The sequence below is a fragment of the Sabethes cyaneus genome, chromosome 3 (assembly GCF_943734655.1).
Source record: "Sabethes cyaneus chromosome 3, idSabCyanKW18_F2, whole genome shotgun sequence".
Taxonomy (NCBI): Eukaryota; Metazoa; Arthropoda; class Insecta; order Diptera; family Culicidae; genus Sabethes; species Sabethes cyaneus.
In genome coordinates, this window is record NC_071355.1 from 168284959 (window position 1) to 168357047 (window position 72089).

At 40.7% G+C, this 72089-nt stretch overlaps 4 protein-coding genes across 5 annotated transcripts; 1 reads left to right on the top strand and 3 right to left on the bottom strand.

The window, feature by feature from the left end:
- Positions 1-9473: 9473 nt before the first annotated feature.
- LOC128742647 (actin-like protein 6A) lies at positions 9474-11259 on the bottom strand. Its single transcript, XM_053839072.1, has 4 exons — positions 10971-11259; positions 10762-10895; positions 10484-10705; positions 9474-10426 (listed from the first exon to the last, which is right to left on the bottom strand). The coding sequence occupies exons 1-4, from the start codon at positions 11167-11169 to the stop codon at positions 9713-9715; spliced, it is 1269 nt and encodes a 422-aa protein (XP_053695047.1). The 5' UTR covers positions 11170-11259; the 3' UTR covers positions 9474-9712.
- A 5284-nt stretch (positions 11260-16543) lies between these two features.
- On the top strand, positions 16544-58154 carry LOC128740398 (adenylate cyclase type 10-like). The gene is made up of 22 exons (XM_053835938.1): positions 16544-16556; positions 16625-16719; positions 16780-17023; positions 33230-33655; positions 33717-33923; positions 33988-34207; positions 34259-34690; positions 34743-35028; positions 35241-35483; positions 35561-35829; positions 41997-42472; positions 42539-42679; positions 42770-42923; positions 43016-43151; positions 43213-43237; positions 43308-43582; positions 43643-43803; positions 44042-44319; positions 44379-44517; positions 44571-45185; positions 57752-57890; positions 57948-58154. The coding sequence occupies exons 1-22, from the start codon at positions 16544-16546 to the stop codon at positions 58152-58154; spliced, it is 5181 nt and encodes a 1726-aa protein (XP_053691913.1).
- LOC128743993 (juvenile hormone epoxide hydrolase 1-like) lies at positions 17060-18570 on the bottom strand. Its single transcript, XM_053840716.1, has 2 exons — positions 17817-18570; positions 17060-17755 (listed from the first exon to the last, which is right to left on the bottom strand). Exons 1-2 carry the CDS (start codon positions 18568-18570, stop codon positions 17115-17117), a joined length of 1395 nt encoding a protein of 464 aa, XP_053696691.1. The 3' UTR covers positions 17060-17114.
- Positions 22178-24451, bottom strand: LOC128743994 (juvenile hormone epoxide hydrolase 1-like). 2 transcript variants are annotated; one of them, XM_053840718.1, is made up of 3 exons: positions 24362-24451; positions 22991-23736; positions 22178-22931 (listed from the first exon to the last, which is right to left on the bottom strand). In XM_053840718.1, exons 2-3 carry the CDS (start codon positions 23727-23729, stop codon positions 22297-22299), a joined length of 1374 nt encoding a protein of 457 aa, XP_053696693.1. In that variant the 5' UTR covers positions 23730-23736; positions 24362-24451; the 3' UTR covers positions 22178-22296. The 2 variants fall into 2 exon arrangements, with proteins under 2 accessions (XP_053696693.1, XP_053696692.1); XM_053840717.1 differs by having other exon boundaries at positions 24235-24421.
- Positions 58155-72089: the final 13935 nt, after the last annotated feature.

Here is a 72089-nt window from a genome sequence, read left to right on the forward strand (position 1 = left end):
GAAATTGGTATTTCATTTGTACAGGAGCCCCCCCTCTTAAAGTGAGGAGGGGTCCTAATTCAACATAGAAAATTTTCTTGCCCTCGAAAACTTTCACATGCCAAATTTGGTTCCATTTGCTTGATTAGTTCTCGAGTTATGAGGAAATTTGTATGGAAACCCCCCCTCTTAAAGGGTAGAGGAGTTATAATTCCCCTTATAAAGAGGGGAGGGGTCTCAAATTACCCTAGAATAAATTCTTGTCACCGAAAACACCCACATGCCAAATTTGGTTCTATTTGCTTGATTAGTTCTCGAGTTATGCAGAAATTTGTGTTTCATTTGTATGGGAGCCCCCCCCCCCTCTTAGTGGGGGTAGGGGTCTCTAACCATCACTAAAACCTTTCCTGGCCCCAAAAACCTCTACATGCAAATTTTCACGCCGATTGGTTTAGTAGTTTTTGATTCTGTAAGGAACACAGGACAGACAGACAGAAATCCTTCTTTATAGGTATAGATATCTCATAACAAATTCGGATTCGTAAATAAAGCCTAATTAAAACCCATTATCTTTTGAAATAACGTAAGTAACATTGGTACACAAACTTAATCAAACATAGAGACATAAAATTCACATCAAGTCACACTATTTCTTATCCTATTCTTAAAAGTATTCGTCGATATTGTAAAGTTAAAATGTTCATACACCTCATTGAATAAACAACACATCGCGTGAATTGGTTCATGTAGTCCGTAACTTGTACGGTGAAGAGCAGGCCGTAGAAATCCTCGGGATCTAAGCGGTCGAGGCATAACATTTACATCAATTATACGTAGAAGTTCTGGAGCGTCGACCTCCCATTTCAAAAGTTGGGCAACGAAGACGGCTCTGGATACGTTTCTCCTTTTACATAGGGTTTCCACATTCAGCAGTTTACAACAGTCCTCATGGGGTGGGAGATTTTGATGATCCGACCACAGGAGATGTCTTAATGTGTGCCTAATAAATCTACGTTACACTGCTTCGATTCTTGTTGACCAAATGTCCGTGAACGGACTCCATACCACAGAAGCAGTCTCAAGAATGGAGCGTACTAGGGAAAAGAGCTCGCAAACAATATGGGTCGCGGAAATCTTTAGCCACGCGCATGATAAAACCCAGATTACGATTCGCCTTTGAAATAATGTATGAGTAATGGTTGTTGAAGGTCATTCTAGTATCCAGTTCCACTGGATACGTTTCTCCTTTTACATAGGGTTTCCACATTCAGCAGTTTACAACAGTCCTCATGGGGTGGGAGATTTTGATGATCCGACCACGGGAGATGTCTTAATGTGTGCCTAATAAATCTACGTTACACTGCTTCGATTCTTGTTGACCAAATGTCCGTGAACGGACTCCATACCACAGAAGCAGTCTCAAGAATGGAGCGTACTAGGGAAAAGAGCTCGCAAACAATATGGGTCGCGGAAATCTTTAGCCACGCGCATGATAAAACCCAGATTACGATTCGCCTTTGAAATAATGTATGAGTAATGGTTGTTGAAGGTCATTCTAGTATCCAGTTCCACTCCTAGGTCCCTAACAACTTTGACCCGCTCAAGACAAGAGTTGTCGATTGTATAATTGTACGCAATTGGTGTTTTGATTCGTGTGAAGGTGATGACTGACCATTTGGAAGTACTGATGGTCAGGTTGTTTAAACGACACCATTTTGTAAACTGGTTTATAAAGCCTTGTAATAGTTTGCAGTTCCCTACAAATCGTACAGAGAGAAACATCTTTAGATCATCAGCGTATAGGAGCTTGCAGCCCGATGGGATCTCCAAGCAGACGTCATTAAAATATATTATGAACAGTAATGGGCCCAGATTGCTTCCTTGCGAGACTCCAGATGGACTGCAAAAGCAGAACGACTCAGTAGAGCCCAATTTAACTGAAAGTTGTCGATTTGTTAGATAAGTCTGAAGCCAGTAGCCGAAGCCATCAGAAGCTCCTAAGCGGTATAGTTTCAGAAGCAAAATATGGTGGTCAATGCGGTCAAAAGCAGCTTTGAGATCTGTGTATATTGTGTCGACTTGGGCTGCGTCTTCTATCTGGCGAAGACAGAATGAACAGAACTGCAGTAGGTTGGTATTAATTGAGCGTTTGGGAACAAATCCATGTTGCTCTATCGAAATATATGATTTCACTTTACTAAACAGTAGCTCATTCACGAGGATCTCAAGTAACTTTGAACCAGCACATAAAGAGGTTATTCCACGGTAGTTCGCGATGTTGCATTTATCTCCTTTTTTAAATATTGGAAAAATATAAGATCTTTTCCAGGACCCCGGGAACTTACTTTGTCGAAGAAACAAATTGCAAATTTTCAGCAGCGGTTTATATAACGCGTCAGCGCATTTTTTCAAAATTACAGACGGTGTCCCATCAGAGCCTACACTTCACGATGATTTTAGTTTCGAAAAGCCGGCTTTAACGTCAGCTTCGCAGAATTGTATAGAACCCATACTGAAGAGGTTTTCGGGAACATTGCGCATCGTTTCGTCAATTTGGGAAGATAGAGCTGTAACTGGATTATATACACTTGAAAAATGCTTCGCAAATAAATCACAGGTTTCCTGTTGGCTGTCAGATTCGGAATTTCCCAGGAACATTTTAGATGGTAGCCCAATATTAATACGTTTTTCGTTGACGAAAGACCAGAAGCGCTTCGGGTTCTGTTTCAGATCACTTTGCATACGTCTAGCGTAGCACGAATAAAATTGTCGGTTGTAGATTCGATATTCATTGCTAATTTGGCAAAAAGCAAGTTTAGTTGTGGGATAACGCCTATTCGTACGCCTCCTTAAAGCAGCAGATCGTTTACGCTTCAGATGCCGAAGTCTGGATGTAGACCAAGGTAGCTTCATGCGCGGTGGTTATATAAGTGTATCACTCAAAATTATTCCTCAGTGCGTATATCGCCTCCAAAATGGTACGGATAAGCGGCTCTTGCGAGAATACGAATTTTAGGTTTGATTTGATACAAACATCATTTTTAGATGTAATTCTTTTTAATTTGCATTTACGAGGCATGGAAATTCCCTAGTTGCACTTTCAGATGTTTGCAATTTCAGCGATAGTTGGACAGCTAGATTATGAGGTGAGTTGAGTTTAGCAGCCGAGAGTCGGGGTGGCTCTTGCCGTATCAAGAATTCCTGTCCATTGTACTCGGTCCTGGGCTACTCGTCGCCAATTTGTTGCGCGTTTCGGCACACGCAAGTCGGCTTCAACCTGGTCGAGCCATCTAGCACGTTGCGCCCCTCTATTCCTGGTGCCGGTGGGGTTCTTGAAGAGAACGGATTTCACTGCACAGTCGTCCGACATCCTTGCGACGTGGCCGGCCCACCGTAGTCTCCCAACTTTCGTCAGGTGTACGATGGAAATCTCTTCAAGCAGTGCCTGTAGCTCGTGATTCATACACCTCCTCCACTCTCCGCTTTCCATTTATACTCCGCCAAAAATAATCCCCAACACCTTTCGTTCAAATACGGCTAGTGCACGCATGTCTTCCGTAAGCAAAGCAAAGTATTGTTTTAAGTCCGTAGAGGACTACCAGTCTGATTAGCGTTTTGTACATCGTCAGCTTTGTGCGGCGGCGTATGCTTCTAGATCGCAGCGTCTTGCGGGGGAAAAGTAGGCTCGATCTTGAATGCGACGTTGGATCTCCTTACTCGTATTATTGTTGGAGGTGATCAGAGATCCCAAATATACGAACTCATTAACCACTTCCAGCTCATCGCCGTCAATAGTCCCTATCCGTGGCAGGCAAACGTCGCTTTCGCTGGAGTCTCTTCCTACCATATATTTGGTTTTCGGCGCATTAATTTGTAACCCTATCCTCCTAACCTCCGTTTTTAGTTTGGCTTATATTGCCTCCGCCGTCCCAAGGTTTCTAGTAATGATGTCGAGGTCATCTGCGAAGGCTAGGAGTTGACTACTCTAGCTGAAGATCGTTCCCCTCGTTTTGCTGCCGGCTCGCCGGATCATACCTTCAATAGCGATATTGAATATCAAACAGGACAGTCTATCCCCTTGCCGCAACCCTCTGCGCGATTCGAAAGCATACGAGAGTGTCCCCGAAACGCGCACGTAATACATCACTCGCTCCAGAGTAGCTTAGATTAGCCGCGTCAGTTTGTCCGGAAAACCGTACTCGTGCATTATCTGCTATAGCTGTTCTCGTTCAACTGTATCGTATGCTGCCCCGAAATCCACGAAAATATGATACTTGGGTACGTTGTACTCTCGACATTTCTGGAGGATTTATTGCGCCCGCCTGATACTGCCCTACGAATTATCTTGCTATTGGTGATAGACGACGCAACAAAATCTGGGAGAGCACCTTGTAGGCGGTATTGACCAACGTTATGTCGTGGTAATTACAGACACCTAGCCGGTCGTCCTTTTCGTAGATGGAACAGACTACACCTTCCATCCACTGCTCCGGTAGTTTCTTCTCCTCCCAAATCCTAGAAATTATCCAATGAAGCACCGTTGTTAGCGATTCTTGTCCATTTTTGTAGAGTTCTGCCAGGAGTTGGTCCTTTCCGGCGGTTCCATTATTTTTCATCTGACGAATTTCTCGCCGTATTTCTTCGAGATCGGAAACCGGCACGCTATTGTAGTTTTTAGGTACTCCGAGGTTAACTTCCATTGCGTCTCTTGCTGCTATATCACCGTGGAGGTGCTCATGGAAATACTGCTTTCACCTGTCGACCACCTCGCGCTCGTTTGTGATTAGATCCCCTCGTCCCTACACATGTCAGGTTTAGGTGTGTAGCCCTTACGAGTTTGGATCACTTTCTCGTAAAACGGCCGAGCATATCATACGCCATCCATTTTCGAGGGTCGAATCTCCATCTAGCTCCACAAAGGAAGGCAGAGCTTCATCCAGTACGCGCATAGTTTTCGGCAAGTGGCGGGTTGTTTAGCTGCCGAATGTATAACCGAGGAGGGCAACTTTGTCGAGAGGTATAAACCGTCGATAATTTTGAGCGCACGTGTACTGCCACTAGGTAATGGTCCGAGTCGGTATCCGCACCCCGTAGGGAGCGTACGGTGGTGATGTTCGAGAAAAACCGGCCTTCGCTGAGAATATGGTCGATTTGGTTCGAAGTTCGTTGGTCAGATGTTCTTCAAGGGGCATGTATGGGGTTAGCCACCCACCATCAAGTGTTTCCCATCGTATGCAAGTAGAATTCCTGCAGAATCGATTTTATCTACCCAGCAACTTTCAGTTCAATGCTGTTCGTGAAGGAGCAAAAGGAATTGGGTGGATCTATAAGCAATGTCGCTTACATGATTCCACAGGAATATAAGGCACTCCTTCCAGCATAGATCTCTTGATAGATCTTCGGTTTCTAGATACATAACTTTGCCGTGAAAACTTTATCTTGCGTGATGATTTGTTTGCTAGAAAGGTGCGTCAAAATCCACTCCGACCTTATAGGGCTTGGGCTGATTACCACATCCCTCATCCAGTCTTCGATTCATTCGATACCCTGAGGCTCCCTCCCCTTTACTATAATGATGGTATAAGGCAATGTAATAAAATATGTGTTATATGAATATACAATATATGTAGATTACTAAATATATCAACAATGATTTTATCATTACTTCAGTATCCTTATATAAGCAAAAAACAATTCCACCAGCAGTCCTTTGAATGGAATAGAGTTGCATTTGAGTTTCCATAAGTGCTTCCACTAATATTTTTTATAGGTGGTATCCATGAGCATTATTTAAACTTTTTTTGGCTAAAGATTTCACTGTACAGTAGCAGGTGCTTCATGAGCTAAAACGAAACAAATAATTAAAATAACTTATACAGCCTGAATTCGTTAATTGGGCCACGACTGCACTCCCGCTGATTCGCTAATTGGGCCGACTGACAGTTGTTAGAAATTTCTAAACTCGAAAATTCCATACAATTTTGACATTCAAGTTGTCACACAGCCCAATTAGCGAACACCCAATTAACGAACCGCCCAATTAACGAACCACCAATTAACGAAACTTTGCTGTATTAAGCTTGCCTACTAGTAAGGTCGTATGGAACCAGCCTGCAACGCACCACCTAGCTTGGCTATTCAATAGAGCAACACCGGGTAATGCCACATGGAGGCGCTAGATAGGGGCTTGGGATGGCTGGAGCTATGTCAGACGCTTCCTCATTGGCGTTCCCCATTGCATATCCGAGAGTGTTATGTCTGTCTGTTTGTCTGTCTGAGCTACAACTGTAACTAAGATATATTTTTAGTAATATGCACATGAGTCCAGTCACTTTTTCCAGTCGTTTCGAATCGAAGTGACGTGATGAACAACTTTTTTGAACCACAATTGAGTGCCATTAATGTGGAGTAGCTGTGATTTCAACAAGACGGCCTAGCATGCCATATGATACATGTAATAACTAATTTATTGAAACGAACGGCGAACGAAACATTTGACATTATGGACCCGAAAGTTGGCCTCCAAGATCATGCGACCTAACGCCGTTAAACTATTTTTGTGTTGTGGGACCATGTGAAGTTTCTGGTTCACGTCGCTAAGCTGCATACGATTGACGCCTTGGAAGCCAACATTCGTCATTTTATCATACTACACGATCTGGCAGTCGTGATAGCCACCGATGTCGTCATTAGCAGCCTAGAGTCAAGGTTGCCCGTACTGTTTTAAACAATCGTCTACATTCAATTCGATCTTGGGCCACTCGTCGAACTTGCAAATCACTTTCGACACAGTCGAGCCATCTTGCAGGTAGAGCCACCCTATTCTTGATAACGGTGCGGTTGTTAAAAAGAACTATGTTTTCGTCGCACTATCGTCCGGCATCCTTAGGGCGTGTCCGGCCTACCGTAGCCGAACGATTTTCGCCTGATGTACGATGGGAATCTCTCCAAGCAGTGTCTATACCTCGTGATTTATATGCCTCCCTTACTCTCTCCTTTCAGTTCGTACTCCGCCAAATATCGTCCGCAGTACCTTCCGCTCGAACACGGAAAGAGACGTTTGTTCTTCGTGAGCAGCGTCACGGCTTGAAGTCTTGAAGCCGTGATAGCCATCTACCGGAAATCGTATTGAGATAAAAATGGGAACGGATTATTTTTTGATGTGTTCAATATTTCTTAGAAAACGCCCATAAAAGTAATAAAAGAAAAAAAACTAATAAAAGGAAAGGAAAGGAAAATTCTACATTTGTATAAATTCTTTAAAAAAAGACCCAAGTTCTATATTTCTATAAAAAACGCACTTAATCTTAGCTTGGACATTATTCGCATTGATGAAGAAATTTTAAGCCTACAAGTTACATCTTGAGGAATTATTTTGTTATAAGTACATTATTTTTTTAGAGTAAGTGGCACACGAGCCCCAGCCTGGGCACGCTAGTGGCAGTTTTATATTATAAAAGGGCATCTAGATTGGCAACATCTGGCAAGCAAAAAAAAAGCAAACCTGTGGTCTTAAACGTTTTCCTAAGACTTGACTCCTCTTTATCGACAGACTTCGCGGCGGGCTACTAGAGTACAGGACAGTTACGGGGTTAGTGCAACGATCCTACTGACTCTATCTAGCAGCACCGCCTAGCCATGATTCGAACATACGACGACTGGCTTGTCAGACCAGCATCGTACCTTCAAGCTAACCGGGTGGCATGCAACTTGTTTCAAATTGTTGCCCGATGTTTTCATCCAGTATCTCAAATCTCGATTAACTATTGAAAGGGCCAATCAACCAAACGTAAACAAACCGAGTGAGAGTTATTTTTCCTGGAGAAGGATAGGAAAACGAACCCTCACACACTTTTGTTTACATTTGTTCTTCTTCTTCTTCTTACTTCTGGTGTGTGACAGCCCTTTGGCCATTCACATATGACGTATGGTACGTCAAAAAATGGCACAGCATGAACTCGCTATATCGCCAACTATTAATCTTTAAACTCTCTTGGATCTTTACATTTGTTTGATTGTGTCTTTCAATTGTTTATCGAAAAATATTCAGGTGGCGACAAAAGCAACGTTGAGCAACAAGTCAAATGCCACATGTTGCATTCCACGTGTTGCCATGAAATTACCCAGTCTAAACGCACCTTAACAAAGGTGTACGTAATAATAGTCCAAAATATATTAAAACTATTCTAATTTCAATACATCAGAAACAAAAATCTTCCGACTCTTTCGAATTTCAAATTCTAAAAGCAAAATAATGACAGGAAAGCGTGTTTCCGAGATAGCGCCAATGCAAGGGGAACTGGTTTAAACTGCGCCAAGAATAACTACAAACTTTTGCATATCCATCCCACTAGTTTTATGCCTTGAACGATAAACGGCAGAAGCTAAATAGAAAACTAACAAAAATAACTGACTATTTTAAGTATGTAATACATAGCGTGTAAAAATATTGCAGTAATTTTCCACGACATTAGCGCATACGAAACTATTTCAAACCGCATGATACAGCTTATTTTACTACCTATCAACGCATCTTACACCCACTCACCCTGTATGAAAGTAAGTTACTGCGTAGAATCAATCAGCATCAGCAATCACCACAAAAAAGGTAGTGAGACACACCAATACAATCTCTTATGTGATCCAGCAGATTCTTAGGACTAAAAATATTAAGCATTCGCTTACGACATTAATAAATATTACAAGGCGAGAGTTTAAGAACAATAGAAAAAAATTGAAAGATGTTTCCCTTATTATGCATCTCTTAGATAACTTTTAATATGTATTACATTTTCTAATGAACACCAATCCGAATTAAAAAAAAAATATGCCAGCAAATGTTTAATTAATTAAAAGTTACAAAATAACTAAAGGACATTTCCTGAATTATCGTACAGGCCGAAGGGTACCATAATTTCATTCAATTTTGTATACGAACATAGCCACAGGACTTATGAGCAAAAACGGTAAAACTCTCCAACTTTCCGAGAAACTTTCATTGTCAATCCTCCAAGTCATAAATTTAAAAATGCGTAGCTCTTTAACCAGGCAATGCAGAATAAATATTTTAACTTGGAAATATAAATAAATCTTTAGGTAATCCACAAACAAGATTTTCTACCAAAATTTTCCACTGTAGTAGAAAACTATGTTATGCTTAATGGAACCATTTAAAAGCAATAAAAACAGCTAAAACTATTAGCTAATGATTTAAAAATGTGCAGGATTTTATAGGTTTGCATTGCTATAAGCAAAATCAAGGCAAGGACAGCCTTTCACTTCTGTTTATTGGGTGAAATATTAATCGATGAAATGTGTAACGAATAGTTCAATTATGTAAACATTACACTAAGCACGAAGTCCATCAGAAGCCGGTACAATCTGGTTTTCCCGTAGCTTCCCCGTTCAGGACGGAGATATGACAGGCGATGAAGTTTAGATTAATTAAACAAGAATCACTTGATAAGAGTATGGCCAATTTACTATAATGCCCAATGCTGATAAGCCGTATCAGGCAGACACATTTTTTTCTCTAAACTATATAAATAGTTTTCAATTTAAAACAATCTTTGATGAGACGAATGATTGCAGTACTACAATTAGCTCTTATTTATTTCTCCGGAAACAAGACATCGAATACCGTAAAGTCAAGGTTGAAATTTTACACACTACATTCTCAAATTATTCATCAATTTTATCAAAAATGTATAACTACCACTGTTCGTTTTAGAATTTAGGGACATTTCCTCTCCACCTGGCTTTTGCCGGATTCTTCGTATTCTTGGGATGAAATCCACATTTGCTGGAACGTGCCAATGCTGGCTAGAATTGAACCACCGATCCAAGCTCCAAACCGCCGTTCTACAGAGCCGTTAGCGGAAATCATCTTCAGCCGAGTGTTCGACGGTGCACGATGCTGTAAATCTCGGTTCAGGCGTTCCGGAAAGCCTGGCAGCAGTGTATTTCCACCGGTAACCACCACCGAACCGTAAAGGGACAAACGAACATCAGCGTCACACATGCCCACGCTGGTTGAAGCCAACTGACCAGCTCCCAGCATGGTGTGATCAAACAGACTTTCGGCTAACTTGAAGCGTTCTGGACCAAAATCTTGATGATACCCATTCGGGAACTCGTAATGTACCGCAGGGATCTGCGCTGCAGTTCGTTCGTCGTAAGGAGTTTCCAACACTTGCACCACTGACATCTGGAAATCCTGCAGCAAACCTTTCAACATATACTGCTGCCATGACGTAGTTAATTTATCAGGCAACTGGCGCGGAGTGAAACGAGCATTATCGCGTTCCTTTATGACATCCTTGGCAGCGATACCGTAAACCGGTGTCAAATCAATATTTTGAGTTTCCAGATACTGACGGCATTGCAGTGATAGATAATCGCCACCCAAAGGAGACTTAACCACCGCCTGACTTAATACATAGCCCTCCTAAAAACATTAGATATTATATTAGAACACATCCCCACTAACCGCAGGTGTACTTACATGAACTGGAACCGCAGAGGTATGAGTCGCGCCACTATCTACAACTAAAGCCGTTGCCCTGCCATTCGCAAAAGCGGCGAGGACAGCATTTTTAACTAAGAAGAATGCAGGAACACTATATTTTTCAAACATAAGCTCCGTCAAACGTTCTCTGTTGTTGCGCACATTCCAAGCCGCTTCCGAGAAAAGAACCGGATGATACATTGACTCCGATTGGATAACCTTAAAGAACATTATGTAAAACCTTTTCATTTTCGATGTTTATAAGTAATACTTACCTTAGCGTAGACATAATCTAACACCTTCTCAAATAGGTCCCAATTGTCTACCATACCATCCTTCATGTAAGTTTGGATTTCCATGTTCGATCGCGGAACACTGACGAATGTGGTGTCGACATAGTACTTATTTGCTGCAAAACAACCATCGCAGATAAACATACATATGTATTGCTATTCTTCGACAAACTACAAAATGGAATACTTACTGCTACCCACATTATTGTCCGCTTTCGTTTCCAAATCACTGTTTAGAGGAGCATCACCCGGTCCAACGCCGACAACAGAAGGGATCTCCGCTTTCGGAGTGTCTTCTTGTGCGTAACCAACGCGCAAAGAATGGTGACCAGGATCAAACACGAGAGCACCGATTTCATCACCACCGTACAGCATTCCACCAGCACTCATTGTAATTGTTAATGGTTACTGTTTCAGCACTTGTACTCGCTAAAAGATTATTTAAATAAAACAAATCACTTCACTAAAATCGTTTCACCTAACCGGCGTCTCTTCACTTTTTATCCTTTTTATAGTTTACGTTTTGTAAATGAAAATGACAGAGCCAAAGAGCTAAAGCTGAGAGCAACAAAATGTCACCCAGAGCAGGGTTGTACAAAACAAGTTGAAAAGCGTTGAATAAAAATGACGTTCTACACTCTTAAATGTGTTCACCCGTAATTTGGTTGGATTTACCTACAACTTCGTTAAAACTACTCAAAATGCCCTTAAACTCAGATCTTGAGTAGTTTTTCAACCTAGAGTGACTATATACAGTGTGGCGACAATGTCAAAATTGGAATGATAATTATCTGTCAGTGTCATTCCAATCGAGCAGACGACCTATCCAACGCGTATGCAGGAAAGAGAAAAAAAAACCTTGGAAAAACCGAACTGCATACATTTGGGATGACATGTCGCCACTCTGTATATAGTCACTTTATTTCAACCAAAAAATTAGTAGTACAGGAACGAGGGGCAAGAGACTGTTGAAAATATATTACTTTTCCCTATGGAAATATTTTTTCAACGGTAATAAATTTACCGTTCCCACCAATAATATAATCTAAAGCCCTTTAAAGTTATATACGTTTATATGGCTTTAATAGGGTCTAATATATTAATATATGATAATATTATGAAGTGTCTTGCACCTCGTACAGGATCTTAAAAGTGCGTTATTTGTCACAGTTATCGATAGCTAATAGCCAAAATTGGTTGAATTTTTTACCCAAAAGTTGAGTTTGTACACTTTAAGGACATTTTGAGTAGTTTCAACCAACTTTAAACTAAATCCGGCCTATTTACATGTAGAATCATTTAAGAGTGTAAAATACAATGAAAAAAACACATACTTGCTCGTTTTTCATTAAGATCGACGAATTTGTTTCATTTCGAATTTAATTTTTCATTTCGGCAGCCGTCCACATTATATCACGAACATCATTCTCATACATTCTTCTCTACGTCGCGTGTCCTGGGTCCCATACAAACTTTGTTTCAAAATTTGTCATCAACCGAGGGGCAAGATACTGTTGACAATACAGCAAAGTTTCGTTAATTGGTGGTTCGTTAATTGGGCGGTTCGTTAATTGGGTGTTCGCTAATTGGGCTATGTGACAACTTGAATATCAAAATTGTATGGAGTTTTCGAGTTTAGAAATTTCTAACAACTGTCAGTCGGCCCAATTAACGAATTCAGGCTGTATATTACTTTTCCCTATGGAAATATTTTTTCAAGCAACCTTTCCCACCCATAATATAACCTAGAGCCCTATAAAGTTATACATTTATAAGGCGTTAAAAGGGCTAATATATTAACTTGATATTAATATATGATAATATTATGAAGTGTCTTGCCCCTCATCTTCAACCTCTACTACCACCGCTATGGGAGGCGGCTTCAGCTGACATCATTCATGACAGCCCCATAAAAAATGCCTCCTAATTTTCCCTCTATTTAGTTGGTTCGCGTAGGGTGAATCGCCCTATTTTGCTTCCTACGAATCGGCCGATTCTTGCAACATTTACCAGCCTACCCTTATCAATGTGATATATACAGGTGTGGCAATGTTGGTTAAGTGGTGTTAGTGCAATGAAGAAATTTCATCACGGTGTGGGTGGAATCGTAAATCGACCAATCACGATGAAGCGTGACGTCAAACTCCAAAAACAAACCCCATTGTCCGACGCGGTTTCTTTTTGTAGTTTGACGTTGTTTTCTGATTTTTCGCTACTAATACCATCAAATGTCTTCATCTGCCACACCTTTTTAAACCTCATTGATGGGAGTTTTACAGGGGGAAATACCGATTCGCATGTACACGCAGAAAAATGGTGATAGTTTGAAACAACAATCCCCTGTTGTTGAGTTCAACTTGTATCATATTTTTGAATCAAAAAAATATTGTTTAAACTGAATTCGTACTTCTTTTACTTCTACTAGATCGTTTATAAACCCAAAAGTACTTATTCTTGATTGTATAATTTTTTCTTCGATAGAAACTAGCAATAATTATTTGAAATAACAAACCTTATGAAGTAATTTGCGGTTTCGTCACCAACGAGAATGACATTTGCTGAGGATCGCTTATGTATGAGTGAGAGGGGAGCAAAGAGTGGAGGAGAGGATCCGGGAGTTTGGAATTTGATGTTGCTGATATTACTCCTACTGCAAACAGCCTCAGCGAGGGCCTCAGCTAATGTCAAAAAATCTTTATATGTGTGCGTGGTGGAATACTTCATTGTTGAACTAAAAAGTCAAACAGTTAGAATCAAAAAAATATCTGGATTAGCCTTCAGTCAACAATAATTTTTGTTGAATTTATACAGAATTTTTTTGCATTTACAATTTTTTTTTCTGCGTGTATACAGAATCGACCGACTAACCGACTACGTTGGCTGTTTAGTAGGGTGACCATTTAGAGCCGACCTTCGAAACCAAACGAAATAGGCTGATTATTCGGGAGATAAAATTTATCGATACAGACGAAATTCGCTATGTGCGCGAAACGGTGCTGCCACCTTCCCAAGTTTGTTCTATTTGTGAAGTCTGTGCACAGGTTTGTTAAAGAGTGAAAAGGATAGATAAAACTTTGCACCAAATCTTCACAAACTTTTCATATGGCAGTTCCATGAGAGTACAAGAGATCGATTTGTACTTACATAGCGAATAGGTGGATTGATTGGTGCATGCAATTGGGCTCCCTACTAAAATCGATCAAATCGGAGGAGGAATCGGATGACGAAATTAGTAAATCAAACTAAATAGGCGAATGAATCAAGGTAGAAAGTTATGCAACCTACGGAACCAGACGAAATAGGTTGATTAATCGAAATTTAAAATTGATCGAAAGAGACGAAATAGGTGGATTAATAGGTGTATGATATTAAACACCACAATCGATCGGAAATCACACTCTCCTTGTTCTTTTGTCTTTTATTCAAAAAATTATTGCACAATAAAAATATCTAAATTGTCTAAATATATACAAGATTTGCACAAAAAATACTTATAATTAATAAAGCCCTTATTTACTTAGCAGGCACTCCTGCGGGTCACCAAGTCTGAAACTTACAAAAACCGGCCGGTCGGTCCAGCCTTCAAAAAATGGCGGGGGGAGGGTGTTGGCAGGTCGTTTTGGCATTTTGATATTTCTAGATAGAATTAACAAAAGGGCGAATGTCGCAAATGTAAACAAAACGGGTGAGAGTTATTTTTTGCTGGGCCAGCATAGGAAAATCAACCCTCACTCGGTTTGTTTACGCTTGCGACATTCGCCCTTTTGTTAATTCTATCTTCATTTATAGCATATTCGAAGTTTTCTGGAATGTCAAATATGCCATTAACCTATTATTTGGGCAGTCACCGGTAGCATGTAACCGGCACAGAAAGAAAGTGGGAGTCGGTTAACCGTTTTTCGTGTAAATGAGATGATGAGCAATCAGTTGTAGGGATAGCGAATGGCAGGAAAATTTACAAATCAGGCAAAAAATACAAATCCGGATTTATATGTTGGAAAACCGGCCTTTTTGCCGGATTGACCGGAGACCGGCTTTGCAAGTGAAAAACCCACCTCCACGACATCGCTATCTTGGTCTACAGAGTTTGACAGTACCCCCATTAAGTTGGACCCCTCAGTATTGTACCCCAAACAACAATGGCGTCGCATTGATTTTCTATGGAGTGATTTCCCGCTCAGTATTTTTGACGTTTTAGATTCAGTCACAGAAAAATGGCGACGTGCCGGGGGGTCGGAAAAACCGGTCGGGCCGGCCAAAAACCGGCCACTTGGCAACCCTACTTGTAGCAGATGCTGGGGGCTATAGCCTCCTCTAGAAATGGGCGCTAGTTCCGCCAATGAATGTAACATAATTTCCTGTGTTTCATCCTTAAAAACTATTTCGATTAAAAAATTAATCAATGCGGGACACCTTCCGGGACGCTTTGTAAAGCGGGACAACCCATCCAAATCCGGGACTGTCCCGCATAATCCGGGATGTCTGGTCAGCCTATCCAAACAGCAGCAAATTTGAGATTTTTACTTTCTGGCCTAAACTGTATAATCTGACAAAATTGGGTCAAATCCGTTACGGTCGATAACACGGGTATCAGACACTCCGTGTGGAATGAACTTAACCATAATTCCCATAAACCCGCAAAATTATTCTAGAAATTGCAAACATGCGTTGTATAGCGAAATTATGCGAAAAAAGACAAAAAAATTATGCTTATCAAAATTTTTGATATTTAAAAAAAATTTCAGCTTTTCAGACTTCTCCTTTACTTTTCTCCATCATAAAGGTGGTCAACTTCGACTTAAAATACCCGTATGTAATTAATCAGAATGAATTACTTGCATGGGTCCAAATAAAAAAATCTGCTGAAAATCAAATTCACAATTTAAAAAATTATCGACCGGCCATCTTGCCGGATTCACTGGCCGCCAGTCTAGTGAACGAAAAACAGACCACTTTGCCAAGTGTTTTCACTCAAGATTTTCAACTACTATGAGTCAGGTCCGTTTGTTCGTTGAGGCACCCTGAATGCCAAATCGAAATTTAAAAATGTTCAAAAAGAAATAGAGGCATAAGTTATAGACAACATTGAAGCACATTTAAATTCGATTCTTATTGTTTAAATTATACATTTAAATTCGATTATTATTATTTTAATGAAATTGATGTTATTAAGCGACATAAGACAGTTTTTTTATAATTGTTGCATGGGTACGTTGTCATTCGGCTATATCATCTAAATATTCATTTCTATAGTTATTGAGAACTTTTATTTTCTGAATATGAGGTAGTTTTCTACGTTGCACATATGCACGTATAATAGAGTTTGATATTTTTCTTTCTTTTCGAAACTAGGAACACAGATACATTGAATTCAGTTTGAATTGGTCAATGTTTTGATTGCAGCTGTTTCGAATATTTTAATGTATTTTGTCACCTTTAAATTTCAGTTTTACGCTAGGAAGGTTTCCCCTCAAAAAAGATAAATTCGAATTTTTGGATGTAAGCAGGTTGAACAGCTTAGAATATGTATTATACTTTTAAAACATTAATAATTTTGAATTGATCGAAAAATTGAATATTTACCTTCTCAAATAGATAGGTAAGAAAGTATTCCAATCTAAGCTTCTTATTTTGTAATTGAAATTTTGCGCCTGAAAATAGCAATCCACGATTTTTTACTGACTAAAAATTGAAATACCTAATACGTTTATTCCAAACTTCAACCACCGTTCTTAACGTTCATAGTTTTTTTACGTTTTTAAAGATGATGGAAATTCGTAAGTTCCTATATACATAGATTTTAATTAACTTCGAAGTATACCTAAAACCTAAGTTTTCTTCGTAGTACCCATATCAGCAGCAGATAAAGGATCTGCAAGACTTCGTCAAGCTCTGAATAAGGAAATGTTCATATCACGCTGCAAAAACCGTTTAAAAGGAGTAAATGTTCTTTAGAATAACATTAAACAATATTCGATAAATAATACAAATGTATTTCAGAAAAAGAAATTACAAAAATACCTTCCCGAGCGATCCAGTTTTCTGTATGAATATTTGGGCTCCAACGGAGGAAGCTTGAACCTCAAAACTAGCATATATAAAGATTTCCTAGGAGAAACGGCTCGCAGGGATGATATCAAAAATAAAACCATAAGTTCCATGATACCGGATGAGGTGTTATGTAGTGCTGAAGATTACCTACCCCGACAATTTATGACAGCGATGATGTTTGCAGATGTTTCCGGTAAGTAATGATTACAAAGATGGATCCAACCGATTAATTTCTGACGCTTTAAAATTCATTCGCGTTTACTCTCGTCACTGAAGTAGTAAGCTTAGTACTGATCCTCTCGGCGATACAGTCGATTGACGAACTGCACAATATCCGTGTACAGAATGTCTGGAAACTGTATCGCTACAAAATGCCCACCATTGTCATAATGATTGCTTTGTATTATGTTTCTAAAATGGTCTTGTAATGCCCAATCGGTTTGTTGGAACAGTTCGTAGCGGAATTTAGCGCATGCAGTTGGAATATGCGCCGGAATTCGATCGTAATCTTTGGTCAGCTCTCTAACGTTGAATGCTTCCGAATACAATCGTTGGGAAGTAGTGATTGAGTCTGTCAAGTAATAAATCATTATGTTATCTAGCAGCGTGTCGAGAGTGAAATATTTTTCTAGGCCTCCATCGGGAAGGTCTCGAAATGCTGGGTTCGTCCATGTAGAAAACTTTTCCAAAATGTAAGCAGCTAAGCCGATAGGATTGCCAGTCAAAGCGGTTCCTATTGTGTCCGGTTTGGTTGCCTGGATGTGCATATAACCAGTCTCTGTTAACATTAACTTAAATTTCTCCGTGAGTGGATAGTAGTGGCTAACATATTCTTCGCCCACTATAAACTTCGGAGCAACACTTCCAATTATGGTTTTTACTGTGGCCATTGGGGCAGAGTTCGTGCACATCGTAGAATGAAAGCCTGCATAGAAAAGACCAAAATAAATGATAAGTTATCATGCAGCGATAACGAACAGATTTACCTAACACCTCGCTTTGGAAGAAAGTCGCTATTAGATTTCCCACTATCGCACCCCAATCTCCTCCATGCACGTAATATTTTTTGAAACCGAGTCGTGCCATTAGGTTTCTCATGATGACGGCTATTTTAGCAGGGCTTAAGCCTTGTTTTACGGTACCCTCACTGAATCCATATCCAGGCAAACTTGGTACTATAACTTCAAATACGTATTCTTTTTCATCACTGCGAGTTGTCAATTTAGGAACAATCTCGTAGAACTCGCGCACAGAACCAGGCCAGCCATGTAACATCAGCAATGGAAGAATTCGTTTAGGATTTCTCACATTCTTTGGCTTCACATGGAGGAAATGAATCTCCAAACCCTGGATCTGAGTTTTGAACTGCGGGTACTGATTCAGATAACTTTGCCGTTCGGTCCAGCGTTTAAGGTAATCCGATGTCCAGTAATCAACAATTTCACGAAGGCGATGTGCATTAAAGCCATATTGAAAGGCTGCCCCCTCAAGAGGCTGTGGTAAATTTGGAAAGTTTGCAAGTTTTTCTTTCAAGGTATCGATTACTTTTTCTTCATAGTTTAATTCAAAGGGTACAACGTCCCTTAGTTCTGTATACTTCTCAGCATCGCCGGCACCCCAGTACTCTTGCAGTTCGATTGTCGGAACTGAACCCGGTGTCGTTAAGTGCCGGTACTTCTGGTAGAGCACAGCAATAAGCAATGTCGATATTACCAATATACTTCTTGCTAAGAAACCCATCCTGATGTTTAAATCGCACCGAATGTAAATCCTAACTGACGAGCAAACGAAACTTGGCTTGATCTAATCTGAAAGAGAACGTATGGTGGTCGGTAAATGATAAGCTAAAATAAGCGAGCCGAAGCCATGTTCATTTTTTATTGACCAGTGGTGCTGTGATGCAACAATTTTTTTAAATACAGCAGTCCCCCAAATAAGGCGGTGGGTGGTGTCATATGCGCTTGACAGTTTTTATGCTCTAACCGATTTAGCTGATTTTTGGTGTGTGATAAACTCATGATTGGCCCTAATGATATACGAAAGAGTTTTATAGACTAGTTAAGAAATTACGGTGGGCGCACAGTACCACTTAGCAACCTTTGTTCGGTGGATTACTGTAGATGATTTGGAATCCAGCGTTTGCTAAATAATTAACTAAATATGCTTGATCATATCGTTAGGTTTATACGTAAGCATATGGTTGTTGGTTTCTAATACACTTCATTTATTAGATTTGATCTGACCATATGGGTTAAAATGAAATAGACCATCGATGCACAGAAGTCCTGAATTATTAGTTTTAGAAAATAGTATTTCGACTAACGTTGGTTGTAATATTCAAGAATATTTTTTCTCTGGAGTAATGTAAGGATTTTACCATTTCCTTATTTTCCTGTCGAAATTCAAAACCATTCCGTTTAAAGCGCCTAAAGGCGTCTTCCACTGCTTTACGTTTGATTCCAATGATATCGACGTCATCCGCAAAACCAAAAAGCGCGTGAGATTTCGTTATGATAGTCCCGTTTCTTTTGACATTAGCTCTTCGTATTGCACCTTCCAAGGCAATGTTGAATGGCAGGTTAAAGAGTGCATCCTCTTCCTTCGGTCCATCCAACGTCACGAAAGCGGCTGAAATCTCACCGGCTATGATTTGATATGACGCATGTTTTTGCCTCATCCAACGTCGCAGGAATCAGCTTAATTAGATTCGTCTATGTTCTAGCATTAACTGCCACAGCTCATTTCGTTTGATCGAATCGTACGCCGCTCTTAAGTCCTTAAGACAGACAGATGATGAGACGGCAAGTAGTGCTTCCGTCATTGATCGACCCCAACGAAAACCAGCTTAGTACTCGCCGATGAAGGACTCCGCAAATGGTCTCAGTCTACAGAACAGGATACGAAAAGTACCTTATAAGCAGAATTGGGTAATGTAAAGCCCCGATAGCTTTTACACTCGAGTCAATGTCGTTTTTTGAAAATAGGGCAAATTAGGCCATCCAACCACTCCGGCATTTTTCTTCCTCCCAGATTCTAACAACGATCCGGTGAAGTGCTTCGTATATCCGCTCGCTCCCCACTTTTAGAAGTTCAGCCGGGATACCGTCCTTCCCAACAGTCTTATAGTTCTTTAGGTCACAAATCGCCTCTTATTATGTTGGTTTCTCCACAGCTTGACCATCGCTCACAATTTTTATACTGTTCCTGCTGATCTCCGTGTTTTCTTCTCTTTTCAATAACATCTAGATGTGTTCCTTCCACCTGACTGCTATCACAGTTTTTTCAGTAAGCAGGTATGGCACAATTCCTGCCCCTCACCGTTTTGTAGAAACTCCGTGTATCGTTGCTAGCGAATCTCTCCGATGCGCCGGTGGTTTTTTCCCGCGGCTCTAGTCTCTCTATACCTTTCTCTGTTCGAAAGTGTAGCCGCGGCAAGCGTGTGACTCCTGGCCTGGTTCTTCTTATCTATCACTCTCTGTCATTCGACATCAAACACGCTGTTACGCTGTCTTCCACACGTCGTGCCTACCAGCTCTCTTGCAGTTGTTTCAATGACACCATTGAGGTTCCTCCACAGCCCATTTCTATCTTCCCTTTCTTCCTACTGTTCTGCCATTCGTTGATCAAGCTTTCTAACATTTTCCGCTTCCACGCCATCTGCCGTCAACCACCGGATGTTCAAACATAGCGTACTCTCAATGCTAGCAATCGCCGTGTTCGACAACCTTACACGACAATCTTACACACGACGAGATAGTAAAAAATGACGAGATAGTGGTCGGAGTCGATATTTGGTCCCTGAAAAGACCGTATATCGATAACAACCGAAAAGTGTCGATCGTCAATCAAGACACGGTCGATCTGAGCACTAGAGTCTCCATTTAGATGCCTCTAGGTGTGTTTCCGAATATTCAGGCTTGGAAAGTAGGTGGCACAGATGGCCATTCCTTTGGCCGCGGCGAAATTTATGAGCGCCAGACCGTCATCGTCAGTCGACAGATGAAGGCTATGTCTTCCAATGACAGGGCGGAATAATTCCTCCCTTCCGATAGGCGCATTTGCATCTTCGATTTTTACGTCATTTTTTGGGCACTCTCCATAGGTGCTCTATCGGAGGACCATAGGAGTCTATAGGAGTCTATCGCCGTATCGGATTTAACATTTGTCGGTGCGTATACGTTGATTAGGCTGTAGTTGAAGAGTTTGGCTTTAATTATGGTCATCTGCGGGCATCCACCGGATAACTCGTTGCATTTGTTTTTCCAACATTACGAAACCGATTCCATATTCTGCCTTTCTACTGCGCGCCTCTGTAGCAGGCTTCATTCTAGGTTTTTTGCTCAGCAGATGCTCAATTAACTACAGCGCCTCAACTAAACAGAATTCGGAAAAATAGTGTAAAGGGCGATTGTAGAGCTTATTATTATCTACACTATTGTTGAAGAAAGTATAGTTCTATCTTTTGTATTTACGGCGCTATGCGATTGCTACCCCGTTGGTAGCCAAATGAGCGCTCTTTTTGCTACCAACGGGCTAGCAGCCCCATAGCACTGTAAATACAAAAGATAGAACTATACTTTCTTCAACAATAATGTAGATAATAATTAGCTCTACAATAGCCCTTTACACTGCTTTTTCGAATTCTATTTAGTTGAGGCGCTGTAGTCAATTGAGCATCTACTGAGCAAAAAAAAAACGAGAATAAAGCCTGCTCTGTAGTATATGTGGTGCTTGAAAGCAGTGCTTCCAATAGGGTCTTATGCGCGGAACTCCCTTGCTCCGAAATTTGGCCATCGAACCTCCTGAATAGCAGCGATCTCCACTCCGAGTCGGTGTAGCTCTTGAGCAAGCAAGCCAGTTGGTGCCGGTTCATGAAGAGTTTTGACTATGCCGATTGATTCGCTCCGTATTCCCATTTTCGTGGCAAACGAGAGTTTCGGTATACTACATTTCTTTCATTTACCTTTTTGTTGTCTTCGGTAGTGTCGACTATGTGAAGGACTTTCCCCAGACTATATGAAGGACTGGATCGTTCCCCATCCAACTGAGAGTAAATTACTTGTGTGTGTCTCGATTTTTCTGACTTAGTATATTGCTGCCTTAACGTGAACTTTGTTTATGAACTACACACAATATTAGTCCCGTGACAAAAAGGTATCCCACTATCTTGCACTTGAGAAGCGCAAGAATACGGGTCGCTTGTTCCCGCGAGCTTCGAGGCCAATCTCCCGGTAAGCTCTCCACAAAGAGAGAAGCTTGACATTTTCTTTGTAGTTTGGCGTTCTGTAGAGATTACATTACGGACCTAGTCATCGTGTGAATGAAAACTGCTCTTCGTTTATAAAAGTATGGCGGTAACTTTTATTTACAACTTTCCAACATAAACAGCAAAATCGATACACAGTATCCGCAATTGTTAAAACTCGAATTGGTCTGTGCTACTTTGCAGACCTGTTGATTTCTGAATCACTTAGTCTTTTTCTCAACCTTGTTAACAAACTGTACCAAATCTTTGTAAAGCACAGCAGGTAGCTGCATAGCCGCAAAATGACCGCCGTCCTGGAAATGATTACTCTGCACCAGGTTGATGAAATGATCTCGCAATGCCCAGTCAATAGTTTGAGCGAGTTCGTACTTGAATTTAGCGCATGCGGCCGGCACTTGCGTTTGTGTATTATCAAACTTCAGAGCCATCTCGTGATTACTGAAAGTTTCATAATAGATGCGCTGTGAAGTGGTGATTGTATCGGTTAGATAGTAGATCATGATATTATCTAGAAGACTATCCAGTGTATAATACTTTTCGAGACCACCGTCCGCCAATTCCCGGTAGGCCGGGTTAGTCCAGGTGGAAAACTTTTCCAATATGTAGGCGGCCAGACCTATCGGATTGCCAACCAGAGCTGCTCCGATTGTATCTGGTTTGGTGGCTTGCAAATGTAAATAACCAGATTCAATCACGATCTCCTTAAGCTTTGGTATAGCCGGAAAGTAGAAATCGACATATTGGTTCTCGATGAAAAGTGATGGCATAAAGCTGGCGACGAAAGTTTTCATGATGGCACTGGTACTTTGTAGACCACACATATTGAGATGAACACCTGGTGGAAAAGAGCTATGTAAATAACTTGAATTAAATATTCGATGGAATTCGGCCTACCCAGTACGTTATCCTGAAAGAAGGTTGCAATTTGATTTCCAATTAGTGAACCCCAATCTCCACCTTGTACATAGAAATGCTTATGTCCTATGCGAGTCATTAGTTTCTTCATGATAACCGCAATTTTAGACGTGCTTAAACCTTGCTTGGATGCTGCTTGGGACCATCCGTAACCAGGTAAGCTGGGAACAATCACTTCAAACACATAGTTTTTGTCCTCCGTTTTACTAGTTAACATTGGAATTATGTCGTAAAACTCGCGCACTGATCCTGGCCATCCATGGAGCAACAACAGGGGCAGGACTTTGACCCCGGATGGTACTTTTGGTTTCACGTGAATGAAATGAATATCGAGACCCTGGATTTGGGTTTTAAACTGTGGAAATTGGTTCAAAAATTTCTCTCGTTCGTTCCATTTTGCCAAATAGTTGGTTTTCCAATAGGTTATAATCTCCAAGAGACGGTTGCTGTTGAATCCGTATTGAAATGCAGTTCCTTCCAGTGGTTTTGAAAACTTTGGCACATCATTTAATTTTGCGCGCAATTTGTCAATCACCTCGTTTGAATAGTTGATTTTGAAAGGTTTAATTGTTGTATCCTCCTTGTAGTTTTTACCGTCTCCAGGACCCCAATACTGTTCAAGCTGATCCAGTGAGACAACGTGCGGTGCGGTCCCATTTAGGTAGTACATAACCGCTGCTCCCACTACAGCTACCATTATTATCAGTTTCAAGCCCATCGTATTCCTGTTGCGTAATAGAAAATACAGCAATAAGAATTTATCGTCACACACACAACTACACATATTCTTTCAATCACGGTGTCATGAAAATTCAAGGAGCGAAAGCTAGTCTGTCGTACTACCTACGGCCTTAAGTGACTATCCTTATCTCATCTTTGAATAATAATCACGCAGAATCACTTCTGCTTATTTTAGACACCCATTCAAGAAACTAGCAAAATTGCAATACGTGGAGAATAAACTGGTAAAAATGATCATTTTAATAATATGAATTCATGATCGATCTACTCACACCAACTAGTAAACTAACAACAGATAATGCGAAAGTCCGAGAAATCTAAACATTATTGATCACTACAGTGTTTGGGGCTTCAAAGTCGATATCGTGAGTCTTAAACCCTACAAAAATATATCGTCACGGTAGATTTTTGTTGGTGCCACAATTAGACGTAAACGTTTTAATTAACCTTCAGTCAGTAATTATTGCCGGTGATTTACATACCTACAATATATTCAATGGGTCAATTGTATAGCCTTGGGATAAATCTCGGAAATATTGGCACAACACCTTAAATCGCCACACAACTTAAATCACAAACTTATTCTCTTCAAAACTCTACAGGACTTACTTTTTTGTATTATCTATCCTGCTTCCAGACACTGGTTCTCTTTTCTTACTAGGCTGCGAGCTCGTCAACCAGCAGCAAACCGGTACAAGTTGTTGATACGACTGACCGGGTCGAGTCAATAAAACGAGGTACATATACAGCCTGGCTGGTACTGGAGTGTCGGCTTTCTATTCGGTGTGAGTGTGAAGCTCGCTATCAATAAAATAGAGGACGCTATCCGATATTAGATCGATGCATACTTTTGTGAAACCTTCTTCCGAAGTACCACCAATTCTCTTCATTTCCGTAGACCCAGCACGCATGTTGGGGTAACCAACCATAAAAATGGCAGCTTATTTGAATTTATCACATAAAATTAAAATGTTTAGATAAATTTATTTATAGGCTGCAATTCAATTTCAAGCAACAATGTGTTTTATACACGAATAACAAGGTGCAAACCTTCGATACGGTCGCTTGCGGTAGGCTTCTCAATTTTGCAAATCATTCCATAACAACATCATGTTCTATCATGAATACAATGTGATTTCCGTTTATGGTATGTCGCTTGAATTGCATGTATGTATCATCGGTATTATCTGTCTGCTCGAATAGATATTAGAGATGAGCGCTGCGTTCACTACTACATTTTTACGATTCGGATTGGTTTAATGTTGGAAATATATTAGAAATCTATGCTAACCACAACTGAACAGATGAATACAGCATAAAGAAAAAACTCAAACTTTATACATTATCATAAGGACGGTTTGCCTGCATGATGTTGATGTAGGTAACTGGTAAAGCAAACCCCCGAATAAGCCGATGGGTGGTGCTACATGTCCACCGCGCTTGCATAACCAATAAAGCTGATTTTTGGTGTATTGTTAGAACCTAACTATCCTACCTTATGACAACTATGAAAAATCAGCCAAAATAATTTGAAGGAAACTGAGCAATTGCACAAGGTGTGTAGCACCTTATTCGGGGAACAGATGTAAAACATCAGTCTCAAAAATTCTACGCGTAAATTTACATGATGTAATACTCCCTATGAAATTGGTTGAGCCAGAGTCGAATATCCACCTTGGAAAACAATAGTCCGCTGCCGCTTGTCTTGGGACATGGTGTTATGTACCCCCTTGCACAAATAGAAATGGAAAACTAACCAGAAATGCTAGTATTTTATGGTTATTCAGCTTACTATACAAGTATAACGGCTATAACATGCTGTAAAACCAAAAATTTGTTTTCGAATGGGTTCCAAAGTAAATTATTACTTTTTTCCATAAGTTATTTACTTACTTACTTAATTGGCCTAACGTCTTACGACAAGGCCTGCGCAGTATAATTTCTCCATCTGTTTCGGTCCATGGCAACTGATCTCCAGTTCCGCGGGCACCCAGTGCTCGCCAGATCTCGCTCCACCTGGTCTTGCCACCTCGCTCGCTGTGCCCCTCTTAGTCTTGTTCCTACCGGATTTGAAGCAAAAACCATTTTTGCAGGATAGTTGTCCGGCATTCTAGCAACATGTCCTGCCCAACGTATCCGTCCAGCTTTAACCACTTTCTGAATACTTGGTTCGCCGTAGAGACGCACGAGCTCGTGGTTCATTCTTCGCCTCCATACACCGTTCTCTTGCACTCCGCCAAAGATGGTTCGTAGCACCGCCGTTCGAAAACTCCGAGTGCTCGTAGGTCCTCTTCTAGCAGTGTCCACGTTTCGTGCCCATAGAGGACAACCGGTCTAATTAGCGTTTTGTACAGTGTGCACTTTGTACGGGGGCTCAAATTGTTCGACCGCACTCGTCGACTACCTCGAACTCATCCCCGTCGATTACCACGGTACTGCCAAAGCGGGCCCTGTCGCACTCGATCCCGCCCGCCAGCATATATTTCGTTTTAGACGTATTTATCTTCAGTCCAATCTTCTCTGCTTTGCGTTTTAGTCTGGTGTACTGATCTTCCACCGCCTCAAATGTTCTGCCGACAGCATCCACGTCGTCAGCAAAGCAGATAAATTGACTGGATTTATTGAAAATCGTGCCCCGCATTTCGATCGCCGCTCGTCCTCTAACACCTTCAAGCGCAATGTTGAATACCAGGCAGGAAAGACCATCTCCTTGTCGAAGTCCCCTGTGAGATTCGAATGGGTCCGACAATCCACCCGAGATTCTCACACAGCACTGGATCCCATTCATCGTAGCCATGATAAGTCTAGTAAGCTTACCCGGAAAGCCGTTTTCGTCCAAAATTTTCCATAGCTCTTGTCGGTTTACGCTATCATATGCGGCTTTGAAATCGATGAACAGGTGGTGCGTGGGGACTCGGAATTCGCGGCACTTCTGGAGGATCTGCCGCAGGGTAAAGATTTGGTCCATTGTAGACCGACCCTCCATGAAGCCGGCCTGGTAACTTCCATCAAATCTATTGGCTATTGGCGATAGTCGATGAAAGATGACTTGGGACAGCACTTTGTAGGCGGCATTCAGGATAGTGATTGCTCGGTAGTTCTTACAATCTAGCTTATCAATCTTCCTTTCTTGTAGATAGGGCAGATAACCCCGTCTTTCCACTCCTCCGGTAGTCGTTCCGTATCCCAAATCTTGACAATCAGTTGATGCAGACAGCCGGCCAACTTGTCCGGGCCCATTTTAATGAGTCCAATGCCATCCTTTCCCGCTTCTTTGTTATTCTTCAGCCGCTGGATGGCTTTTTTTTAACTTCCCTTGTCGATGGGGGTGGCACATCTGCATTGCTTGCTACACCAACGTGGTCACTTCCTCCGCTATTATGGTCTTCCGCCTGCTCGCCATTCATGTGTTCATCGTAGTGCTGCTTCCACCTTTCGATCACCGCACAGTCGTCAGTCAAGATACCTCCATCTTTATTTCTGCACATTGCGGCCCGCGGTACGAAGCCTTTGCTGGATCCATTGAGTCTCTGATAGAACTTCCGTGTGTCGTGAAAGCGGTACAGCTGTTCGAGTTCTTCGCACTCCTTCTCCTCTTGGTGGCGCTTCTTCTGCTTGAAGAGTCTGGTTTGCTGCCTCCGCTTCTGTTTGTATCGCTCCGCATTCTGACGGGTGACTCTACGCAGTATTTGTACCCGTGCTGCGTTCTTCTCAGGCAATACCTGCTGACATTCCTCGTCAAACCATTCGTTACGTCGATTCGGTGCCACACGGTCTAGGACGTTCTCCGCTACGCTGTTAATGGCTGTTTTCACGGCATTCCAACAGTCCTCAAGAGGGGTTTCATCCAGCTCACCCTCTTCTGGCAGCGCGGTTTCGAGAGATAACGCGTAGTTTTCGGCGACCTCCGGTTGCTTCAGTCGCGCTAGATTATACCGTGACAGGCGCCGGTATCGTATGTTGTTCACAACAGATAGTTTTTGACGTATTCTTACCATCACTAGGTAGTGATGCGAATCAATGTTAGTGCCTGGGTAGGTTCTGACGTCGATAATGTCTGAAAAGTGCCGACCATCTATCAGAACGTGGTCGATTTGTGATTCTGTCTGGTTGGGTGATCTCCAGGTGCTGGAAGAAGGTACTACGTATAGCCATGTTCTTGGAGGCGGCGAAGTCGACAAGTCTTAGGCCGTTTTCGTTCGTTTGCGGGTGAGCGCTGAACCGTCCAATCACCGGTTTGAATTCCTCCTCCTGACCAACCTGAGCATTACAGTCCCTGATGATAATTTTGACATCATGTCTTGGGCAGCGGTCATATTCACACTCCTACTGTGCATAGAATTCGTCTTTGTCATCATCGGTACTTTAGAGGTAAGGGCTGTGCACGTTAATTATGCTTATATTGAAGAATCGGCCCTTGATTCTTAATCTGCACATTCGAGGGTTGATCGGCCACCACCCGATCACCCGCTTCACTATAAAAGCTGTGCCCAGCTCGTGTGTATTGCCGCAGCTCTGGTAGATGGTATGACCATTTCTATACGTACATACCATCGTTCCTTTCCAGCATACCTCCTGCAGCGCTACGATGTCGAACTTGCGGCTCTTCACTTCTTTAGAAATCACGTGGGTACTTCCGAGGAAATTTAGAGACCGACAGTTCCATGTTCCTAATTTCCAATCGTTAGTCCGTTTTTGTTGCCTGGGTTTTTGCCGATTGTTCCAATTAGAGTTATAATTATTACTTACGGAGTCCATTGCTTTGATTTTTTTTAGTGGTTTAGGCTTGCAAAGCCCGCAACCAACCCCACAGTATCGCCCGAGGGCCAACGTAGCTGGAAGGAGCCCTCCTCCCCTGTCAGCATACGACCATGGTTTCCACCGGGGTTGGTTACCCGATCTCCACCAAGGTTGCACGTATCCCGGCTGGTACCACGAGGATATAGGGGTAGGAGTTGCTAGGTAAGAGGCTCTAGTATCACTGTGGGGTCTATTTTATGCCCAGTGCACAAGGCACCGATGGTACGCATTACCAAGCCGTCTTGCGGACACCCAGTGCTCGACATCAGTTCTCGGTCCACTTAGTTTAGCGACGTCGCTCGCTGTGCTCCTCTTCACCTTGTTGCTTCCAGATTTGATGCGAAAGCTGTGAGTGCCCGAAGTTTTCTTCTAGCAGTGTCCACGTTTCAAGCTCATAAAGGACAACCGGTCTAAAGTATTTTGCAAAATGTGCACTTTGTGCGCTGGCTCAGATTGCTCGACCGTAAGTGTTTGTGGAGTCCATAGTAGGCACGACTTCCGCTGATAATACGTCTTTCAATCTCATGGCTGGTATTGTTGTCCTCTATTGCCAGTGAGCCAAGATACATCAACTCGTTGACTACCTCAAACTCATCCCCGTCGGTTACCACGGTAAGCGGATCCTGTTGCGCTCCGTCCCGCTAGCCTACAATTAGATTTCGTTTTAGATATATTTATCTTCAACCCAATTTTTCGCTGCTTCGAGTTTTAGTCAGACGCGCTGATCTTCTACCGCCTCAAATATTCTGCCGATATCATCCAAGTCGTCGGCAATGCAAATAAATTGATAAGATTTAATAAAAATCGTCCCCTACGAAATTCGAATGGGTCCAACAATCCCTTAGTAATTCTCACGCAGCACTAGATCCCATCCATCGTAACAATGATAAGTCTAGTAGGCTTCCTCGGCAAACCATTTGCGCCCCGAATTTTTTATAGTTCTTGTCGGTTTACACTCTCATATGCGGATTTAAAATCAATGAACAAGCGATGCGATGGGACTCGGAATTTGTGGCATTTATGAAGAACTTACCGCAGGGAGAAGATTTGGCCCGTTGTAGACCGTCCCTCCAAGAAGCCGACGTGATGACTTCCCACGAATCAATTGGCTACAGCTATTGGCGACAGCCGATGGATGGAAAGCACTTTGTAGGCGTAGGTATTCAGGTATTCAGGATAGTGATCGCTCGGTAGTGTTCACAATTCAGCTTGTCGCCTTTCTTTAAGATTGGGTACATAACGTCTTTCCACGCCTTCGATAGTTGTTCCGTATCACAAATCTTAACAATTGGTAGGAACACTGTCCACCCTAACCAAGAAGTTACCACAAGGCTCACCGTTGGCAGGTTACTGTCATCCGGGTCGACGTCTTATGTGTCAGTACTCATGAAGTGGTCGCGTCAGACAGACCGTTTGTTCTTTTCATTCCCGACAAGCAACACGTAGTGAATTGTATTTTTTAACACATTTATCACACCACCTCGTCAAGTTACGAGAGAGGCGATGCGAGCGCGAGTGTCGTGAGTGTTTTTAGATGGAAAATTTCGCGTAGAAAAACATGATGGAATTCTAACCACGACGCCGCCACTGAACAAAAGGAAGCGCATCTAGCAGTGCCACCAGCAGCCGATTATTCAGAATCAGAGAAACGGTTTGTCTAATCATAATCAGCATCCGGGAACCAATCCATCAGTACCGTTAGCAGTCGCAATGCGCATCAGCAACGGTACCATTAGCAGTCGAGAAAATCAGCAGATGTCACCGTTGTCCAAATTTTCAAAAAGCTCCAGCAACATCAGGTAGCAACAAACCAGCTTTTCCAGCGCTATCGCAGCGCGAATCTATCCACAAGCAGCAGCGATAGCCGGAAGCGCTTTTCCGGAACGCGATGTCATCTATCAACATCAACGTTTTACAAAATACAGAAGTCATTTTGGATTCCTTCAGAAGGTTCACAGCTTCGTTCGAGATGGCTGGCCAACGTCCAGGCTCGTCACGCAAGACAACGAGCTGCGGCGATTCCACGATCGTCAAGGAGCACTATCCATTGTCCAGTATTGCTTTATGTTCGGGGATAAGCTTGTGATCCCCACCATCTACCGGAAAAGGTTCTTGACACAACTGCACAAGGGTCATCCGGGAATGCAGCATGTCACCACGGCACCCTTCTATCCGGAATCTGACGGCCAAGCCGACAAAATTTGTGGACACGTTCAAACGAGCAGTCCGCAAAATTCAGAAGGGAGACGTAAATATTAGGCTATCACTGGTCAATTTTCTACTCTCGTATCGGACAACACCCAGTCTGAACGTTCCAGATGGGAAATCGCCGGCTGAAGCAATGTACGGTAGGCCACTGCGAACATACATGTAGCTTCTGCGAGCACCTCAACAACAGGTTCAAGATATCGCAAGTCAAGCAGAATCCAAACAACCGAGAATGTTCGCACCGAAGGCACCTGTGAACGTCAAAGTCAGCTTCGGAACCGAACTCCGTCAGCACCAGGCATGGAGCAGATGAATAGGCCATCGAAGAAGTTACCAATCAACATTCTGCTAAATGAGTGGAAGCTACCATATCTTTCATCACCTGTGTTAGCACCTACGTCGCAACTACCCGTATCACCAACGTCACTAGTAGGTCAGTCCGTGGGGGAAGGCTTTAAGTCTATTCGAGTGTCAGCGGAATCTTTCGATTCGAGTTTCGGTAAAGGCGAACTTTTCTATCTGGTTTATACCAAAACGTTAAATCCGTATTGCTGTACGCTTGCGAAAAACAAAAACTGCAGGTATTTATTAAGCGCTGCCTGCGATATATCATTCGTGCATGGTGGCTTGACAACTGGACATCCAACGAGGAACTTCATCGTCAATGTCATCAACGGTCGATAGCAACAGAGATTCGAGAACGTAGGTGGAAGTGGATTCGACACACCCGGAGGAAAGGAGCGAACGAGATCTGCAGAGAAGCACTCGACAGGAATCCGCAAGAACAGCGTAGACGTGGCAGAGCCTGACGTTCATAACGACGCAGCTTAGCCAAAGGCATCCGGGCTGCTGACGAGAACCTATCATGGCGACAGGTGAAAGCCATGGCGGAGAGATCTGATTTCATTCCTTTGTTCTGCCGGACCGGCGGTCATGGACATGGATACATAACCAACTAACTTTATTCCAATAATTATGAAACTTGCCGGCCCTCCCAGTTGGCCTCGAGGTAAAACGCTGGTCTAATAAGCCAGTCGTCGTATATTCGAATTTCGGCTGTGAGAGGCTGTTAGAGTCAATAGGATCGTAGCACTGACCCCGCACTGTCCTGTATTCTAACAGCTGGCTGCGAAGTCTGTCGTATAAAAACAGACGGTCAAATTTCGATAACGGAATTAGCTCCCAGGCTTTGCTTTGCTTTACTTGCCGGCCCTCCACTTCTACAAGGTCCAGAAGGCATCGAACCGGAATGACAAACAAAACACGGTGGCAAAAACCCGCGGCAGGAAGCTGTACCGAGAGTAGCTGATGGAACAGAGGTGAGTCGTTATGGACGACGGGACTTGCACGGCTGTCTCAAAAGAGTTGCCGGGCAGGAGTTTTAAATCACGGTTTAACGTTCTTGACGTTCTAACGGTGTACTAATTCGAAAAAAAGCTATTGATTTGACAGGCTATACGTGGATGCGAGATGCGCAAGCTGTACATCACGACGTACACTCTTAAATAAGTTTACCCGTAAATTGGTAGGATTTAGCTAAAACTAGGTTAAAACTACTCAAAATGTCCTTAAGGTATTCAAACTCAGTTTTTGAGTAGTTTTTCAACCAAAAAGTTGATAGTAGGAACTTAAAAGTGCGTTATTTGTCACGGAGGATAATTCAATTATCGGTAGCAAGTAGTCAAAATTGGTTAAATTTGTTACCTAAAATTAAAAAAGAAGAAAACTTATCCAATTTAATTGTATTATGTATATTTTATTCACGACAAATACGTATTTCGGCTACGACTTGCAGGCTTCCTCAGTGTCTGTTTTCGAACTAAAAAAGTTGGAACAACGGGCCAATCTACCGAGATGAGTGCGTCGCGAAGCGCCTTCTACCGTCCCTATGATCTCACGGAAGTGAGACGCTGCCACTACGTGTAGCCGGAGTTAGTTTGGAACAGAGATAACAATTTTGTTTTTGTTCCAAAAGACGTCAACCCAGCGAAGTCACCGGAACTTCGCACGATGAAGAAGATTTGAGCTATTATGAAGGTCAGACTTCGTAAAACTCCTAAGGTGTTTGAAAACAAGCTGGTTTTAAAGCACCAATGAGTAAATGTATAAAAAGTCGGTCTCACTATTGCCCAAAGCCTAATGAGTGGCGTCAAGGGTAAAGTTACGGATATTTGAGCATGGAGAGGAGATCCAATAAAGTAATAGAAAAGTAATGTAAAATAATGATATAGTTTATTCTCTGAAATTTTGAAGTATATAAATCGAGACCTGCCACAAAAGACGATCATTAAAACTGTCGTAGTGGCCTTTCAAGCGAATCCCAAAAAATAGTAAATAAAACACGCGTATATTTTCTCTAAACATCGACATTTGGGGGTCTGCAGATTTACATTATTAAAATTTCGTCTACCCGCGATGTTTTTCATTTTGATAAAGCTAATCCTTTCGCTGCCTTTCACTGCTTCATAGGTTTTACAGATCTTTCGGAAAAGTTCAACAAACCGGGAAAGGGCGGAGCTTCCAAGTTATCTCAAGTGTTGAACTCCTACATCGGCGCAATGGTGCAGGAAATCCTCTCGCACGGTGGTGACATACTGAAGTTTTCCGGTGACGCTCTGCTAGTGCTTTTTAAGGTCACTTCATCGGTTTCGTTGCCGGATGCCACTCATCGAGCCATCGATACGGCTATCATCATTCAAAAGTCATTCGGTGCTTATGAAACGGAAGTCGGCGTTACACTGCGTGTGAAAATTGCAATTTCTGCTGGTGAGGTTTATTTTTCGTTGATAGGGACGGAAAATTTTTCACAATATGTAGTGATTGGACAGCCGGTTTGGAAGGTGAAGATTGCAGAAAAAGTAGCCGAAGCGGGAGATATAATTGTGAATCATTTGGGTAAGAATTGAGAAGCACTTCAAATTTCACTAGCTAATCTATGGTTGTTTTCCGACAAAAGCCTGGAATTACATTCACGACAATGAATACATTTCGGAACAGTGCGATGACAGAGTACATTTCCGAATTAAAGGTTTTACAAGCTATTGGCGCACTACTCAACGACTGAATATTTTCGACGTTCTTCAGAAAGAAAATATGGAAGATGATCGTTCGGAAATTATGATTGCCGATGACGAAATGAAATTGGACACCGAAACATTGGAAAGTATGCAACATGTTCTAATTTGTTTTCGGCAGAAAAATTGGTAAAATTTTGCAAAATTCTGTAGTTCGTCCCAGCTTGAAACATGTCGGCACCCGCGTGATATCGGCATCTTTGCGAAGGTTCTTGATAAAGCCCATTTTATTCGCCATCGACAACGACGAACCAATGGAATTTTTGACCGAAATGCGGCAGATTGTCACTGTGTTTCTAAATATCGTTCTCAGGCCTAAAGAAGTGCTCGAAGTAATCAGTGAGATAAATTCTATTTTAATATCTCTAACCAAGTAGGTATCCAATTTTTTCTTCAATGTTAAAATTTATCAATTGGTTTGAAGTCTTGTAGATAGTTACGAAGGGACGGTCAATAAGGTGTCCCTGTTCGACAAGGACGTGATGTTTTTGATAATTTTTGGTTTACGCGGTTTCAAACATGATCTGGACAGTCAACTGGCATTAAGATGTGCTGCTGAAATTCGCGAACTATACAAAGCAGATCCCAAAGTTCTCACGGTTTCGCTAGGCGTTACCACTGGTATGACCTATTGTGGAGTTGTTGGACATTTCGTGCGCAGGGAATACTCTGTCATAAGTGTAACCGTGAACAAGGCAGCTCGTTTAATGATGGCCTATCCAAATAAAGTAACGTGCGATAAGGATACGTTCATGATGAGTAAGCTAGATCCGGTACATTTTGTTCTTCAGGAAACCATAGAACTTAAGGGCTTACAAAACGTTGGACCGATATACGAGTTTAAGGAAGTGATACCGTTAGTAGAAGGTTTGAATTTGAAACAATTTTTTATATGTGTTATTTTATAGTGAACGGGAAATGGTTAAACCAATGGAATATGAATATCCTATAGTTGGGAGAGGCGAAATTATTGAAGTTTTCCAAGAAATGTTGGATGACGGAATGTTTCTCACTCACTATTTAGGCTCAAATGATATTGAAAAGATCCAAGAATACACCTACCAAAGCTGTCTCCTGATTAGAGGAGAAGCACAAATGGGCAAAACACGTCTGTTGAATGAGATATTCCATATTGCATTGAAGAACAAAAAAATTAGTTCGCTGCGATTGACACTGTCCATGAAGGATTTCAAGGTACAATTTTTTCATCTTTAGTAATTCAGAAATAAAATAAGACTTTAATAAACCATTACTGGAGCTTAGTAATGGGTATTTGTATAACTATAAACTGTAAATTTCTGTAGTTATATTTTATTTAGTTTATTTTAGTTTTTATTTATTCCAAAATAATATTGAAGGTAAAATCTTTGCTGAAAGTGTATTTATAATCAAACCTTTCTTTACAGAAACCCTTTTCCGCGGCTTACCTTTACCTTTCGAGACCGCTCGGTTTCACGGAAACCATAACAAGTATCACTCGGGAAAATCGTATCAAACAATACTTGAACGAGTATGAAATTCATCAATACCTGGCCTTACTGAACGAAATTCTTGACACTGAGTTTCCGGAGACCGAAATTCTTCAGATGATGAATCGAAACGAACGCGGTGTCATGCGTCGAAAACTGTTCGAACTGTTATGCAACAAAGTAAGTACACTCCAGCTGTTATACTGCTGTACAGTTTGCATAACCAGCGGGCGTATACTGTTCTCGGTTCTTCACAGGCGTTTCAAAACCTATGGGTTTTGATTATTGACGACATTGAGTTTATGGATGACGAATCATTCGAGTTGTTCGAGATCCTGTGGAAAATGCCTCAGGTGATTACGGTGCTGGCTTTGGGTTACCAGCGGCGGCTGACATCGCAGTACATGAAGCTGTTCGACAATCCCCACGTATGCCAATTGAAGCTGACCCCGATCGATACGCTGCTGCACAAAGCGATCGCGTGTCAATTTTTAAATGTGAATGCTATTCCACTGGACCTGGAGCGGTAAGCTTTGCTGCACCGTTTATAGATGTATGTTAATTTCCTCTTCAGCATTGGGATTCACCGAGTATTACTCAACACTGAGTTTAGACAGTTTGCTTCAATTGACCGTGCAATAACAGACTTACATATACATTTCGTATTGACATAATTTAGGAAACGGTTTGGAATATTTGATACCTCTGATCTTCTTTCGACCGGGAATACTTTCATTTTATTATATCCATTGTTATGAAATGCCAACTTGATACAGGGCTTGTTGCGCAGGTTATAGTTTCTATTCTTAGTTGGCATACTCAATACTTGGCATGCCCACTAATTGGGAAATAAGGTATTCTATAAAGTTACCAATATGTAACATCGCTTGAGGAGATAATTTAAAACTACTGCTAAAGGTCGAAAAAAGAAAGAAAATCAAATGTTTTTTAGCCATTTCAGGACGGAGCGACTGTGAAAAATCCTATCCCAAGAAACAAATTGCCGTAGAAATGGGGCCTGCATGTATTGCATAGTCACTTAAAAATTTTGTGCCAAGATTTGGAAAACTGAGTGTTCCGCCACCATCTCTGCTGAAGTCATTTGTACTGAAAATTACGGTACGTAGTTATTTGACGGTTGTCATATTTTGACGAGATCGATTATTTCGGATGAACGAAACTTAGTTCTGTTGATTCGATCTACCGGCACGATGCCATTTTACTGTGATTGAAATCTTAAACGTCAAAAGCACTGGGTGCAAATACACTTCACAGAAATTCAATAGAACGACCATTGTTGTTTGGGGTTCTGAATCGAGGAGTTCATCTTAATGAGGGTATAGTCGAACTATCAAAAGCAAGACAGATATGTCGAGAAGATTGGTTGATTACTTCGGTTTGACGAAATTCATCAAACTCATTTTCATACCCGAAATCTCAGCAACACTTTAATTTATAAAAATATGGTGAAAATACATCTTGTAAAGTTATTAAAGAGCTGGGATGGTTTTTTCCATATCCACAATTCCTGTAACCTGTACTCGGTTCTGGGCTATTCATTGCCAATTCGTTGAATGTCTCGACACACCAAGTCGGCTTTAACCTTTAACATCTAGCACGTCGGGCCCCTCTATTATTGGTGCCGGCGAGGTCATTGAAGAAACCGTATTTCATTGCACAGGCTTCCAGCATCCTTGCGAAGTGGACGGCCCACCGTGGTCTCCCCACTTTCGCCAGGTGTATGATGGGAATCTCTCCAAGTAATGTATGTAGCTCGTGATGTCTACGCCACTCTCCGCTTTCAGTTTGCATGTCATTAAATATCGTCCACAGCACCTTCTGCTCGAACACGGTAACGGCGCATATGGCCTCCTTCAGTAGTGTCACAGCTTCAAGTTCATAATGAAATACCGGTCTAATGAGGGGCTTGTAACAAGCAGGTAGAGCACACATGCAGTAATGCGGACACTCCCCTTTTATCTGCCTCAGGGTCGGCTTACGTTCTTGGTTAGCGGACAGGAAAACACTTGAGATTGATTTCAAGCACAGACCCTTTTATTCTCTTTCTGTCGACACTTCATTCTTTCCATTTTCTTCTATCTCAACCGACTCAACCACGAAAACATCTGGGGCGCACTTAGGCGTAGAGGAGTCCCGGATAAGCTAGTCCATCTCATCGAAGCTCAGAACGAGGCGTTCTCGTGCAAGCTTTTGCACGGCATCGTCTTGTCCGACCCCATAAGGGTTACTGCTGGCGTGAGACAGGTCTGCATTTTATCACCGCTTCTGTTTCTCATCGTTATGGATGAGATATTAGTTTGGAGCAATTGACAGTAGACCAAATCGAGGATTGCCTTGGAATCCTCTAACGATGGAGCAGCTAAATGACCTCGACCTAACAGACGACATTGTCTTGCTCGCACAACGCCGAAACGATATGCAGAGCAAGTTAGATGACCTTTCCGAGAGCTCCCAGGCTTCAGGTCTCACAGGCAATGTAGCAAAAACTAAGTCTATGGTAGTGAACACTGAGAATTCCACCAACTTCACAGTAGCGGGACAACAAGTTGAGCAGGTAGACGTTTTTTCAATATCTTGGTAGCCAGCCAACACGGATCAAGAAGGCCAGGGGTGCCTTTGCAGGTCTGCGAAACATTTGGCGCTCAATCTAGATCACTCTACGTTCGAAAACCCGAATGTTTAATTCAAACGTTAAATCCGTACTGCTGTATGCCTGCAAAACGTGGCGCGTCTCAGCGGAGACAACGCAAAAACTACAGGTATTCATTAACTGGTGCCTGCGATATATCATTCGTGCTTGGTGGCCTGACAACTGGATATTCAATGAGGAACTCTATCGTCGGTGTCATCAACGGCAGATAGCTACAGAAATTCGTGAACATAGGTGGAAGTGGATCGGACACACCTTGAAGATAGGAGCGAACGAGATCTGCAGAGAAGCACTCGACTGGAATCCACAAGGACAGCGTCGAAGAGGCAGACCCAGAGGCTCATGGCGACGCAGCTTAGACAACGACATCCGGGCTGAAGACGAGAACCTGTCCTGGTGACAGGTAAAAGCCATGACGGGTAACCGTCGGCAGTGGAGATCTCTGATTTCATCCCTTTGTTCTTTCGGACCGGCGGACATGGACATATAAGTTTCTTCTATCTCCTACCTCTTAGCTTTCTGTTTTCACTCGAGGTCCCCTTTCCGTCTGCAGTATCCTATTTCCACTTAGCATAAAGTGACCAAATTTTTTTTTTGGATGAATGCGGGACATATTGAATGGCTTATTTGCTAAAACGATTCGGTAGTAAAGATGGGATCGTTTAGAAATTGGGCTTTGGGCACTTCATTTTGGCGATTGCGGCGCTCCCAGTGGCCGTGGATGCTAGCTTTTGGTACACGGAGCGAAAAAGCTCCAGTTTGTTTCAAACAAAATGATTGTTGCTTTAAGCCTCAATAAAATATTTTTATAACAACCTGAAAATATTGTTGTTTCAAAACGAGATTCTGTTTGAATCAAGAAAATAACAGTTTTGAATTAAATGTAAAGTATTTTTAAATTTGAAGTTAACATTGATATAGCAATAAATATTTTCATTTCAATCATACATTTCAGTTTGAAACAAAACGAAATTTTTGTTTGTGCGTAAAACAACCATAAATTTGGTTGAAACTACATTTTTATTCTCCGTGTAGCGTTGTGTTATAGAACAGTTCTGCTCGGTATATTTTTTTTCGCAATTTAAAGGTAACGCGGTTTCGAGATATTCATCATGCAGGAGGAGAAATGAAAATAAATGTGTTCGGTCACTTGCAGAATCCATAAGTGTCGGCTCGGGAGCTGGCGAAACTGACGAATTAACTTAAAAGAGCTGTGGTGTGAGTAATTGAGTGGTGCAAGGAAACTGTCAGGGTTGTCCGCAAGGCACAGGTCAGACGTTGTAGTTGAACTCTTGGTCGTCGACTGCGGTTGAGAATCATTCGGAAAGTCAACGCTGATCTCAGCATCAGAGATTGTGCTTTAGCGAAAAACCTAATACTGACCGCTGTACTGTACGTCTCGGAATAACAACAAGTGTTACCGAGCAAGTGGGGAGCCCAACAGAAGCCTCAAACAATAAACAAAGGCTAGAATCCGATCTCGTGGGCTGTGCGGCCGGGTCGTGACAAAACGCGGTGCATGTGTCTGACTCGATGATGAATAAGCTTCAGAGAAGACCGATTTCAGCAAAACCCAGGGGTTAAATTCTTTATACTCAGGGTCGCGGTACGGTTTGTAGCAGATTCGAGATTGGTTTTGGAGACGGGTTCATGATAACAGGTCATGACTTGGCAAGGGATCTGTTTCATTGGCATCCGTATGAAAACCAGTGTTTTGTGACGGATAAAAATTTGGTGATACACAGGGGTAGGTGCCTCACCTTCTCCTTCATTAAGTCCCATAATAGCCTGCCGCATTTTCAGCATACATGCTACAATGGACACTGGACTTCAGCTCTACTCAAAAGAGCTGAGTGCACCAAATTGTCGCCGGGTTCGTCCAGTATTGTATACAGCGGGATAATGAAGCGAAAGCTGAAGATGAAGGGAACAGTCACCAGCGACATGGGTCAGATGAGGAGTTCGAGGTACCGGCTGGTCGAGGCCGTAACTGGGGAGGGTGTGCATCGGCTGACGAGTGGTGTCAGCAGTAGATTTTTTCATGCAATGTAACATAATTTCCTATGTTTCATTCTTAGAAACTGCTTCGATTAAAAATATAATCAATGCGGGACACATTTAATGATGAATGATGATCTTGTAGACGGCGTTTATCAGCGTAACGCCGCGATAATTGCAGCAGTCGAGTTGGTTATCTCTTTTGGTAGACGAGACAAACCAATGCTTCCATCCACTCCTCCGGTACGTTTTCATTGTTCCAAACCTTAGAAATAACCCAGGATAGAGCCGTCGCCAGTGTTTCTCGGCCATTTTTGTAAAGGTCTGCTGGTAAGCGATCCTTCCTGGCGGCTTTGTTACTCTTCAGAAACCCGATTTCTTGCTTGACTTCTTGGCGATCAGGTGCTGGGACATTACTGTCTTCCATGGGCCTTTCTAGTTTCTGTTTCACCTACTTCTGCAACTTCGCCATTGAGGTGTTCGCCGAGCAACTGCTTGCACCTGACCACCTCGTGCCCGTTTGTCTTCAGATATTCTCGCTCGTCCCTACACATGTTAGGTTTCGGTGTGATCCCCAATCCTTACCCTTCGGCATCCCTTACGAGATTGGTTCACCTTCTCGTAAAACTTGTGCTCGAAAAAGTTGTTTGAATTGTTCACGATCTCTGTTTTCCTTTTGGTGCTTTTTACTCCTCGGAATCCAGTTTAACAGGTTTTTTACTCGTCGGTATATGGCCAAGATCTGCCTAGTAGGAATGCTCATATAATTTTTCCAAGCCATTTGTTTTCCTCTCTACCGCTTGTTGGTATTCCTGATTAAACCAATCATTTTATATACTCCGGGACTTTTCACCTATTACCTCAGCAGATGGCGGGTTATCTAGCTGCCTAATATTCAGCCAAGGAGGGCGTGTCATTTCCTCTTGTCATGTTTGGCATGTCTGGTATATGATTGACAGTTTTGCGCGCACATATACTGCTACTAGATGACGGTCAGAGAGAACATCTGCCTCCAGTAGGGAACGTATGATATTAGAGGGGATATTAGAGAAGAACCGTCTATCTATGAGAATGTGGTGAATCTTATTACTTGTACGTTGGCCAGGTGAGCTCCATATGGCTTCGTGGATATCTTTGCGTGAGAAAAAGGTGCACCAGGCCTCGGGAAGTTGACATTGTTGGATTATCGTTCGTGTCGGTGAGGTTATGGGGCCCGAGCACCGGTCTATTCAGCTTATTCTTTACCGCCCTGGGCAATCACGATTGATTCCGTGATGAGCGACTGTCGTGCGTTGTCTTCAGCCGCACGTAGAACACTTTCTTCTCATCATCAGGTGTACCTTCGTGCGGGAAGTGCACGTTGATGATGCTGTAATTATAGAAGCAGCCCTTTATTCTCAATTGAGGCATCCTATCGTTGGCGTTGATTGCTTTCTAGTCTATCACGCAAATCTGCATTCTGCCGTACACTATAAAACCCGTTCGTAGTTCGTTTGTAGTGCCACCACTATGGTAAAATTGGGCTTTTCGACCAGGGATCTTCCAAACTACCTCTCCTTTGCAACAGATATTCTCTAGATCTAGGATGTCGAATTTGCGGCGTTGGAACGGTGAATCTATACTCATCATGGTTCCAACTAGTCGTGCAGCAGAGGCAGCAACCGATCGTCACCTGCAAAAATCAGCGATCTGGAGTTCCAAGTAGGTCCCATTCATTGTCCTTGTTTCGTCACCGATGTCGATGTCAGATCGATGTCGAACATTCCGATCTGTATTTGCTTGACTTTTTGTAGTAATCGCTGTTTAGGTATGTTGCCTTACTAAGGTTACGCTATCAAATCTCGTGATGCGACTGCCACGTTGCTTAATTCAGCAGCCCGGTTCGGATCAGACGCTGTCGTGTGCCGCTCGTGAAACACAGTATTACATTAATTACCTAAATACAAATAAACCTAAAAATAAACTCTAATTTATAAAAAAATTATAATAAAATGTAAAGCATATACCCATTATTCTCATTTCAGTGCAATTCACACTATGAGCAGTGGCAATCCTGGCTGGATGAACACTTTTATGATGTCATTAAGGCAGAGCGGCTTGCTGCGAATCATCCGTATGGGATCATTCGAGGCCCACGCTAAGGGATATGTGTTCTGCGAGTCGTCTCTCCTAGTACGAACCAGCATTCGGTCTACGCTATCCTTTCAGATGAGCAGTGCCGATTGGGAATTATTCGAAACATGCTGCGAAGATGATCACCTCTTTTCATATGCCATGCTGTCAAACAAATTAGTTGATGTGGCCAGTCTACGGGCTGAGATCGATACTCAAAGCTATTTCACTTCATCCTGTCTGGATGCGTTTCACCTGATGCTGTATGATTCGTTGTCCTCGTACGAGCAGTATGTCTGCAAATGTGCTGCTGTCCTGGGACAAAAATTTTTGCGCGTGGCACTGGTTTTCGTGATTGCACAGTACAAAGAACGGGATGTGGCTATCGGTGCGATCCGAATTCAAATGTTGCATTTTATATCAGTAATCATTCGAATTCCATTGACTATTTCAGCTATCCAAAAGCTGTTTGACCTTCAAATATTGTCTTGCGCAATCGGCGATTTCACTTCAGGACTCAGCTTACATCAAAAGAACGTCAACACCGAACATCTGGAAAAAGGAACTTGCGGTTGTATCAATTTGAACATTCCACGTAAGTAGGACTATTGCTGCTTCAACCAGTGACGCAAGCTGAAATTTTGTCCATTGAATTTATTTTTTTTTTCTGTTTGAACGAATATAGTAGCATGCTGGGAGTTACCTCGATATGCCGCGTGTGGATATTCGAAATTCAATTCTAATCTATTCCGCCAGACTGTCTACAATTTGCTCACCGAGGAGCAGAAGACTGAATTTCACAGTCGGGCGCTAACATTCATAGAACGTGAGACCAAAAAGTGAGCCTCGAGACAGAAATTGATTATTTAACACCCGCTCCCTATTAACCGATGATAATAACTGGAATATATTTTACCATTCCCCTGTTCAGATGTGAAGCCTGTGGAGGCGGATCCTTCCGTAACTTGATAACCAGTGACGATGGCTTCGAAGTAATAATGGGATTCAAGTCACGTCGAGAATCCGATCAATCGTATCAGAATCTAGTGCGCAGAGACGGAACAAGCGTGAGCCGTTCCCTTGATATTTGACTTTTATGTATTATATAACTTTTTTGAATCATTCTAGAGATTTTCAATGCAGTCGGACAGACGTAATTGTTTTCTGCAGAAATTTTCGCATTATAGTTGCAAGTCAAAATCTAATTTCATTTTAAATTTCAGGCAGTCGAAATCTGCGAGACATATTTTGGTGGAGAAAACCTAATGAACCTAGTGAAAAAATACCTATCTTAAGCTACAAAGAATATGATTTCAGTCACTGTCGTTGTCACATGATTCTATTTTCGATGTACAATGAGATAGTACACCACAGTCAGGGGGCAGGCATGGTCGAGAAGCACATAGAGGCCCAAATTGAGCTGGCAAACATCTGCATTAAGATTGCAAACATTCCGAAAGCGATTCAGATGTTGGAAAGTGTGCAAAATCAAATGAAGGTATAAAAATGGAAATTCAAAACACAGGACCTCTAATAGCTTGTCTTTATTTTGCGGCAGGAAATCAATCGATCCGATAATATCGGGTTGGTCACGTACCTGAAAGGAAGACTGTTTACATTATTGGCAATTTGTAGATTCAAGCTGGAACAGTATGGCATGGCAACAGAGTTCTTCTACATGGCATCGGAAGTCATGGGACTACCATTCCCTAAATCGAAGTGAGTAAATTGATTGTTTTACATCATTCAGGTCTATCTTTTAATGCCTATTACGATAAAGTTGTGTTGGCGAAACGGGTAATACTACAAATACTACTTGATTCAAATCTTTATAACTTTCTTTCGGGAATGTAAGAAAAAATTAGATTTGTAAATGTTAAGTTAACGTTAGATAGATGTAGTACGACTAATAATAACTAATACAGAGAAATAAACGTATGTTTTTTATACAATTTAGTAAAGCGGCAACTATTCAGATTTGGTTGATCTATCGTAAGGTGAAGAAATTGATTGCCAAGAAGCAATTAAGTACCTTCGACAAGCCCAAATCAATATGGTACATACTGATAGCGTCGCAATTGTCGGCTTGTTTCGGCGGAATGCTGCAACTATTTCGTAAGCTTACCAAGTGGAAGCTAGCAGAACTGGCAGCTGTATCCAGCCTGAAGCATGCTCTTAAATATCGTCGAAATCCTTCTATTCTCGTGGAAGCTTTTGCCGGGTTTTTCCAGATCGGTAAATAGATGGGGTTATTAATTTTTAAACTTTTCGGTATATAATTTTCCATTTTGCAGCTTTCCATATGGGATATTCTGATGAAACTACTTGGATGCAAGCGAAATCATTAATCATAATAGCAGATAATGTGACCTATGTTGATATGGATTATTTAAAATCTATCGTTAGATACTATACTGCTCTTCTGATGTGCCAGTAAACAAACCACATGTAGAGATTACGTTGAAATTATTCCCATTCATTTCTAGGACAATTCGAACTACCAAACTGCTTTCCATCGAACTGGGCAAAGTCGTACTCAACATTACCGACACAATTCAGTATCGAACAGGCGACTGGGATATCATTCCGATTCTCGCCGAGTTATTCCTATCGCATCGGATGCTCTCGGATGCAGTGAACATGTTGTGGAGCTTCCAAAGTCGTTACAAAGAGAGTTCTGCCCAGGCATGGTACTATGCAATTGCGATGGACATCCTGTTGGATACAAGTTGCTGTATTGAAACGTATAAAAGCTGCGAAAGCTTTTTCCTGAAGAATCGTGAAGCACTTGGATATCAACCGGATGCGTGTTGCGTTACTAGATTATATGCGGACCTGTGGCTGTGGTGCGTTCGATACGAGGCTTGGGAAGCAGCCGACGCGTGGATGGATAAATTGCAAGAAGTGTTTGTACTCACTGCACACGATTCTATGATCAATGTGCATACCGCCATCCGAGTTTTGGAAGGGTTCATTTTGACACTTGTATCCAAGGTTGAAGCAAGAGATATCTTAGCAATAGTACGACTGCAAGCCGAAATAGAAAAATTAATCGCAAACATTGAAGATGCTTTGGATATTAGCCGGTGTCACGAAGCAAAGTAAGTAGCGTACCTACTGTATTAGTCTCTATATTGATGTCGAAGGAGGTCTACGATTAATTCGTACAAATTGTGTTAAGGCTCAGATAACTGGCATCAGGGCTGTCCTGCACTCAGTGCACCGATTTTGTTTATTTAACTGTAACACCTTAGCCTAGCAAAATTTGAACAGGTTATGTATGGTGCATTTATAGAGTAGGTCGGTCTACATTTTTGAATTTCGATTGATATCACCGGCAACTAAGTTCTACATTTAAAATCCAGTTGTATAGCTGCATTGTGCGCGAATTATATTCCGTGGGCATTGACCAAAGTAGACCCCGCCCGCTGTGGGATGTTCAAAACTAATGCATACCACATCAAAATAGCGTAAAATAGCACACATTTCTCTTTCGATCCAAATTTTTGGATTTTTGAACGTAGACTTACTTATCTGGTTGGATCTCCATATATTTCACAAACTCACAAAAGCAGCCCAAACCTTCATGATCCGAGTACCTATATTGATCTTGATGTCGCCATCTGACGACTACTAGCTGCGAAAATATTGGAAGCTTCAGACTTTCTCCGCAGTTGGCCCCGTTACTCTGAAGCAGTATTGCAGTTTCCAACGCCTACGTCACTGACGCAAGCATACGATAAACAACCGCTGGTGCAGCGTGCATACCTTCTGCTACTTACTCACACTCGCGAGCGCACAACCACGTAGCGTCGTTATGCCCTCGCTTATACACGCGGACCTTGTGGTCAAAAGTGCGGGCCTGAGGAACAGAAGGACCGATAATAAACAGATTGCTAGAATGGGGTTTGGTTCCATTATTCAGGACTGTGCATGAGGAAGTCTGCTCACCGGTCAAAACCTTTTTTGTAGTCAATGAATACATAATAGAAGAACTCTGGGAATTTGCTCCAGTAAGATTCAGAACATGACAATACCCAGGTAACCAATAAGCATTTCCATAAGCAGATAAACGGGCGCTCATTAGCATATCACGTTGCTGTTTATCCGCTTTTTGACTGCCTAACTGCAATAAATTGTCATCCAAAATTCTTTTCAAACTCTTTTTGTCGGTAATCAGCAGCAAATGAGCATTGTCAGCACTATAAGAGGATTAGCAGTAAAGTAGCCGCATATTTTGCCAAAGTAGTTTTTAAGTAGCATTTAAAGTGACTTAAATACTTATTGGCTTGCATTTGAATGGCATTGGTGATGCTTATTGGTTATCTGGGTATAGTGTAAGATCTTCTACGTGAACGTGATGTTGGGGCTGGTTGGACTTTGAAACTTGGAAAAGTTGTTTGAAGTGCTCAAAACAGCGTTTCAGCGAATTAGTAGGATCTGGAAGTAATTGTCCATCCACATCATTCACAGGCATGCTTGGATTTATTTGTTGGAGCTCGTCATCGTGAAGTTTACATATCATTTTTATTGATATTTTCGGCGAAAAAAGTTAAAAACTATTACGTTTTCTGTGACTGTTTCGATTTACACTTCAGCCATCTTCTACACATTTGACATCTATGCTAACTGGCTGTTGCCACTGAACTTGTCTGGATTTGAGCGCAAATGCCGGAGGAGTGGTTGGATGGCCTCATTTGCCTCATTTTTGAGAAAAGACATCTACTCGACTGTTGAAATTATCAAGACATTATATTACATTACAATTCTACCCATAAAGTGCTCTCTCGTATCCTATTCTGCAAACTGAAACCGTTAGCGGAGTTCTTTGTCGATTAGTACCGGCCGGTTTTCGCGATGGTCGCACCATGGTGGATCCGATGTTTAGGTAGCGTCAGTTACTAGACGAGTTCCAAGAGTACAACTTGCAGACTCATCATCTGTTGGTGGATTTTAAGACGGCGTACGATTTAGTTAAACGAAATGAGCTGTGACAGATAATACTAGAGTATGGTGTTCCAACGAAACTAGTTATGCTGATTCGTGCGATGCTGGGTGGATGAAAATCATGCGTTAGAATAGCTGGCGAAGCCTCAACCGCTTTCGTGACTTTGCATTGGATGGACTAAAGCAAGGGGATGCGCTCTTTAACCTGCTATGCAACATTGCCTTGAAAATTGCAATACAACGGGCGTACGTAAAAAGGAACCGTACCCTCGCGAAATCATACATGCTTTTTGGTTTTGCGGATAACGTCGATATCATTTGAATCAACCGTAGAGCAGCTGAGCAGTGGTTTAAAGCGGTTTTTTTAAAGGGGCAGGAGGGAGATTGAGACTTATCATCAACACAGCCAAAATGAAGTGCATGGTTGCTGCAGCGATCGTGGTATCTGGCCGAGTGAGTACTCTAGAAAATAAGACATGTAAAAGTGAAGCGAAATAAGACAGGTATGGAGAAATAGGAAACGAAGAATGCATCCTATGCAATAAAGTTCTTAATGTTTGATTCTGTTGGCGCACATTTAGATTCAGTTCGTATTTCTTGATGACCTGCAGGACAACTTGCAACAACGTGGCAAAAAAGCCCAATGAAAAAGTAGCCCAAACTGTTCAGCAGAGAACCTGCAAGATGTCGTAGACGTCGGGGCAAACCTCGCACCCGATGGACGTGCGCTGTTAAGGACGATGTTTAGACGGCACTTTTATCGCTGTAAGTTTTTCGAGAATTGGAAAAAATTGCGTCACCCGAAAAGCAACGTCGCGAATTGATTTTGCGCAAGCACCTGTAAAATCCTCAACTCTCTCATCGGGACGTCGGACAACGGTGAGTCGTGTAATTAAACATTACTTCGAAACTCTGAGCATCGAACGGAAGCAGAAATGTAGTCAGAATAGATGTTCTATTAGTGATCAGGATCACAAGCGCGTCATGAAAGCGTTTAAGCGGAATCCAAATGCTTCTGCTAGGGATGTGGCCAAAAATTTGAAGCTGTCCAAATTTTTCGTTCAGAGAGCCAAGGACCGGGAGGGACTGCATACGTACAAAGTATGCGTGACGAACGGCAAAATACGGTGGGAAAGTCACGGACCCGAAAACTGAACACCCAGATGCTGGTGAATCCTTATTGTCTTATCATGGATGATGAGAATGACGTCAAGGCGGACCTGCGGCAGCTTCCGGGGCTACTGTTCTTCATCGCCTAGCTTTCAAAGTTTGCCAAGAAATACATCCTTTGGTAAACGATTTGCTCATGTGGCAAACGGAGTGCACCGTTCGTGACTACCGGGACTGTAAACGGGCAGATCTCCGTCAAGGACTGTCTACAAAGTGTCTGCTTCCTCTGTAGAAGCAACCCGAGGGTCCTATGATATTCTGGCCGGATTTAGCTTCGTGCCACTATTCAAAGGATGTCCTGGAGTGGTATGAAGCCAACGCCAATTTCGTACCCAAGGCCATGAGGCCCCCAACGCACCGGAACTAAAGCCCATCGGAAAATACTGGATTATTATGAAGCAGGCACTACGGAAGCATCTCAAGGAAGCCAAATCTGAGGAAGACATGAAGAAAAAGTGGGTTTCCGTTCAGAAGAAGCTGTAGCCAGATGTTGAACAGGTCTTTATGATTGACCAAACTCGTGACTTTAGTCATGACCTTGAAATGCGGTCAGGCATATATTAATATTTATTTTGAAACGATGATTCTACAATTGATGAAGGGACGGTAAGGGAAAGTAATGAAGAAGGATTTTTTCGGGAATGAAGGGGAAGGGTGGAAAGGAAGGGGGGGGGGGGGGTAATAGGTAGCTATGGTTAACAAGTTGTCGTTGTGACCACAGAACAGAAGTGGAAGTTAAAATCAAAACTCGTAACTCTAACCTTTTACAGATACTAGCGAACCTGGCGGTGGAAAGTGGCTTTTTACACGGAAAATTTACTATACTGTTTTCCCAATTTAGACTAGCTGACCCAAAGCAAAGTTGCCAGAACTATTCTATGGAATTCCTGTACGGAAATGGCAAAAAGGTGTTAATAATCTTTATGCTCACGCGACCAAACCAACAAAAACTCAATCATGCATGTATCAATTTAGTTATATAGAAGTGAAGAATTTTCTAGGAATCTCAAAAACAGTGCATTGGTAACAATAATTTACAATCGTCTAACATAAAACTTCACTTTTCGGGCGAGAAACAGATAACGCCGCTACAAAAGTTAAGTTTGCTGCTGCGGAAATATCGTATTAATCGTTTTTTTACACGCACACTAGCCGCGCACTAGCATAAAAGTGATCCAGTGATCCAGATGTGTTGGCTTCACCTATTTTGTTCGAAAACGTCAAAGTTGCCACCGTGTGATTAAAACTAGCATAGGTGTTTTTTCATCTCTCAAACATGCTAATGTAGTTGCCGCTAACCGCAGGTGATCAATAATAAAAATCAAAACCTACGCGACTTTTGATTTTACTCCTATTTTATACGTTACACCGGTTACGCATGTCGTTGGAAGTTTAGCATAGAGATTGCTGACAAGAATATTACGCACACATCGCCGCGTATACGTATACGCGATTTGTTTGCATCTAGAGTTTTTTTTCATTGCAAAGTGTTTCCCGATGCATACAAACCACCAATACAGTCGCACATCAACAATTCTTATATTGCAAATTGCATTAAAAACGTGAAATGCAAAAATCTTGTAAACAGTTTGCAAGTAAAATTCCAGCGGCGAGCTGTCAAATATTTATGTCAACTTATTGTGAGTGTCAATCCCAATAAATTGACATATGTAATTGACAGCTCGTTGCGGGGCTTTTACTTGTAACATGTCTGCAAGTTTCTTGCATTTCACGTTTTTAATGCAATTCGCAATATAAAATTTGTTTAAGATCACAAGCCGCATGTTGATTTCGATTCTCGTCTCGATGATATATTTTGAAAATTCATAACACTTTTCTTTCTGGCATCCTTGCCAACTCGTCTAAATGCTCCAGTCTCGCCACTAGGGACTGGTGAGGCTGTCAAATTCTACATATTTTCCGTATAGCATTTATCAGTTTTGGTTTTGCTCCCACTTGCTGGTTGGAAGTATTAAACAGGAAGCAATTAAACAGTGTATTTTTATTACAATTTTACTATTATTAGCTGTTGTCTCTGTTATGAAATTCAACTAGTCGAACCAACTGAATCTGTCAGTTCGCTCAGTGAAACCAAAACAAAAACAAAAGTTGGGTATTTTAATCCCCCTGTGTCTAGTCTAATCTGCCTGGACAGTGGGTAAAGTGATGAAATATGTACACGGAGCGAAAAAGCTCCAGTTTGCTTCAAACAAAATGATTGTTGCTTTAAGCCTCAATAAAATATTTTTATAACAACCTGAAAATATTGTTGTTTCAAAACGAGATTCTGTTTGAATCAAGAAAATAACAGTTTTGAATTAAAAGTAAAGTATTTTCAAATTTGAAGTTAACATTGACATAACAATAAATATTTTCATTTCAATCATACATTTCAGTTTGAAACAAAACGAAATTTTTGTTTGTGCGTAAAACAACCATAAATATGGTTGAAACTACATTTTTATTCTCCGTGTAGTTATGAATTCTTTTTTTTACGATATTCCTAATTTAAAAAGTTTTTGTATAGTTATCTCCTGTAAGTTATTTCAATTTATTGCTTCTTATAAATTCAAACGATTTGCTCCCGTTGTACAATGCATGTCGTTTGACTCCCCAATTAATTTGTATTATCGGTCCATCTAAACGAAAGCATCATCAAAAAGGACCCAAATTTTGAGCTTGCTCTTTTTCATCCATTTTCAATCCGAACTTCGTTTTCCTTGCCTCGCTTGAAAGGTATGGCCCAAAACTGACACCCAAGGTAAATTTCGGAGTATTTTGTACTAATGGCCGCTTCTGCGTCGGCTCCGGAACATCAACCACCTGTCTCCGGGGACATTTTTGTATTTTGAGATAATTCATTTTGCGGCACATCAAATCACATCGGCTTAGCAAAATAACACTAATGGAACTTCCCGGTGCTTGGGCAGACAGACAGACTTCGCAGCCGGTTATTAGAGTACAGGATAATTACGGGGCTAGTGCAACGATCCTACTGACTCTATAGCAGCACCTCCTAGCCGAGATTCGAATATACGACGACTAGCTTGTTAGGTTAGCATCTTACCCCGAAGCTAACTGGGTGGATTATGATTCAACACATATGGGATTATTCGGGACAAAAATGTGTAATACCTTAGAAGCTATGATATCAGATATGCCTTCAACACATAAGATGGTTTTTATTCCAATGGTGAAGGTTGCTTCTAAAACGCATTATTAGTTTGATATATGTATTGTAGTTTTCAGTGCCATAGGATTTTGTTTTAAACCGCCCCAATATAACCAGAACTACCCCGTTAACCGGTTCATTATAAGTTAAATCGCTTATATACCCTAAAATCATCAATTGAACCCAAACCCGGTTACTGAAGTGGCTATTTGGTTCCAAAATGTCTCCATTGTACTTCCATCAATGTCTTTTGATCAAAGCGATATGATTTGATGTGCCTCATGATGCATTATCCCAAAATCCAAAGAATTCCCCTGAGCCAGGTACCGGATGTTCCAGATCCGATAGTGATGTAGTCATTTGCTTTCAAAATGTCTTTATTATACTTTCAATAGTCTCATTTTATCAAGATGATGTGATTTGATGTGCCGTAAGATGAATTATCCTAAAATTTAAACAATGTGTCGCGAATCAGGTACCAGATGTTTTTCCGGTGAAGTGGCCATGTTGGTCCAAAATATCTTCATTACTTCTATTAGTCTTATTTCATCAAGCTGATGTGATTAGAGGTTTGCGGTACATCAATTGATGCTTGCGGCAATGAATTATTTCAAAATACAAAACGAAATACGAATTAAAATGAGAATGAGAGCAAAGCTTTTTTCTAATGCATTGAAGGTTAAGCGGTTATACTTTACACAGTTGAGAGGACTAAACCTTTTAACTGATTAAAGTGGAAATTTGTATACATGTTACGGTAACAGACCAAAAAAAAGAAAAATAATTTTACTCTTCGATTAATCTCTAGAAAATATTTCCAGAAAACTTGTATTAAATCAACAAAACGAAAATATAACTTGTTTAAAAGTTTCAAGTGGATCGGTGTAGGTTTTTTCGAGAAATCATGCTCATCGACTTTGGAAATACAGTTTTGAGAAATTCGCTTTCGCGATTTGCGCTCTGACACGTAACAATCAGCCAAAAAACTATTCGGACGGCAGCGCACAAATTTTTCTCTTGAGACATGAACTGATCGCCAATCGCTGTTTTATCGAGTGCTGATGTTTTTTGATATGCGACACGACATACTTTACTGATGCTGAAATGTCCCTTTATGGGAACCGGTTCCGGATTCATAGTGTCCCCCCGGATCCGGACCGTGCGCGCCATGGCTCGTAACTGCGGCAAAGTAGCTTATATGTCCACAGTCGATGATACATTTACAAAAATCAACAGATTTCAAACAAATTTTAAATATTTGGCAACTATCTAAAAAAGCCATGTCGCGGTTCCCCAAAGAACTCCTTTATAACTCCGGGGCCATAAGACATATGGTCATTATCTATAGACATTATGAAAATAGAAAAGACCTTAGAGGGGTTAATATGTTATCACAGAACAGAAATGGAAGTAAAAATCCAAACACGTACATGCTACAGATTTCTACAGATACTAGCGAACCTGGCGGTAGCGAGTCACTTTTTTCCACAAAAACACACGAACGTATACGAATGCACACAAAAGCATGTGAAAGCTGCTATGCGATTGGCAGCGAGCGTTCTGCTTATATTGCTGTTATTCGCTTCTATACGAAAACCTTCCCAAAAAAAAAATAAAAACAAAAAAGACTTTTACCGTTTTTGTTTTTGCTTAGGTCCAATCTAGGTTCGCTCTAGTTCCAATCGAACGGCTGTCAAAACGTTTGTTTTTTCACTCAGGTTGGTTCGCTCTGGGTTGCACTTTTTAGACGACGGGTTCACACTGAGTTTTTTCAGAGTTTGAACCTCGCAATAAGCAATGCACTGACAACCCGAAAACGTTTGTTTATGCTCGCGAAAATGTTTGTTTATTTAGTAGTCGGTTGCAATCAACCCAGGTTAAAAAAACAAAAACGCTATTTGTTACCCGTTTTGATCGCCGAATCGTTCGGACTTCCACTTCTGTTCTGTGATGTTATTCTTGTTGACTTATTCGGCGAGAAAAAGTTTATTTCAGTTTCGCTTAAGGTTCTTCAGATAGTCGAATTTACACTTAGTTCTATCCAAAAATATATAAACTTGTTACCTTAGAGCTTTCCATAAAATTTATTGCGGTCGAATCCATTGAATCTAAATTGGTTTGTGTAAAAAGCCAACGCCAAGGGTTTATACCGTCTTTAGGCATTACCCTTCTTTATCGACAGACTTCGCAGCCGGCTGTTAGAATACAGGAAAATTACGGGGCCAGTGCAACGATCCTACTGACTCTAACTAGCAAGCCCCACCTAAACTCAAAATATTCTGCACATAACTAATAGTAAATTTTCATATTGCTGATTGCAAGGAAAATTGTACCCTCCAAAGTGCGAAATCGCTCATAAAAGTGCGATCCTGCATTAAATCGTTTTGGTATCTTCGGCGCACTTTTTCGTTACATTCCAAGCAATAAGTGCACCTAAGAGACCGAAACGATTTAAGCCAAAATAGCACTTTTAAGAGCGATTGCGCACTTATTGATTAGACAATCTTCCTTGCAATCAACAATATGAAATTCCATATGATTATCATGAGCCACATATAAACATAATCCTCCCAGAAATACACATAAAAATTATACGCGTATAAATAGTATGTGCTAATTTATCGCTTGCACATAAATGATAACTGTTTGGCACATAAAAGTTTTCTCAGTGTAGCCGAGATCCGAACATACGACGACTGGCTTGTTAGACCAGCATCGTACCTCGACGCTAACTAGGCGGTGCTAACTGGTTTGTGTATGTGACATAAAATTGGTTTGTGTGTGTGACGCCTATGCTTGTATATGCATATGTACATGCGTGCATACATATATACGTAAACATAATGACAAATATATTTTGTTCTTGTCGAATTGAGTCGAATGACAGTCGCCATTATGGCTCGAAGAAGCTGATGGATATATAAATGCATATCCAGCTTTTTACATGCCATAATGGAGGACGGCGTTCGTAATATTTGGATAGCATTTTTGACATTTCCTAAATACATGGTACGTTTTCTTTCCGCACGTTCCGTTAATTTTAACGTGAACGTGCGCAAAGAAAACGTGCGATGTAATTACGAAATGTCAAAAATACTGTCCAAATATTACGAACACTAACACAGATTATACGGTTCACCAATACGGCTCGTAAAAAGCTAGATAAAATTATTTAAAAATATCCTTCTTTACAGAGAAAATGCTCACTTATGTTAAACAAATAATATTTCATTCAGATTTTCAGGTTTATATACCCACGAACGATAGGATGCTTCTTGAAAACTGCTATCCAAAATAACAGCATACTCTGTGAAAAAAAATCAATCAATCCTGCATAGAACAATACTAACGTGACTAGTAGGCCCTATTGTGATAATAGATACGATATTTTGATAAAATCATGCATTTTCCATTTTGGACTTATGGCCAACATTTTGCATCAAATACTCCTATGTGCGAAGTAAAGCTGAAATATTTAGACGAGTTGAGGAATTTCGTTTAGACGAGATTTTGGATGACAAGTGCACTCAAAACAAAAACTCGTCAAAGTTCTTACTTATTGGTAGAGTTTTAGACCAGAGCGTAGATGCCAGGTTTTGCTCGAACGATTGTTCGAACTTCCACTTCTGTTCTGTGGTTGTGACTCCTATCTTTTGTCTAATGCTGGAAGGTGCATGGGTCGAACCAAGCTGTAATCAGAGATTACTTTCTCCGAAGAACCGCGCTGAGAAACGCGGACTAACACGCTTTCGGACGAACAGCGTCACACGCAGTACCTTGCAAGTCGTAAGGGCCTGCATAGTGTCGTCGTCCTGAAAGTAAAAAGACGTTAGACTAAAACTTCTCGGTCGGTGGTTTCTACAGTAGGTGTAGGAAGAGGCACAATTTGTGTGTCTAAAAATAGAACAACCCATGTCGCGCTATGGTTAATAAGGGGGGTTGTGCAGACTTCTTTTGTCCAGCGCCTCTGTGGTTCAAAGGTACACGGGTACCAGTGAGCGACACGCCCTGGCAGGTGTTGTGGGTTCAAATCCGGTTATAATCTCTGATTACAGCTTGGTTCGACCCATGCACCTTCCAGCATTGGACAAAAGATAGGAGTCACAACGACAACTTGTTAACCATAGCTACCTATTACCCCCCCCCCTTCCTTTCCACCCTTCCCCTTCATTCCCGAAAAAATCCTTCTTCATTACTTTCCCTTACCGTCCCTTCATCAATTGTAGAATCATCGTTTCAAAATAAAAAAAAAATAGGTCTTTATGAGTAGAGTTAAGCGAAAAGTGCCAGCATACGGTTATGGTATTGAAGTTGAATGAAATAAATATGGCAAAAGCTTATTGATGGGTTATATTGTATTGTCTGAATGTTTGAAAAGAATCGGTCAATTAGGTAATTTTCTACAGTGTTTTATCTGTGATGCAGTTTGATGTTGGACACCCGTTAGTTTTGTTATACAGTGGACTCCCGTTAATTTGCACCATTCCTCATGCAAACTAACGGGGTTTATTTTTAATTTGAACAATTGGCAACCCTACATATACTAAAACTTATATGAACTGGCCGCCCTGCTCTTTGTTATTGTTTTGCTGGTTAGATTTAGCTGTCATTGCAAAAAGCGAATATTTCATTCTCCGAGCGAATTTCTATCAGAATTGTTGGGAAAAGGAAATGTGGAACATAGATTAAACACGCTAGATTAGCAGAAACGAATTAGGTTTGTGTGCATTGTCTTTATAAGCAAATGGTGTCACGTTGATTATGACATTTGAACCATTTCTAATTTGCACGTCGTGCAAACGTGCGGGGTTCCAATTAAAGTGTTCAGATTGAAAACGGTCAAACGAGCGAGGGTCCATGGTATCTGTTTAAATGTATTAAGTGTAAAACGAACGGATAATTGGTTTTACTGACAAATGCGTTTTTCCAACAACCTTTTATAGCACGCCTTAAGAGTAATGAGTAAATTTTGTTAAAACTTTGTTATGCTATTGTTTTTAGGAGTTGTAACTGAAAATGTGGGGGGCCCTGTAGCCGCAAGGTTACCGAGTCTGCCTTGACAAGCAAGTGGTCGTGGGTTCGAATCTTAGTAGAATCAGGCCATTCGATGTTAAGTGACTTTAGCATGGGTTTATTCTCAGGCCCCTCCACATCCATCCTACTGCATTCTGCATTTAATAACAATGAAAGCCTCTTGCCAGGCAAGTTATAAGAGTGGTACTTGCTTGAGGTGCGAATAAAGCCTCTTGTTCAAGGGCAAATTATAGCTTGTTCCGCTTCCTGGTTCTAGGAACGAGATTGGTAATGCATAAGTAGTAAGGAACACATACATACACACATACACACCCTCACTCTGTGCTGAACGCTGCTTTACCGACCATGAAGCCTTTAGCCGGGACTGGTTATAAGAATGATACTTGCTCGAGGTGCGAATGAAGCCTCTTGTCCAAGGACAAATTGTAACTAGTCTCCGCACTTCCTGGCTCTAGCGCTAGATTGGTTGAAAAGTAGTAAGAAGCGTAGAGGAAAAAAGGGGTGAAAACACACCGACACTTTAAGCACGGATAATAAGCAGTTCGCTCACTCTATAGCGATATTGCAATAACAACGAAGTGCGGAACAACACCTGGATAAGATCACAATAGATCAAAATGGTGGTCGTAGTGATAATATCCACACACATAAAAAAACTGGAAATGTGGTTTACATGATATAACCATTTACAGTACTTTTACTATTCGTCAACGGATGACTCTTAAGTTTATTTTAAACCAGGGATGATCCGATCACTTTGGCTCAATGTTGATTCATTAAACAGTATTGTCTCAGCCGAGCGAAATTTGACAAAGTTGGGATGGGACATTTGTAGAACTAGTTATTATCTACAATTTTGCTGAATAAAGTTTTATCTCTTAGTTACGGAGCTACAATACTAGTAACTTGGTGAACATTTATTTAGTTACTAGTGAGGTACTAGCATTGTAGCACCGTAACTACGAAAGATACAGCAAAACTTTATTCAGCAAAATTGTAGATAATAACTAGTTCTACAAATGTCCCATGAATAACTTTGTCAAATTTCACTCGGCTGAGACGATACTGTCAAATGAATCAAAATTGAGTAAAAGTGATCGGATCATCCCTGTTTTAAACAGCAAAAATCTGAAAACGCTGACTGACTTTCTAAACTATTTTCAAGAATTATTGATATTTGCGTTAAAGATACAGAATTTACATACATACATACATTCATTATTTTAATGCATGCAACTAGAAAATGCGATTATCGAATTTGCCATTTGTCTATAGGTTGATTCTTTTACAGCCACCATTATCTAGTATACCGATGCACGACTACAATGACTTTGTTTTCTTTAGATATAAACTACTAAAAATTTACTACAAGGAAGTGATTCAGCCCAAAAACCAAGTGTCGCAAAAATTGACTAGCCTCCGGAAACTGGCGTTTTCTCGAAACGACTATCTCTGTGCGGAGAAAATTCTTCATACAATGCAGGTAACAAATCTTGGAAATATACTTGTACTACAAAAGTTAACGAAATATTCATTGCAGTTCTGGCGTTGTGGATTACCAACGAGGATTGAAACATTTTGGTTGGATCACTGTTCAATTGATAGTTCATTGTCGGAACAGGATGGTGAGACGACTGCCGATGAAACGTCTTCCTCCGAGCGCCGGTATAACTACGTCAACTGCATACTTAACTACGAACGAATCTACCCCTATTCTTTGCCACTGCCAAGAGCGAGATACTTTTGAGCAGTATATTTTTTCCCTATGCTGTTCATCTTAGATTTTGGAAATTATTATTGTGATGAATTTAATTGTTGAAGATTTTCGAATTGAAATTATAAAAAAACACTACAAATAGTTACTCCCCTTCTTACAAATATGTAGTTGCAAATCGATCTTATATAATGCGACAAACTGTTACACATTTGAAGCAAAACTTATCGAGAAGCCAGGCTTCTAACGGCTCATTTTTCATGCATGCATGTGATATTTACGATTGGTTTTGTAAACAGTATTTGGTTAAAGTTGAGGTATTTGCATGAGGCATCACGCAACGGGAACAGTTTCCTTTTCCGTATACACCAGGCAGTAAAACTTCTCGAACTACAGGCCACGGCTTTTGAAAGTCAAAACGCACCAAATCAAAAAGAAAACGATGAAGGGACATTGAAAATGCGTTCAGAAGTTTAAGTGCGTATACATTAACTTTCAAAAATGGTTTTGAATTTGTAATTAGCAGCTTTGTCAACTGGCACGAGCCTCCCCGGCGTCGAGCAGTCGTCACCTCTCGGGAAGTGAATCTTAGCAGGAATTCAAATAGCCCGATTACTTGCCTAGCAAGTTCAAACCCGTCGGCCAGGCTTCCGCTTCGTCTCGCGTGGATACAAGCTGCCTGGTTGCTGCCGCGCGGATGAATTATAGATGCTTGGTTAAATTATACCCGTCGTACTCGACATTTGAGGTTAAGTGATTCACGCTGCAGAGGGATATTTTCGGTTGCCTTTTCGATCGTCAGGATCCAGGAAGCTCAGTTGGGATGCGGGCCTATTTTTAGTTACATATCCAACAACCCAAAATGGTTAGCCAAAACATTTACGCGCAAGATCAGGGGTTTGTCTTTAAAACATTACGAAGAATTAATGAATAGCTAGTTTTCGAGTCATTTCCTTTATATACGAAACATAGATAAACAAATCTAAGCTCTTCCACTCAATCACTGGCCGATATTGAAGAGTGAAGTTTGGAGTACGGTATCACAACGCAACTATCGGAAAAGCCAAATGACAGATCAGCCAGAGGGATCAGGTACCAACTGGCGTGCGCTATACCTTATGTTGCACGTTCGTTGTTATGCTAATGTCCAGCATATGATCCTCGCTTGGTGACGATAGGCAACCTGATTCAATGAATGAATTTTCCACTCGTCGTCCAGCTCGGACTGAATGTTCGAGTGCGATCTCGGTTCGATACCGGTACAAAACATACCCTATCTCAGAATAGCATCCAGTATTCATACACATGCAATCGCATCAGTATCAAGGCAAAACGGAAGGAAGTAACTCTTTCGCTTGTGTATCAAGCGCTGGCATTAATATTAAACAAATTCATTTCATTTATAGTGGTAAATTTAAATTCAAGGATTCAACCGCCGACAAAACAATAATGATTCGAGGGTAGCATGGTCTAAAATGTAAACAAACAATATGTAACGTACCAAGTTTTAGGAAACGCAGTCAATGGGAATAAATATGCACGTAAACATGTGTGTATGCTTGAAAATAAAATCCTTTGACAATAACACGTTTTATAGCATAACGAATTCTGTGGCAACAAAAGATATGCACGGCAAAATCGATAAGGTTCTCAAACGTTCGATCTCACTATCTGATTCCATATATTATTGCAGTGTTGAGGCGAAGGAGTTCGTTTCGATACTTTTTGATGACCTTCCCTTAGCACGTGGTCCCCTAATCACATGTTCATTCTTTACGTCGAAATCCTGAAGTTCCACATTGACTTGTAAATGATTCCCTTTTCATTCAAAGCATGTAGTTTCGTTGATAAAATAATAAAAATGACCAGAAACAAACATGTCCACGTGACAATTCACACTGAATGGAAACCGATTCACAAGCGATGTAAAATATGCATACAGAAGTTTTGGAAAAACTAGATTATTTTCGACTGTTTTCGGTGGCAAAATTTATCCACAGAATCCTAATCCTAATCATTATACAAAAAATCCCTTGTATAATCGTATTTACGTGTCTTTTAAGTATTATTATCATTCTACGCAGAATATTCTTTTCGAAAGGTTTATCGAATGAGTATAATCGAGCTTCCTCGCGGTACCAGCCTGGGTACGAGCAATCATACTGGAGCATGATTAAAGGGAATCATTTTCTCAACCTAGTGAGCCTCAGCATTCCAGGTTAGAAGCGGGCTACGACAACGTCTACCCCAGACCGGCTGGCAGAATTAGGAAACGAGTAGTCTCGAATGCTAACACCAAAATTTTATCGTCAGATAAGAATATTCAAACAAATGCTTACTTACGTTAGTGGCGACGGTCCATTATCGGTTTCTTCCACCAGCCCTGTCAACGTCTTGGGCTGCCGTTTCCCAATTTCCTCGAGCACCAGTTGAACGTGCATCGTCCTCGACAATGCATATCCATCAGGTGCGGTGTCTGCCCCGAAATCTATGGCCTCATCTGGTTCTCTGCTGAAAATAGCTTCGGCTACTCTTACATCGGGCATTCTGGCCACATGCCCAACACTCGTCGATCAACATCCTTTAGCGTCCATGATTCATGTCCGTAAAAGGCCACCGGGAGGGTTACTGTTCTGTAGAGTGCCAGCTTTGTGCGAATTTGCAATTTCCATCTAGGCACCAACACCATTTGAACTCCCACGTTCCCTGCCAGCAACCATGTACCTTGGTTTGGCGGTGTTAAAGGTAAGTCCCAATCTCGCTGTTTCCCATTTAAAAGGCCTCCTCTGCTGCTCAAGACAAGAAGCAAGTGAGATTTCGTGATGGTCCCGTTCCTTTCAAGGTTTGCTTTTTGTATGGCACCTTTCAAGGCAATGTTGAATAGCAGGCTAGAGAGTGTATTCCCTTTCTTTAGTCCATCCACTGTCACGAAAGCGGCAGAGGTCTTGCCCGCTATTCTGACGCATAATTTGTACTCATCCAGCGTCGCATGCATCAGCTTAACTAGTTTCGTAGGAAATCCATTTCGTTTGACTAAATCGTACACTTTAAAATCTACCAACGGATGATGAGTCTGCAAGTTGTACTCACGGAACTTGTCTTGTAACCGGCATAGGGTAAACTGCTGATCCGTTGTGGAGCGACCCTCACGATACTCAGTTTGGTCATCGCCATCAAAGAACTGTACTAACGGTCTGAGCCTGCAGAACAGGATGCGGAGAGCATTTTATAGGCTGCATTGAACAATATAATGCCTCGATAGTTTTTACATTCGAGTCGATGTTCTTTTTTAAAACAAGGGCAAATAAGGCCATCCAATCACTTCTTCGGCATTTTTCTTCCTCCAAGGTCCGGACAACGATCCGATGGATTACTTCGTACAGCCGCTCGTTCTCCACTTTTAGAAGTTCAGTCGTGATATTGTCCTTCCCAGCAGCCTTACCATTTTTCAACTCACTAATTGCCTTCTTAATTTCCTCCTGTGTTAATGACTCCATAGCTTAACCTTCGCTTTCAATTCTTATCCTAATACTGCTGATCTCCGAGTTTACCTCTCCATTCAACAGGGTCTGAAAGTGCTCTTTCCACATGGATTCCTTGGTCTCAAGTAGCAGCAAGTGTCGGGCTAACATTCCTTTCTCTCCCAAATTGACCTATATTGATCAGCGATCAGCGCTGCTTTGTTGTCGATTATCACAAAGAATTCAATCACCAGAAAATATGCACTGAGCATGTTCTGCTACCCCCAAGCGTCATTATAATGGTGCTTTGAGCAATTTCAGCTGATCTAGATCAATCACGGGTAACTCACGGGCGGTCATACTGTGTTATTTTTGATGATATATTTCCATTTCTATTCAGTCCTCATGTTCTGTAATAGTCACAAATATATTGAATAGTTTCAAGCCTTTACGAGAAAAAATTAATCCAGTTAATTTCACTACAGCACATGCAATAAACATGTACAGGATATATAGGATATAGGATATAGAATCGGTTTGTCCTATAATGTCAAGATTCGGTGCTTTCCAGCGTATAAATATTGCTTCTGGATGATGGTTTATACCAATATTGGCATCCCGAATGTTGGTGATACAATGGAAAATCTGTATCAACCAACGAAATCTATCGGTTCTCAGTTGGAATTATTCAAGAATGTTGAAAAATCATTTTTTGGTCACCGCGTCCGTGTAGCGGAACCATTTCGGAATCTTCGCGAAGCCCAAGAGGTTGCGCTAGCAACAGTGAAGCTTCGATAAACGAAAACAATCAATGCACCTATATACGATTCACATCTGATCAACATCCTAATGAACACCGGAAACGACAGAGCAAAAGCGATGTCAGATGCCAACAAGAAAAGATAGAAATTTATGAAAAGCTATTCCGTGCATATGAAAAACATACACACTGGAAAGCTGTGGAAAGAAATTCATTCAACAAGCCGCAAAACCAAATAACGATAAATAACCAGTATCACAATAATAATAACAAACTGATGAATGCAGTTGATCGCATCTTGGCAGCAAGTTGTGAAGAAGAGGCTGCATTCATTGATTTGATTCATACGGAATCAGCGAGCAAAGACGATGGAGTACGTCCGGTTTGAACGCACTACTTTTTTTAGCAAGTAAATGCTGGATTCCCTGGACTTTGATCATGGTCATTTGAAAACCCTACTTAATGTCATGATTGTGCGAAGGAGAGGCGCTACTACTGCATGAATAAGACAGAATGCACAACAACTATTTTTAGTTTGTTTTTGTCCGCCTCCTGCAACTTTGTACGATGCAAAAATATCCGCGATGTATTGTAAAAGAAAATAATCCAATTGAAAAACAAAAATCAGGCATTAAGAAACATTTATTACAGTAAAGCCCAGGCTCATAAAATATTAAACGAAAAAAAGTATAATAATCACTTTAAAAATTGTCTTTTCAAATGCGGCACAAACAGCCGGATACTATATAACTCACCTAACCTAATCTTCTCATTCACTGTGTTTGGTATTTAATCTTCATACCCATATCTCGAGCTGTACTCACGGACTCTTTTCGGACGCCTTCGCAGCATCTATGCTTTCGGCTGTAGGAGACACTGTCACATCTTGACATGAAGCGATCCAAAGATTGCGCGTTGCGCCCAACATTTAGTTAACAGCTATATCCCCGCGGTCACCCTCGCACTTGACGCCTCTGCTGGGCTGGTACCGAATGGCTGAATCACGAATAGCCGAAATCCAAATGGCCAACAACATTCCAACAACAATCACAGAAGGCCGAATCATAAATGGCCAAATCACGGAAACCCGAATCACGAATGGCCGAATCACGAAAGACCAAACTTTCCCGGAATGCCCAAATAACTATTCAAAAACTACAAGGTATACAGTCCTAAGGGTTGTACGAAATGGTGACGTAGGACTATAACAGATCATTAGATCGAAGACTAATGTAAACTGCATTTCTGGCATATGCATGTTTATACCCTACTAGCACAGTTGTTACAAACCAGTTGTGTCAACCGAAATGTGACTGATTTCAGTCGTATCAGTTGCTACAACAAGAATGGACAAAAGTGTGCTGCTTGGGTAGGAATCTGTGAGTACCATGGTTTAAGTGTTAAAAAGAGAAGAGCGAAATATTCAGATTCAATTCTTCATTCAATGCAATGGTGGTTTTGAAAATACGTGGAGGGGGGTTCATAAGTACAACGCCTGCAACCATTGAGACATAGAATATTTCTTTTAAAAATCACTTGTGTGCATCATAAAGGTTGAAATAGTAATGAATGACCAGCCCACAGATTATTGTATTAAATACGATTATGCCATGCATGACATGTTTCAATAATCTTACTTTAACTCGCTTGTGGCCTTTAAAAGGGCCATTGGTTACAAATAACATTAAGCAAAGCAAAGCACGTTCATCGCAAATATGATGTGCCATTCGAATATCCATCTCTTTTGACATGAATGTCAACAGGCACGTAAGTTAGCGGCGTCGATTCGCTGTCCTTTGCTCCGAGAAGTTTTTACTAGCTTACTTTCACAGCTTACCGCTTGTTACATAGCAGAAAATCTGGCACATTCGCAAAAATTTCTGTTTTATTTGTATGAGAGTGCTTATCCTACTAGCACAGGGGTGTGGGGTCTCAAAACATCATAAAATAAATTCATAAATATGGTTCCATTTGCTTAATTAGTTCTAGAGTTTTGAGGAAATTTATGTTTCATTTGTATAGGAGCCCCCCCGCTTACTCCCTCCATAAAATTGCTCTCTCACTCCCCCAAAAAAATTGCTGGTCATTTTATCTATCCAACGACATATAAATTGTTCAGTTTCGTTCAGTAGTTCAGTAGTTATTAGCAATTGAAATCTTTCATTCAAACGTTACACTTCTATTTTCGTTTTCACAAAATGCTACCCAGTCCCAGTATAGTAAACAAAGACGTAGTCCTACGTCAAAAAAAACATGGAATGGCAAACAGTTAACAAATAACTTTAAACACACAAAAAATAAAATAAGCAACACAACTATTTACTATAAAACAAAAAGCCATACTTCGAGAACACCTTTGTTTAGCACTTGATAAAACTGCAAATGCGTCAACAAAATTTTTATTACCTAGGTTTTATTTTGGACCGTTAATATAACATATTTTGGCCCACCTTAGATTTGCTTAGGGAAACATATTTTGGACTAAGTTTGGAATATAATTTGCACTCTCCGTTTGCGCATATTAACTCTTGAGTAGTTTCGAGTGTATATAATGTAATAAAATATTTCTTTAAATTCCTATTTTTAATTCTACTTGGATTGAACTATTCCAAATAGAACCAGCCGTTCAATGTTGGTTGCAGTGGAAACTGCTCGATTTCTGCGTAGGGTCGTTTGGGGTGATTTGGACACCTGGGGTAAAATGGACAGGTGCTTTATCTCGGAAAGTAGCAATTTCTCTGCATTCACATTATTCTCAACTTCTTCCCTATCTTCTTACACCATTATTAACGTAAAAAAATTGGGCTTAACTTTGACAGGTGTTGCCAAATGTAAATGTAAACAAAACAACTGTCTAAAACGACACCAAATGTAATTTTGATGCTTTAGGCTTTAAGGTTTTTCCAGTGATTTAACAAACTTTTCAAATTATTGGGCAGTGCAGTTCTGTTTGGCTATATAAGAGAAACTGTATGATAGAAAATTATAGTTAGATTGTATAAAAATAAATCCAATTTTTTAAACTCATATTGTTGTATGCTGTGTGGGGTGAAATGGACAGTTTTTTTTGGGGTGAAATGGTCCAGTTGATTTTAAACCATTTCTTCGGTCTTATTAATTCTAGATACCGTAAAAGTACAAAAAAGAAGTGCATGTGTTGGTAAAACAAGAATCCACCGAAAAGATCATTATAGACAATCAAGAATGGGTTTTGAGTATTTGAGAGTATTTGCAATCCCGCCAATCGCCAAAGGGAACATTCGCAACAAAAGTCAGGGATTTTAATAATCGGGTTCCAATGTGTTTGAGAACTAACTGAACGATATATTTCTCTGGTCATTTTCCCTCATACTCAGATTCATATTGAAATTTGTGATTTTTGAGGCACTCGGGGCTAATCCCTGAATGTCTATTGTTGTGCAAAATGCAATGGCACATTTATTTTGTTATCGTAACTATTTTATCCCAATCGATATGTCGAACTGTCATTATATCTTCAGCTTTAGGTTTGACCACCCTCTCTAAGCCACCAGGAACTAATACAGGAACACTTGCATGTGACAAATGTCAAATAAAACTTTAAATAAGATCAAGATTCTTCGACGTAAGGTTTTGTTTACTTGCGAAAAAACTAAAGTGATATTGGTATAACTTATGAACTGGAACTTCCACTCAGATAGACGGAATTGAGCTCAAAACTCTATTACTAATTAATACGTGTTCCTAAGTTGTCTGCTATGAGTCACAATACGTTGTTACGTTAAAAACAACAGTTTTTTACACATTGTCCATTTCACCCCAGTGGGTGTCCATATCACCCCAAACAAAATTTTTATGCCTAAAAATCATTATTTTTATTTTAACCTATTTTAGCAAAACTAAGCTAGATACAATTGTTAAACTCCGCTGGTAAACAGAAAACAAGTAAATCTCAGTATACGATTCAACTTTTTTGAGTTTTGATGCATAGATTTTGGGATAATAGGTGATTTGCTTAGGGTGTCCAAATTCCCCCAAATTACCCTACTTCGATTAGTCTTTATTATCATTTATTTAATCCCAAAAATGATAAAAAAAGTTTTGTTTCATTTTATTTCATTTATTCAGAACCAAGATTAATACTTCATTCGTCGCCGTTCAAGACACACCTAGCCGTTCAAAGAATCTCATGTAGACTATCCTCCCCCAAAATACTTTTTTATGCTTAAAACTTTCCGGAACCACTTCCGTATATCTTGTTCTACGACGTTGACACTCGTGTTTGTGACATATCGTCTGGCTTCCGAATGGAAAGCTCCTTACGCCGGCTCAGAAAACTTTTAAACCTTCCATCAGCTGCAAAACGATAAAGTAAGTTTAATTAATTAAAAAATTTAAATTTTGGTTCCATACCTAGCCTTCCGGTTCTTAAACTTCCCCTGTCTGCATTCTGTTGAATTTGGTAACTTTGGTATTTGGTAACCGGAAACCCTTTCCGGGCCATTTTGCGAATCCAGTTCACCAAATCTATTTCCTCTTCAGCTTCGAGGGCAGTCCGCGCCCCGGTTCTACACTGGTTTTTACACCGTTTCCCCACACCGAAGTTTATTGTAGAGCAAGGGATATTGTTGCGGCGACACGCACTGATATTTGCCTCTGTTGGCTCCAATTATCGATTTCCTATCGATATTGTACCGATTCAGTGACAAGTCGGAAACTGCCTGGATTCATTTTAAATTTACTACCTCAAAATGAAACAATTTACCGAAAGCAAAGAACCTAAAATACTTTGGAGTAGTAAATCTTGGTATAACTTTCATAATATACGTATGGGTTATTAAGTTTATGTGATAAAATGTACAAAATACTACCAGTTGGGCCAAAATATACGGGTGGTCCAAAATAGCTCCGTTACCCTATTCATCCGCCGTCATTCTTCCAAGTTTACCGGCACTCAAAACGCTGTACTGCCCGTTGGTGCGCAGCGTTTTGGGGTACGCTTCTACACTAAAAGAAGAGCCATGGTATCTAGCTAGCACCGTTTTGCAGAAAACGCTTGCTCTTTGTAAGTACCATGAAAAAGCTATTCCAATTTACCATGATTCTTGTGCAAGCAACATGTTCTCAGATAATTTTACCACCTTTCATGGTAATGTCTAGTAAATTTGACTATGATTCTGTTATTTTTGCTATGCATCGGGGTAACGCCGAAAGTAGGGTATGTTGCTGCTTCGTCGTAATTGCCTATTCCCGTCCTATCCAAAACAAATCATTAAAAATATCAGCATTTTTATGACACACAATGCAAAACTATTTTTTCCCTAATATTTATTTTTGTTGTCTATCATACTCAATCAATCAAAGTGAGCTGAGATCTAATTAAATGCTTTTTATCATTAAAGAAGTCTTACCAGCCAAATTTCCAACGTTTTTTCGTGCGACGAAGAAGAAAATGTCGACTGATCGTTTTAATTTCCGTCATTCATAAATGAAAATAACTCACGCAAGGCATTGTCGTTATTCTACAGCAAGGAAAACTTGCCTGACCTGCAGAAATTTTGCAGAATAACATTTGTCATGCCGTTCTACACAAAAAATTTTGATGGACGGATTTTAAAACGGTGCGACGAATTTAAGAAACAAAGTCAGTTGCGTAATTTCAATAATATGCTTTAGTAATCGCTTTTCAGTGATATCAAAGCGCACGGATCACACGGAAATTCAAATGGCTTTACTTACTACGACGGGAATTAGAAATAAACTCTAACGTATAGTAAATTTGCCTAGAACAATGCTTAACCCATTAAGCCCCACACTTTTCCCAGCAGAGATAGAAAGTTGAAACTTTCAGGATAATTCTCTTTTAGGTCAACTAAGAAAAAACCGCTGACATGTATTTTTAATTTTGACCTTGTGTCCCGCAACGCTACGTTGCGAAAACGCAACGCTGGGCATTAAGGGTATACCGTTTTTGCATACCTTCATTATTATGCATATAAATGCTTCATATTTTTTTACCGTTAAATCAAATTTGGAATTTTTTTTTGTGATTTTGAGTATTAATAAAGATTAAATGAACGACTTAGAGTATTACATGTTATGTTTTATGATAGATATCGAAACATTTGGATTGGAGACCATCTTTGCACTAGACGCATAGTATGCAGTTTGACTGCTAAATGCATGTCATCGCAGATGATTAAATGCCTACCAATCCGGAACGCATTGTAACATTGTAAGGTTGTAACATTAAATTTGGGTCCATGAAACTGTCGTTGCCATCACTCAATTCCTCACCGGAGGCAAAGGTGCTTTAACAATTTTCTTACGCTCTTATCACAACGGCTTCTTCATCAGCCATCAGTGTTTGAAGCTGCGAATTCTATGTCATGTAAACGTTTATAATGTTTCCGAGATATTTTAAATAAGCGAAAGATAAGATTTACATCCTTTGTTTACTAAAAAGCAACGACATCAAATGAAACACCGCAGCAAACGAACGAAAACAAACGTTCCCGTTGCAAATTTTGAATATCGTTACTTCCTAGCGTTGCGTTTTCGCAACGCGAAGCTTCAAACCTATCTTAAAATTACAAAAATAATCAAAATTATGAAACAAAGTTTTTTTTGGCAAGCAACCGATTCTTACTAACACTGATTAAGAGGTCAGGCGTTAATAGAGGTAAAATCGAGTTTTATGAGCATTTTTCCTTAAGTGTCTGAAAAATTGCAAAACCTGTTGTTTTGTCACAGCTGTAATGATGTTACATCTAACATCTGACCTTTGAGCAAAAACAGGTCGATTAGATTTTTTCCCAATCTTTCTTTGTTTCTCAGGGTCCAAGTTGATATCTTCAACCGGGCCCTCTCTAGAAACGAATGAAAGTGCGTTGCGTTTTCGCAACGCTGGGAGGAAATGGGTTAAACTAAACAGAAATCTTCTCTGCCAAAATTCATTGGTGTGTCCTCATAACTTTACCCTCCAATATGATAACAATTATCATGATCCTTGTTTCAGTATACCGTTTAGTATCCGCGTCAGGTAACGTAAAGGTAACGTTTTGCTCTACCCAATCTGCCCTGGAACGATCCATTCGATCTTTCTCATCATCAAGCTCGGTGATACAGGTCGAACTCGATTATCCGAGTGAAAAAAAAAATTTTTAAATAAGTTTTTTGAAATGTACTTACATTCAAAACATGTTTAACATTAAAAAAAAATGTTTTTCCACCCGGATAATCGAGTCCGACTTGTAGCTGATTAATGTCGATCTACTGTCTGAAAGACGTACCAATCAACAAAGGATGTTCGTGTGCGACCTAATGCAGGGAAACATTGACTATCCCACAAGTGCCAATTAATGTAGCTCATTGCCGGTTTCGTCATACGCAGTTACTTGCAATACCTATTGCACAGGACGCACTTTAGCCAGTACTAGGGTAAGTTAACCTATAGTGTACCCTTTACCTATAGTGGACCTCAGGCACAGTTTCGGGGTTTATTAGTTTGTACTTCTTATTTCCGAGGATATATGACATGAAAAGAAAAGTACTAAACATACCACACAGTTCAGATTACAAAATTTTAGCCTCAGTTGATGATTAATGCCTTAAAATTGACATTTTTAACAAGTGAGGGTCCACCATACGAATAACAATGCAAAATATGTCGCTATTAGGTGACCCTCTTCATGCAAAATGCGCTATAATTCCCATAATGGACCCGGTCGGCATCCTATTGTAAACCAAAAGGTCCACACATTGAAAACGGACATTCTAATTTGCTTTTAAAAATGTTTAAAATATAGAGATTTGCAACATAAATTGATATTTTTTTAACGTTAATCGAAAGTTACTCGTATTGTAAGTGCCATCTGTTGCGTGTTTGGCGTTGCCAGTTCAAAATAATTCATGGAAAAAAGCCACTCAAGCACTAAATGGTCCACTAATAGTTAATTTACCCTATGCTTTAAACTCTTGTTTTCGAGTCTTCAACGATGCGTGTGACAATTTTGACTTCGACATGTTAAAGTCAGTTTAAACAAACGGATAAGTGAAGTAACATAGTTTAAGTAAGTATAATATAGTATAGTAAGTCTGTATGATTTTTTTTTGTTTGGTTATAGTCACTTTAACAGCTTGGGTCATTCGTGACTTCTGCGGGTTGGGATTTGAACCCGGATCCTCAGCGTGAGAGACGTGAATGTTAACCACTACACCGGGACTGACCCCACTCTGTATGGTTTTGTCAAAGGCGGTACACTCAAGTCTTTTTTTACACGGTTTGTTTTTTTCGATTACTCGAAAACGGTGCAGCTAAGGAACTATTTACAATCTACGTGAGGAATGTCGAGCTACTCCCAAATGTATTGAGAAATAAATGAATGGTCTCTAAGTTACCCCGTTCTTAATACTCAAAAAACTAACCCGTGTAAAAAAAGTACTTGAGTGTATACAAATAAAATAAAATAAATAAAATAATACAAATATATGAAAGGAATTTGAAAGTTAAACATTGGTTTTATTGCAATTTACGAGGAATTCGAATTCGTATTGTAATCGACCTTCAAAAAGAAAATAAATTTTTAAATTTCAAATTTTTCCCGATCTTAAAAATAATGATTCTAATGATAAAATAATCTGTATGCGTGCACACGACTAAATGTGAATATTATCCATTATCTGGTAAAATGCCCCTCTACATAATAATAATAAAAGAATCTTCTTGACATTTCGGTTCACAGCAAAAACCACTACCTGAAAGAATTGTTAAACAATTATAAGCATTTTTTTTAATAACTCTAGGCTCTAGCAATGTCAATTCGGGATTGACGATATATTACAATCCTGGAAATAAAGTAGGAATAATATTCTGAATTGTTGCATGGATAGCAAAAGATAAAAATAAAACCCCCGTACCGTAGTGGCAGCAAAACATTTGTTCAGAACGATTCGAACCGCATTACCATACTCCTTGCTGTATCTCATTGGCAGCGCAAAAAAAGGAATATCGTAGACGGAATCCGTTAAGAAGCAACAGATCAACAATATCCCTATGGAAAGCAGTAGAACATTATCACCCGTTTTAAACGCATTTTTTATCTTCATGATCCCTTAATTTTAGTCAACCAAAATAGGAGATCATGGAACAAAAAAAATCGTTTTAAAATAACAATAATACTAGGTTTGTGCCATTTTTTACTGTAATGGTGGACATAGTTTATTTGAACGTCAAATCAATTGGTCAGAACGTAAAGGTTCACCACAAAATTTGCAATTGTATAGTGTAGTGCACGATCTGCATATCATCCTTACGCTACTGGTAGGGAATGTGGGTCTGTTCGCGAAATATTTTCATTTATCTATTTAGGATTATGGCTATTTTATGAGGTAATCTAAATTGAAGGACTTAAATTTTCAACTCAAGGACAACGTTCTAAGATGCCCCTTAAAAAATTTTTTTAATCAATACACTTCGAAACAATAACACTAATAATGAATTGTTCATTTCCCGCAGATTTCCTTAATTCTATTGATTTGTTCTTGCCCACCGTGCGCTGATGCAATTCAACATGCTTATTCAGCGCTTAAACTTTACTACTAGCCTAGAAGTGCGCTTTGTGCTGCACTCGGCTTTCTTCTCAGGATCAGAATTAGGAGCAAGACACACAAGAGAGAAGTAGAACAGTGTGGCACAGGCATGGCGCAGTGCAGGATCAATCTCGTTAGTGCAACAGATTCAAATTTTTCGTGGGAGCACAAATGTGC

Coding starts and splice junctions, on each gene's coding strand:
- LOC128740398 (XM_053835938.1), top strand. Junction 42,473..42,538: donor AGAACGGGATGTGGCTATCG/GTGCGATCCGAA, acceptor TGACTATTTCAG/CTATCCAAAAGCTGTTTGAC. Junction 43,152..43,212: donor TGCGCAGAGACGGAACAAGC/GTGAGCCGTTCC, acceptor GAATCATTCTAG/AGATTTTCAATGCAGTCGGA.
- LOC128742647 (XM_053839072.1), bottom strand. CDS start 11,169: ATGAGTGCTGGTGGAATGCTGTACGGTGGTGATGAAATCGGTGCTCTC. Junction 10,896..10,970: donor GGACAATAATGTGGGTAGCA/GTAAGTATTCCA, acceptor GTTGTTTTGCAG/CAAATAAGTACTATGTCGAC. Junction 10,427..10,483: donor CCTCTGCGGTTCCAGTTCAT/GTAAGTACACCT, acceptor TAATGTTTTTAG/GAGGGCTATGTATTAAGTCA.
- LOC128743994 (XM_053840718.1), bottom strand. CDS start 23,729: ATGGGCTTGAAACTGATAATAATGGTAGCTGTAGTGGGAGCAGCGGTT. Junction 22,932..22,990: donor CTTTCAGGATAACGTACTGG/GTAGGCCGAATT, acceptor CTTTTCCACCAG/GTGTTCATCTCAATATGTGT.
- LOC128743993 (XM_053840716.1), bottom strand. CDS start 18,570: ATGGGTTTCTTAGCAAGAAGTATATTGGTAATATCGACATTGCTTATT. Junction 17,756..17,816: donor CTTCCAAAGCGAGGTGTTAG/GTAAATCTGTTC, acceptor TTTTCTATGCAG/GCTTTCATTCTACGATGTGC.